At 48.3% G+C, this 71,861-nt stretch overlaps 1 protein-coding gene and 1 long non-coding RNA gene across 2 annotated transcripts; both read right to left on the reverse strand.

Moving 5' to 3' along the window:
* Window positions 1–14,435: 14,435 nt before the first annotated feature.
* LOC140460733 (uncharacterized) lies at window positions 14,436–45,878 on the reverse strand. The gene is made up of 3 exons (XM_072555358.1): window positions 44,571–45,878; window positions 39,277–39,632; window positions 14,436–16,034 (listed from the first exon to the last, which is right to left on the reverse strand). The coding sequence occupies exons 1-3, from the start codon at window positions 45,768–45,770 to the stop codon at window positions 15,017–15,019; spliced, it is 2,574 nt and encodes an 857-aa protein (XP_072411459.1). The 5' UTR covers window positions 45,771–45,878; the 3' UTR covers window positions 14,436–15,016.
* Window positions 20,702–37,901, reverse strand: LOC140460802 (uncharacterized). The gene is made up of 4 exons (XR_011954339.1): window positions 37,820–37,901; window positions 37,040–37,144; window positions 23,052–23,123; window positions 20,702–22,802 (listed from the first exon to the last, which is right to left on the reverse strand). It is a non-coding gene; the product is annotated as an uncharacterized lncRNA (long non-coding RNA).
* Window positions 45,879–71,861: the final 25,983 nt, after the last annotated feature.

Here is a 71,861-nt window from a genome sequence, read left to right on the forward strand (position 1 = left end):
GGAACACCACCCCAGCTCATGACTCCACCCCCCCATTCTCCCCCACCATCACACCCACTCCAGTTACCGGCTCCGCCCCCACTCCCAGCTCCACACCCACACCAGGTGCCAGCTCCCAGCCCTGCCGAGTTTTCACCATCCCCCCAGACCTCCCCCTCACTGACGACGAACGATTAGTCCTCAGCAAAGGACTCATCTTCATCCCCCTCCGTCCACGCATCAATGAATTTAATACACGCCGTGAAGTCGAACACTTCCTCCGCCTCCGAGCTTACTTTCACAATCTGGACTCCCGCCCACCTTCCGAGGACCCCTTCGCCCACCTCCAACACACTGCATCCACCTGGACACCCCGCGCTGGCCTATTACCTGCCCTCGACCTCTTCATTTCCAACTGCCGCCGGGACATTAACCGCCTCAACCTGCCTACCCCCCCTCCCCCACTCCAACCTCTCACCCTCACAACGCGCAGCCCTCCAATCCCTCTGCTCCAATCCCGACCTCACCATCAAGCCAGCGGATAAAGGGGGCGCAGTGGGAGTCTGGCGCACTGACCTCTACACCGCTGAAGCCAAACGCCAACTCGAAGACACCTCTTCCTACTGCCCCCTCGACCATGACCCAACCCCCATCATCTCCCAGACCATACAGAACCTCATCACCTCAGGAGATCTCCCACCCACAGCTTCCAACCTCATAGTCCGGGAACCCCGCACTGCCTGGTTCAACCTCCTTCCCAAGATCCACAAGCCTGGCCACCCTGGCCGACCCATTGTCTCAGCATGCTCCTGCCCCACTGAACTCATCTCTACCTACCTATACACTGTCCTATCCCCCGAGTCCAAGAACTCCCCACATCTGTTCGAGACACCACCCACGCCCTCCTCCACCTCCAAGACTTCCCTTTCCCCGGCCCCCAACGCCTTATCTTCACCATGGATATCCAATCCCTCTACACCTCCATCCGCAATGTCCAGGGCCTCCAAGCCCTCCGTTTTTTCCTCTCCAGACGTCCCCAACAGTACCCTTCCACTGACACTCTCATTCGTTTGGCTGAACTGGTCCTCACCCTTAACAATTTCTCCTTCGAATCCTCCCACTTCCTCCAGACCAAAGGGGTAGCCCATGGGCACACGTATGGGCCCCAGCTATGTTTGTCTCTTTGTTGGCTACGTAGAACAGTTGATCTTCTGTAATTACACCGGCACCACTCCCCACCTCTTCTTCCGCTACATTGATGACTGCATTGGCGCCACCTCGTGCTCCCGCGAGGAGGTTGAGCAATTCATCAACTTCACCAACACATTCCACCATGACCTTAAAATTAACTGGACCATCTCTGACACCTCCCTCCCCTTCCTCGACCTCTCCATCTCCATTAATGATGACCGACTTGACACCGACATTTTCTACAAACCCACCGACTCCCACAGCTACCTGGATTACACCTCTTCCCACACTACCTCTTGCAAAAATGCCATCCCGTATTCCCTATTCCTCCGCCTCCGCCAGATCTGCTCCCAGGTGGATGAGTTCCACCACAGAACACACCAGATGCCCCCCTTCTTTAGAGACCGCAATTTCCCTTCCCACATGGTTAAAGGTGTCCTCCAAGGCATCTCGTCCACATCCCGCACTCCTGCCCTCAGACCCCACCCCTCCAACCATAACAAGGACAGAACGCCCCTGGTGCTCACCTTCCACCCTACCAACCTTCGCATAAACTAAATCGTCTGCCGACTTTTCCGCCACCTCCAAAAAGACCCCACCACCAGGGATATATTTCCCTCCCCACCCCTTTTCCGCCTTCCGTATCTACCTGGTCAGGTCCACGCCCCCACAACCCACCCTCCCATCCTGGCACCTTCCCCTGCCACCGCAGGAATTGCAAAACCTGCGCCCACACCTCTTCCCTCACCTCCATCCAAGGTCCCAAAGGAGCCTTCCACACCCATCAAAGTTTTACCTGCACATCCACTAATATCATTTTATTGTATCTGTTGCTCCCGATGTGGTCTCCTCTACATTGGGGAGACTGGATGCCTCCTAGTAGAGCGCTTTAGGGAACATCTCCGGGACACCCGCACCAATCAACCACACCGCCCCGTGGCCCAACATTTCAACCGCTGCTCCCTCACCACCAGACGCCTGGAGGAAGAACGCCTCATCTTCTGCCTCGGAACACTTCAACCCCAGGATATCAACGTGGACTTCAACAGTTTCCTCATTTCCTCTTCCCCCACCTCACCCTAGTTCCAAACTTCGAGCTCAGCACTGTCCCCCTGACTTGTCCTAACTTTCTATTTTCTTTTCCACCTATCCACTCCACCCTCCACCTTGACCTATCGCCTTCATCCCCTCCCCCACTCGCCTATTGTACTCGATGCTACTTTCTCCACTCCCCCACCCTCCTCTCACTAGTCTCTCCACGCTTCAGGCTCTCTGCCTTTATTCCTGATGAAGGGCTTTTGCCCGAAACGTCGATTTCGAAGCTACTTGGATGCTGCCTGAACTGCTGTGCTCTTCCAGCACCACTAATCCCGAATCTGGTTTCCAGCATCTGCAGTCATTGTTTTTACCCAATAGTAAAGACAGGGTGGGGGGGGTGAGGAGGAGGGGAGGTGTGGGGTTTAAAAAGCAACTGCTTTTTCTCTGCCTTTTTGCTCGGGGGATCTGAAGCTGGAACAAAGTTGGTTTGCAATAAAGGTTACCTGAACTTAACACCGGGCTCAGACTCTCATTGAAAGCTTTCAGCTCCGAGAGGTTTTTGTTTTAAAGCTGCTCATTTCTTTCAGCCTCCTGCACTAAGTTTAGAACATAGAACAATCCAGCGCTGGGGAACTCAAAACTAGGGAGGGGGAGGGGGGGGGGGGCATTTTTATTTAAATATAAGGAGAGAGATTTAAAAGAAACCGGCGGGGCAATATTTTGAAAGAGGGTGAATTGCATGTGGAATGAACTTGCTGAGGATGTGGTAGATGCAGGTACAGTGACAACATTGAAACAGCATTCGGATGGATACATGAGTAGAAAGGTTTAGAGGGATATGGGCCAAATGCAGGCAAGTGGGACTGGTTTAGTTTGGAATCCTGGTCAACATGGACAAATTGGACCGAAGTGTCTGTTTCTGTGCTGTATACCTCTATTGAAACCAGTAGATTTCTGAAAGGGGCTTGACAGGATAGATGCAGATAAAATGCTCCTTCGTGGGGAGGGTCATCGAATTCCGACAAGGTGGAAGCGGGCCATTCAGCCCATCTATTTCACTCTGGCCCTCTGAACAGTATCCCACCCATACCCATCCCCCTCCCCCGCCATGGGTGAGTGGGGGAGGAGATGAAGGTGATCGGTCAAGGAGGAGAGGGTGGAGTGGAGAGGTGGAAAAGGAGATAGGCAGGTCGGACAAGTCAAGGAGACAGTTACTGAGCTGGAAGTTTGAAACTAGGATGAGGTGGGGGAAGGGGAAATGAGGAAGCTGTTGAAGTCCACATTGATGCCCTGGGGTTGAAGTGTTCCGAAGCAGAAGATGAGGCGTTCTTCCTCCAGGCGTCTGGTGGTGAGGGAGCGGCGGTGAAGGAGGCCCAGTCCCAGTCCCCCCCCCCGTCCCAGTCCCAGTCCCCCCCCCCCCCAGTCCCAGTCCCCCCCCCCCCCCAGTCCCAGTTCACCCCCCCCCCAGTCCCAGTCCCAGTTCCCCCCCCCCCTAGTCCCAGTTCACCCCCCCCCCCAGTCCCAGTCCCAGTTCCCCCCCCCCCCAGTCCCAGTCCCAGTTCCCCCCCCCACCCCGGTCCCAGTCCCAGTTCCCCCCCCCCCCCCCCGGTCCCAGCCCCAGCCCCCCCCCGTCCCAGCCCCAGTTCCCCCCCCCCCGTCCCAGCCCCAGTTTCCCCCCCCCCCCCGTCCCAGCCCCAGTTTCCCCCCCCCCCCCGTCCCAGCCCCAGTTTCCCCCCCCCCCGTCCCAGCCCCAGTTTCCCCCCCCCCCCCGTCCCAGCCCCAGTTCCCCCCCCCCCTCGTCCCAGCCCCAGTTCCCCCCCCCCCCGTCCCAGCCCCAGTTCTCCCCCCCCCCGTCCCAGCCCCAGTTCTCCCCCCCCCCGTCCCAGCCCCAGCTCCCCCCCCCCGTCCCAGCCCCAGTTCCCCCCCCCCCCGTCCCAGCCCCAGTTCCCCCCCCCCGTCCCAGCCCCAGTTCCCCCCCCCCCGTCCCAGCCCCAGTTCCCCCCCCCCCCCCCGTCCCAGCCCCAGTTCCCCCCCCCCCCCCCGTCCCAGCCCCAGTTCCCCCCCGCCCCAGCCCCAGTTCCCCCCCGCCCCAGCCCCAGTTCCCCCCCGCCCCCCCCCGTCCCCCCCCGTCCCAGCCCCAGCCCCGCCCCGCCCCCCCCGTCCCAGCCCCAGCCCCAGCCCCAGCCCCGCCCCCCCCCGTCCCAGCCCCAGCCCCGCCCCCCCCCCTCCCCCCCTCCCCCCCTCCCCCCCTCCCCCCCTTCCCAGCCCCCCCCCTCCCCCCCCCCCTTCCCAGCCCCCCCCCTCCCCCCTTCCCAGCCCCCCCTTCCCAGCCCCAGTCCCTCCCACGTGGCCCCATTGTTGTCACAGGCCCCGCCCCCCGACCAGGAGAACTCCACCCCCCAGGCGGCCGACCATGTTCCCAAACAGACCCTTAACCCCCATCCTCCTCCACAATGATCACCGGCTCCTACCTGCTGTACAGCCCGGGGGGGGGGCGGTGTGGCCCGTGACCCAGCAGCTGCCCCAGGAAGGCGGCGGTGCCCAGTGACGGGTGTCTGCCCCCAGGGCCCGCACGGCGCCATTTTCCTAACGGCCGCCCTCCCGCCGCTTCCTCGCTCGAGCGACTTCTCCTCCCAACCGCCTTCACCCCCGCGTGACGTCTGCACGTGGGAGATGGGCGGGGCCCGGGGTGGGGGGGGGTATGGGCGGGCCCCGGGGTGGGGGGAAGGGCGGGGCCCGGGGTGGGATGGGCGGGGCCGGGGAGCCTCACCGTCACCAAGTCACAGCCACCTCGCGCTACAACTGTTCATTCACAAAAACAAACTCTCCTGTCTCACTCTGCAGCTGCGGGGGGCGGGGACACTGCCACGTTTCGAGGAGCCCTGTCTACATTGGGAAAGCTCACGGCTCAATTTAAACAGATATTCCGACATCGAACAGGACGGCGTCATATCTGCATTTTTTTATGCTGGAATCCATTGCTTATTATTTTTTTTCTTAACCCCCCCCCCCCCACTATGGTAGTGCTTATTTTTCCCCCAGCACCCATGGTGTGTGTGTGTTCAAATGTAAGACACAGTGAAAGACACAAAGTGCACGAATCTGCAAATAAAGAGGTTTAAATGGACAAGATTATATTTCAAAGGGATGTGAGCACATTCAAAGGGATATCTTCATATGTAAAGTCACACAGTTATATCCAAATGAATCTACATTTCAAAGAGACGTTGCCCTATTTATAAGTAGAGACAATCGGTGTGAATTCTGTCTGTGTCCCAATGTTGAGTCAGACTGACATTTTTCTTAGAAAAGCTCTGCATTTAAACTACATTCTTGTGCTCCAGTGAATAAAGTCCCAGCCTCTCTCCTTATAACTCAAACCCTCCAGTCCTTACAACATCCTGGTAAATCTTTATTAAACCCTCTCTGATAGTATTCTTCCTATTACAGGGCCACCAGAACTGTACTCAGTCCTCTGCAAGTGGCCTCACCAACATCCTGTACAACCTCAACATGATGTCCCATCCCCGATACTCAATGGTGTGAACAATGAATGGTATGCTGCTAAATGCCTTCTTAACTGCCCTGGCTACCTGTGATGCAACTTCCAAAGAACCATGTACCTGAACACCAACCCCCCCCATGTCTGTCTGTTCTATAACATGACCCAGGGCCCTATCAGTATCTGGACAAGTGCTGCCCTTCCTTGTTTTAGCAAAATGCAACCCCTTGCTTGCATTAATACCTCTCACACATATGCTCCGACACACACACACACGTTCCCCCTCCCCTCAATACTCTCACAGGCTTATACACCATCACACTCACACTTTACCAAGCATGTACACACTCTCACGCACAAACTCACATGCACGCACACACAATTCTTTGTGGGGTGAATTTGTATTGGCAGAATTATATTTGCAGATACATTCAATTTTGGTCAAAAAGCACACAATGTCCAGGCAGTCAATCCATGTAATATTTTATGAATTCCTCCTTTGGAAATAGAACCAGTCTGATTCAAGGTTGGGGTACAGACAGACTCTGACCTCACACCTTTAATGCATGGTCTGAGCTGAGATGTTATCTTTTTCATAAAACCTTAAGTCATCTCGAGAATGTGACTTAAAAGATGTTCTGGCAGTGACACATTAATGAACCAAAACCTGCACCCATTCTAAGAGATGAAAGGCTTAACAGCAATCTAGGCTTGTTCAATATATTCTATCAGTTGCATGATCTTTTGATATACGTTCTGTGTCTGCTCCACAGCTACCCGATAAAGGAGCAGCACTCAGAAAGCTAGTGCTTCCAAATAAACCTGTTGAACAGTAACCTGGTATTGTGATTTTTTTTAAACTTTATCACCCTAGTCTAATACCAACCCCTCCATATCATTTCGACTGAACACAGCCCCCACCTCCTGGTGCTGCCAGGAAACTTGACAATGCTGATGAAACAACGCAGTACCTGAAAGATGTACAATTTCTAATGATACAAGCTACTCATTCACTGCTCCATCTGATACACGACATTGGAAACTCTGCAGGAGGCTGAAAGACAGGAGCAGCTTTAAAACAAAAAGCTCTTGGAGTTCAAAGCTTTCAATGAGAGTCTGAGCCCGGCGGTAAGTTCAGGTAACCTTTATTGTGACCCGACTTTGTTACAGCTTCAGATTCCCCCAGCAAAAAGGCATAGACAAAGTAGCAGCTTTTTAAACAGTTCAAGATCAAAGCCCACACACACCCCACTGTCTTTACTATTGGTCAGCACCAAGTTGTCCCTTTGTAATTGGATCCTTGGTACAGCCGTAACCCGGAGGAAGTATTGCATCACTCAGCAATTTTAACCCATACCCTGTCTCCAAGTAAGTTTCTCCCTGCTCATTTGCCAGGAAGGGGCAGTGTAGAGTCAACCAGACTGCTGTGGGTCTGGAGTCAGGTGTAGGCCAGACCGGGTAAAGGATGCAGCTGGAACGACTGAGTGAATCCTTTCCCACAATGGTGGTTCCCTTCCCTAACAAGGGAGAGAGGGAATCAGATGGGGGCTTTCTCTCCCACACCACCCCCTCCCTGAAACAGTCTCATTGTTAGATTCCGAACTCCACATTTTTGACCGAATACCAATTCTGCCATCGGTCTTGGTGGGATTCAAACCCAGGAGTCCCCGGAACCGGGTTGATAGTCCAATCAATAATGGCACTCGGCCGTCACTCCTTCAATTCCCCTGCGATGGCACGTGAACTCGCTGGTGCTTCTGCAGATGGAAGGAGCGGGTGAAGCCCTTCCCACACTGAAAACAGGTGAATGGCCTCTCCCCGGTGTGGATCCGTTGGTGTCTCAGCAGGGTGGAGACCTGGGTAAAGGCCTTCCCACACTCGGGGCAGCTGAAGGGCCTCTCCCCCGTGTGCACTCGTTGGTGGGTCTGGAGGTTGGAGTAATTGCTGAAGGCCTTCCCGCACTCGGGGCAGCTGAAGGGCCTCTCCCCTGAGTGAACCCGTTGGTGCCTCAGCAGGTCGGAGGAATAGTTGAAGGCCTTCCCACACTCAGAGCAGCTGAACGGCCTCTCCCCCGTGTGGATTCGCCGGTGGGCCAACAGGGCAGAGAAAAACATGAAGGCCTTCCCACAATCGGGACAGCTGAAGGGCCTTTCCCCCGTGTGGTCCCGCTGGTGGGCCAGCAGGTGTGAGGAATGTCTGAAGGCCTTCCAGCAGACAGGGCAGGGGAATGGCCTCTCCCTGGTGTGACTGCGCCGATGAGTTTCCAGGGCAGACGGGAAACGGAAGCCTTTCCCACAGTCGCCACACTTCCACCATTTCTCCATGGGGCGGGATTCCTCAGGTTTCTCCATGGCCAAAGCTTCAGCTGCACATAAACGCTTTTCCAGCCCCTCCCTGCCGTGAATTCCTTCCCAGGCCGTCCAACTGTTTCAGGCTCCACACTCAGTGGGTCAGACTGATGGTGAAAACATACTCAGTCAGGAACCAAAAAGCTTTGATCCCTCTCACAGAAATCACAGTCGAAAATCGTTGCGGTCCTGGTGGACTGAGTGACTGTCAGACATTGATGATGAAGTGAGGACCGCAAATGCTGGAGAGTCAGTCGAAAAATGTGGCACTGGAAAAGCATGGGGATGTCAGACAGCATCTGAGGAGCAGGAGGGTCAATGTTTCTCATCTGTTGATTGAGAAACTTCCGCCATCAGATCTTCAAATACGCTGTAAAAATAGATTACAAAAGTCACCACTGTCAGTCCCAGGGTAGAAACTCTAAACAAGCAATTCTACTTTGTAGAATTTTCTTTTCTTTTGTTATTCCACAAAATTGAAAGCACCATCCCACTCTCTTTCCCCCCCCCCCCTACTCTGTTCTCACTCCGCTCTAACTAATTCTCCTGGAAGTGCTGATTCAGGATCTTACAAGGGCAGTAAAAGCAAAAACGTCAAGACGGACATCTCAGAACAAGAGGGCATAGGTTTAGGGTGAGAAAGAAACAAAAGAGATCTGAGGGGCAACCTTTTCACACAGAGGGTAGGACATGTATGGAATGAGCTGCAGGAGGAAGTGGTGGAGGCTGGTACAATTGCAAGATTTAAAAGCCATCTGGCCGGGTATATGAATGGGAAGAGTTTGGAGGGATATGGGCCAGATGCTGGCAGATGGGACTAGATTGGGATGGGATATCTGGTCGGCATGGACGGGTTGGACCGAAGGGTCTCTTTCCATGCTGTATATCTCTCTGACTAGTTGGACTTAAGGGTTTGTTTCTGTGCTGTTTGACTCTGGAACTGTTCTGTACTGGTCTTGAAACCATGTTCTTGCCTTCCCCCACAAACATCCACTTCTTTGTTCTTCAAAAATCAGATGAACTCAGCCTGGAATATATTCAATGACCCCCTAACTGGAGGAAGACATCCCCATTTCTAAACTCAATTCCTCTTGCTAATACACCACTTGCCTTGCTGATTGTTTGCTGCACCTGTCTGACAAATGACAGTGACTGATGTAGAAGGACGCTGAGGCTCCTTTGTCTATCCACACATCATTCCTGATAAAGGGCTCGTGCCCAAAAAGTCAACTGTCCTGCTCCCCGGATGCTGCCTAACCTACCGTGCTCTTCCAGTACCACACTTTTTGACCCTGATCTCCAGCATCTGCAGTTCTCACTTTCTCCACATCCAATTACATCTCCATTTAAACAATGCACTTCCTTTCTAATTTTTTTCCCAAAATAAAGGCTATAACTTCATATTGTGGTACTGCATTTGCCATGTGTTTGCCAGTTGTGGTCTTCTCTATATCGGGGAGAGTGAGCACAAACCTGGGAAATGGTTCACTGAACATCATATCCACGTCCACAGAGCCGACCAGAGTTCCCAGTCACCACCCATTTCAATTCCCCTTCCCACCTCCTTTCTGACATGACCATCTTTGGCCTCCTCTATTGCCACAACGAATCAAACCACAAATTGGAGGGACAACATCTCATCTTAATAGGGAAGGAAGTAAGCAATAAATAGTAGATCCCTACAGAGTGCTCAGGAACAAAGGGACCTTACTGTCCAAGTTCAGAGATCCCCAAAGGTATCAGTACAGGTAAAACGGGGAATGAGGAAGGAATATTTCTGTACTTTTTCACAGAGAGGGTGGTGCGTGTGTGCAATGAGCTGCGAGAGGAAGTGGTGGAGGCTGGCACAATTACAACTTTTAAAGAGCAGCTGGATGGGTATGTGAATAGGTAGGGTTTAGAGGAATATGGGCCAAGTGCTGGTAAATAGGATAGATTAATTTCGGATATCTAGTCAGCAGGGACGAGATGGACTGTTTCTGTGCTGTACAGCTCTATGGCCATCCCCTTCATTTTGAAACATTTTGGAACACCCTGTTAGGGTTTGGAGTGTGCCAGGTCCTGACACCTCCCTCCTCACGTCTCCTGTGTATTTTAAATCAATAATACCGTTTGTATGTTGCTGGGTTAGTACTTTAAACACACAGACACATACAATATAATCAGAATTTCTATTCGGTACAGACAGTGATGACTTGTTTCAACTTTGCTAACGGGGTATCAGAAGGGGAGGATCTGCAGTCAGAAATCTTGGAAGAAATTCCATAACAAGATCTGACAGGGTCACTCAATATCGTTGGGGGGGTTGAGTCTGGAAAGAGAAATCCATTTGACCTGCTTCAAAAGGTACTGGACATCAGTGTGAGCAGAGGAGCACTCGGAGAGGAACATACCAGTGAACTGAGCTTTAACTGGTTCCACAGAATGAGTGTATGTGTCCCAATGAACTGACTTTGGAACAGACTGAGAGAGGGGCTGGGGCATTTATTTTACCCTGGAGCATCAGAGCCTGAGGGGTGACCTTAGAGAGGTTTATATAATCATGAGGGGCATAGATAGGGCAAATAGCCTAGGTCTTTTCCCCCCAGGGTGGGGGAGTCAAAAACTAGAAGGCATAGGTTTAAGGTGAGAAGGGAAAGATTTAAAAGGGGCCTAAGGGACAACTTTTCATGCAGAGGGTTATGCATGTATGGAATGAACTGCCAGAGGAAGTGGTGGAGGTGGGTACAATTGCAACGTTTCAGAGGCATTTGGATGGGTATATGAATAGGAAGGGTTTGGAAGGATATGGACTGCGTGCTGCCAGGGGGTATTAGATTGGGTTGGGATATCTGGTCAGCATGGACGGGTTGGACCGAAGGGAGGGGCAGTGTAGAGTCAACCAGACTGCTGTGGCCTTCAGATTGTGCTGTGGGTCCTTCATCAGGTGATTGTGGAGAATACAATCATAAGGCACAGAATGGATGGAAAAACATTACTGTGCACTGAAATGATATATTGAAAAACCCTGGATAGTTAAGTCTTTCATCTTTTAGTATGGGCTGCTCGTATCATTCATTTGTAAATCCCAGAATTTCCTGAAAGACATCTTCTTGCGATAACTCAAGGTTTTATAAGAAAAGGTGACATCTCAGCTCTGACAATGCATTAAAGGTCAGAGTGTCTGTAACACGATCTTGATTCAGACTGGTTCTATTTCCAAAGTGGAATTTACAAAATATTACATGGATCAGCCTTCAGATTGTGCATTTTTGAGAAAAATAGAATGTCTCTGCAAATATAATTCTGCAAATATAAATTCACCCCCATGGATGTATATGTGTATATGTGTGTGAATGAGACAGAGAAAAGTCTATTTCGTGCTGTATATCCCGATGTCTACTTGATAACAGATGCTTTAATTCTGCTGGTGTAAATATTGTTGTAAATCATAGCTGGGTATGAATAGTTAGATGTTAGGGTGAGAGTGTGCCTTAAGAGGGGCACTATAAGAATCGTGGGAGAGCCCTATTTCTGGTTTACTTCCTCATGAACAAACATTAAGCATGAGCATTTATTTATTTCTAATTTTGTTCTGTTTTTCTTGTTTGATTCCCAGCTAGGACTACACTCTGTGTCTGGATGGTTGACAGGCTGGGAGACTGTGGCTTGAGTCTTGAATAACTGAATGTTTTATTGTTCCAGAAGGTGTGGGGGTGGGGGGTCAAGGCTTCAGCAGAAATCCAGCAGAGCAGAGAACAGACCAATATCTTACTCTGTGGGAAACTGAAATCCGAGCTGATTGTGGCTGATATATCCATTGGCTCAGCTCTTTCTCCCTGCATTATCCCAACTACCCTTAACTCCCTGACCATGAAAACCCATCCATTGTGTCTTGAATATACTTAATGAAGATGCCTCTACTGCTTCCTTGGGCAGAGAATTCCATAGATTGACTATTCTCAAGGAAAAGCAGTTCCTCCTCATCTGTCCTAGGTGGCACAGTGAGTAGCACTGCTGCGTCACAGCGCCAGAGACCCAAGTTCAATTCCTGCCTCGGGCAACTGTCTGTGTGGGTTTCCTCCGGGTGCTCTGGTTTCCTCCCACACTCCAAAGATGTGCAGGTTAGGTGAATTGGCCACGCTAAATTGCGTGTAGGGTCAGGTGAAGGGGTAAATGTTGGGGAGTGGGTCTGGGAGGGTTGCTCTTCAGAGGGTTGTTGGGGGTAGTGCATCCACCACTACCTCTGGACATTCATCCCATACATGAACCACTCTCTGTTTATGAAAACCTTTTCCCGAATCGGTCCACGCCGTGCATTCACTTGCAGCAACCGAAAGGAAATGGAAGTCAAAGACTGAATCCAAGAATGGGGGGGAAAAACAGGAAAAGGAGTTGGGAAGAGAGTGCCCTACTCACAGATGGTTGACAGAGTAAAGAGGTTGCAGTCTGGAGCAAACTCAATCTTCATTCAGAGACAGAGCAGCAGCAACTCCCCAGGCTCATGTTCCAACTTCCGCATTCAGACAATAGGAAGGCTCTGATTGGCAGGAGGACCAGTCACCTTCCGGTCCTCCAAGGCTTCCGATTGGTCCACCAAAAGAAAGTCGCGAGACGTGTGGCTTGTGTGCAGTGAGGAGCACGCGCAGTCTGCTCTCTGGCGATGAGGCTGTTACTGACAGGATTGAAGTGTCTGAATGTCAAGAGAAGGAAAAAAGGGGAGATGCATCATTTTTCCCCCCCTGTGATATTTACCTTTCCTCCACGCCCCATGACTGTATAAATCGAAATAAGGTCACCCGACAACTTGTGGTTGTCGATAGGGCGACCAGAAGTGTACTCAGTACTCTACACATGGTCTCACCAATATCCTGTCCAACCTCAACGTGATGTCCCAACTCCTGCACTGAACGGTGTGAACAATGAAGGAGAGTGTGCTAAATGCCTCTTTCACCACCCTGTCTACCAATGATGCAACTTCCAAAGAACTATGTCCCCGACTTGGAGATGTCGGTGTTGGACTGGGGTGGATGAAGTTAAAATTCACACCACACCAGCTGATACTCCAACAGGCTCATTTGCAAGCATTAGCTTTTGGAGTACTGCTCCTTCATCAGGTGGTTGTGTCTTATGATCCTGCTCCACAAACATCCCATGAAGGAGCAGCGCTCCAAAAGCTTGTGTTTCCAAATAAACCAGTTGGACAATAACCTGGTGTTGAGAGATTTTTAACTTTATGTACCTGAACCCCTCCACATTCCCCCCCCCCCATGAATCTGTTCTAGAACACATTGCAGGGCCCTACTATTAACTGTACAAGTCCTGCCCTTCCTCTTTTTAGCAAAGTGCAACCCCTTGCCTTTATCTCTCGCTCTCTCAGACACACACACACCCTAACACTCACCCCATCTCACAGGCTGATACTCCATCTCACACACACTTCATTTGCATATATGCACACACTCTCATGCACACACAGTCACACAAGTCTATGGGGTGAATTTGCAATTGCAGAATTATATTTGCAGATATATTCAATTTTGCTCAAAAAGCAGACAAACTGCATGTAATATTTTATAAATTCCTACTTTGGTTAATAGAACCAATCTGATTCAAGATTGGGATACAGTCTCGAACCTCACAACTTTATGCAGTATCGGAGCTGAGATGCCACCTATTTTTATAAAACCTTAAACCATCTCAAGAAGGTGAATTAAAAGTAGTTCTGGGGTTTACTGAACTGAAACCTGCAACCCATGGTAAAAGATGAAAGACTAATCCGCAATCTAGATTTGTTCAATATCTTATCAGTTGCATGACGCCGTCAGCTTTTGCTATAAATTCTGTGTCTTATGATTCTGCTCCACAGCTACCTGATGAAGGAGCAGCACTCCAAAAGCCAGTGCTTCCAAATAAACCAGAAGGAAGATAACCTGGTGTTGTGTGATTTGTAACTTTCTCCACCCCAGTCCAACACCAGCACCTCCACATCGTTTCCAATGGACACAGCCCACACCTCCCAGTGCTGCCAGGAAACTGTACAATGACAATGGGATGATGTAGTACCTGCACTCCTGAAAAATTCACAATTTCTTACAATACTGGCCACTCATTCACTGCTGCAACCGATACACAACATTGGAAACATAGTACAGGAGGCTGTCAGAAATCAGCACAGGAGGTCAGGCAGCATCTGAGGAGCAGGAAAATCAATATTGCCCAAAAAATGTCGATTTTCCTGCTCCTTGGATGCTGCTTGACCTGCTGTGCGTTGCCAGCACTACTTTAATCTTGACTCTGATCTCCAGCATCAGCAGTTCTCACTTTCACCTGTAAGAAATGAGCAGTTTTAGAACAAAATGCAATTCAAAGCTCTCAATGAGAGTCGGAGCTCGGCGTGAAGTACAGGTAATCTTTATTGCGACCCAACTTTGTTACAGCTTCAGAATCTCCCAGCAGAAAGGTGTAGAAAAAGTCGCAATGTTTTAAAAACAGCTCACAGTCAAAGTGCACACACCCCCTCCAACCCCTCACTTTCTTCATTATCGGTCACTACCCAGTTGACCCTTTGTAATTGGATCCTTGGTACAGCCTTAACCCGGAGAAAGTACTGCCTCACTCAGCATTTTCAACTCGTATCCTGTTTCCAAGTCAGTTGGATGGGCAGTGTAGAGTCAATCATAAAGCTTTGGGCCTGGAGTCACGTGTAGGCCAGACCGGGTAAAGGATGCAGCTGGGACGATTGAGTGAATCCTCTCCCACAACGACAGTTTCTTTCCCTAAAAAAGAACGGAGTGAATCAGGGTGGGGGTTTTCTTCCATCCCCACTGCACCGACAATGGTTTCACCGTTAGATTCTGAACTCCAGATTTCTGACTAAATTCCAATTCCCCCATCTGCTGCAGTGGGAATCGAACCCTGGAGTCCCCGGAACCGGGTTGATAGTCCAGTCAATAAATGGTACTCGGCTGTCATTCCTTCAATCCCCCTGCGATGGTACATGAACTCGCTGGTGGCTCCGCAGGTAGGAGGAGCGGGTGAAGGCCTTCCCACACTCGGGGCAGCTGAAGGGCCTCTCCCCCGTGTGGACCCGCTGGTGCCTCAGCAGGTTAGAGGAATTGCTGAAGGCCTTCCCGCACTCGTTGCACGGGAACGGCCTCTCCCCCGTGTGGACCCGCCGGTGGGTCAGCAGGTTAGTGGAATGCCTGAAGGCCTTCCCACACTCGGGGCAGCTGAAGGGCCTCTCCCCGGTGTGGACCCGCCAGTGGGTCAGCAAGTGAGAAGAATACCTGAAGGCCTTCCCACACTCTGTGCAAGGGAACAGCCTCTCCCCAGTGTGGACCTGCTGGTGGCTTAGCACGTTAGAAGAATTGGTGAAGGCCTTCCCACACTCGGGGCAGCTGAAGGGCCTCTCCCCCGTGTGGACCCGCTGGTGGGTCAGCAGGGTGGAGGAATTACTGAAGGCCTTCCCACACTCGGGGCAGCTGAAGGGCCTCTCCCCCGTGTGGACCCGCTGGTGCCTCAGTAGGTGGGAGGAATTGCTGAAGGCCTTCCCGCACTCGGGGCAGCTGAAGGGCCTGTCCCCCGTGTGGACCCACTGGTGGCTCCGCAGGTGGGAGGAATTGCTGAAGGCCTTCCCACATTCAGGGCAGCCGAAGGGCCTCTCCCCCGTGTGGACCCGCTGGTGGGTAAGCAAGTGGGAGGAATTCCTGAAGTCCTTCCCGCACTCGAGGCAGCTGAAGGGCCTCTCCCCGGTGTGGACCCGCTGGTGGGTCAGCAGGTGGGAGGAATTGCTGAAGGCCTGCCCGCACTCGGGGCAGCTGTAGGGCCTCTCCCCTGTGTGGACTCGCCGGTGGGTCTGGAGGTTGGAGGCCTGGGAAAAGGCCTTCCCACACTCATGGCAGCTGAAGGGCCTCTCCCCTGTGTGGACTCGCTGGTGGGTCTGGAGGTTGGAGGCCTGGGAAAAGGCCTTCCCACACTCGTGGCAGCTGTAGGGCCTTTCCCCCATGTGGACCCGCTGGTGGGTGTGGAGGTTGGTGGAATCGCTGAAGCCCTTCCCACAGACAGGGCAGGGGAATCGCCTCTCCCCAGTGTGGCTGTGCCGATGAGTATCCAGGGCAGACGGGAAACGGAAGCCTCTTTTGCAGTTGCCACACTTCCACGGTTTCTCCACGGAGCGGGATTCTTCTGGTTTCTCCATGGCCGGAGCTTCAGCCACACACAAACGTGTGCAGAGCCTATCCCCAACGTGAATTCCCCTTCCCAGGCCGTATAACTGTTTCAGGCTCCACACTCAGTGCGCTGCAACAGTGGGGTCTCTCATCCAGTCCCACTGATGCTGAAAACGTACTCAAACAGGAACCAAAAAGCTTTGCTCCTTCTCACAGAAATCACAGTCAAAAACCGTTGCGGTCCCAATGGATTGAGTGACTGTCAGACATTGACGTCAAAGTGAGGACTGCAGACACTGGAGAGTCAGAGTCAGAAAGTGTGGCGCTGGAAAAGCACAGCAGGTCAGGCAGCATCTGAGGAGCAGGAGAGTCAACGTTTCGGGCATAAGCCCTTCATCCGTTGATTTTGAAACTTCTGTCTTCAGATCTTCAAATACTCTGTAAAAAGAGATTACAAAAGGCATCATTGTAGGCAGGGTAGAAATTCTTAACAAGGAATTCTACTTTCTGCGAAATATTCTTTTCTTTTGTTATTCCACAAAATTGAAAGCACCTTCCCACTTTCTCTCCCCCTCTGTTCTCACTCCACTCTAATTCCCTGAAGGTGCTGATTCAGGATCTTAAAGGGGCAGAAAAGCAGAAACGTCAAGACTGACACCTCTCTGCATTTTGGATAACCCCACAACCCTGGGACACAGTTGACAGTGAGCAGGTCTGTTTCTGAGAAGCAAACATAAGTGTGCCAATTCATGGGGTAACCTGCAATGCAGCTATTTGTGGAACAAAATGGTTAAGGTCCCCAGGAAGGTGGAAGCAAATTGAGACATCAAGGCATTAACACCGACACACTTCAGTCAAACTCTTCTGCTCCCAGTCAGGGCAAAACATCTTTGAAAGCTGCTCTGAAAGTCCAGTCTTCACAACCACACTTCTGCTTTCACCAAAGACAATTAGACTCATACAGCACGGAAGAAGACCCTTGTCTGAGCTGACCAGATATCCTAAATTAATCTAGCCACATTTGCCATCACTTGGCAATAGATCCACACACATCATCTATTGCATCCGCTGCACCCGATGTGGCCTCCTCTATATTGGGGAGACAGGCCGCCTACTTGTGGAACGTTTCAGAGAACACCTCTGGGACACCCGCACCAACCAAACCAACCATCCCGTAGCCCAACACTTCACCTCCCCCTCCCACTCCACCAAGGACATGCAGATCCTTGGACTCCTCCATCGCCAGACCATGGCAACACAACGGTTGGAGGAAGAGCGCCTCATCTTCCGCCTGGGAACCCTCCAACCACAAGGGATGAACTCAGATTTCTCCAGTTTCCTCATTTCCCCTCCCCCCCACCTTGCCTCGGTCAAATCCCTCGAACTCAGCACCGCCTTCCTAACCTGCAATCTTCTTCCTGACCTCTCTGCCCCCACCCCACTCCGTCCTATCACCCTCACCTTGACCTCCCTCCACCTATCGCATTCCCAACGCCCCTCCCCCAAGTCCCTCCTCCCTACCTTTTATCTTAGCCTGCTGGACACACTTTCCTCATTCCTGAAGAAGGGCTGATGCCCGAAACGTCGATTCTCCTGCTCCTTGGATGCTGCCTGACCTGCTGCGCTTTTCCAGCAACACATTTTCAGCTCTGATCTCCAGCATCTGCAGTCCTCACTTTCTCCACCAATTCAGACACATACCTGAGTTTGCAGAATCTGCTCCCTCCCTGGATTCACTCCGGCTGCTACAAGTGAACAGATTTCCACCCCTCCCCTCTCTCGCCTCCCCAGGATGAACAGTTGTCCAGAGGGAGGGAGTTTCACTCTGAACCTGACAGGGCCACTTCCGCACTTTGTGACGCCATCGATGGGTCGGGGGTGGGGGAGGGTATGGGAGACTGGGCAAGGGAAAGGGGCGGGGCGGGATGCGGGGGCTCGGCCAGCAGCGGGACCCCGCAGTGCGCCTGCACTGCCCTGCACAGTTTGCAGAAATTCCTTCCCTTCAGAGAATTCCCCAGTGTAGAAGCAGGCCACTCGGCCCAACGAGTCCACACCGACCCTCCAAAGGGTAACTCACCCTCAACCATTCCCCTAGCCGTACTGCTCAATACTGTTAGAAATGGGGTAAAGTGTTGTTTTTGCAGATATAGAAAAAGCATAAAGAAAAGGGGTACAGCAAGAGAACTATTCACCCTGCAGGTATTTAGGGACTTTTCAGTGTTTAATTGTGGTTAATTAAATACTAACTTTGGTGTGTAATTACTATAACAAAAAATTCTTTTTGTAAAATTATGCTTTCAGCAAAAAGCTGAGATAACTGAGATACTTGAGCGATACAAAACGATACAAGTTAATGAAATATCTGAGGATGGAATGTACCAGCAGAACTGATACAAAATGTTAAACTAGATCTTGACAAAATAAATGTATGTGTCAGCATTTACAGAGAGGAAGGTTGCCAACCTGGGGAAGGGGGAAGTAATAAGGGTGGAGCGCAGCTGGGCAGTGGTCTGGTACAGTGAGAGAGATTGGGTCATTAGGAGTCTAGAGAGATGACCTCACTCAGCTCAAAGGGTATAACTGTACACTAACCCGAGTTCTAATTTGCTCATTTGCTTCTGCATTTGAAGCCCTTACTTGCAAGATCGTAGAATAAATTGCCTTGTTTCCAGTTTTGGTGGTCTCCTCTAAATTTTATTAAACTTGTTTCTAAAAGATTTGGGGGCTCGTTCCTGGATCCCAAGCTCCGGTCGCTCGGCGTTCTTGGAGAAACGGAGAAGGTGCACCTCGCTGATTTCGGCGATCTCTAGTTTCCCCTTGTTGCCGAGGCGGCTCTGGGCGAGGGTGATCCGGACTGGGAGACCCTGGAGACAGGACGGGCAGAGGCGACGCAGCGGGTCTGGTCGGGTAACTCTTGTGCACAAGACCCGGGTAAGAAAAAGGTCTTAAATAAGTATTGTCCAGGCGACCGGGGTAGGCAGCGGGTTTTGTTTTGTTGTCAGTCTTTGCCACGAGCGAGGTGCACTAAGACATGGCGGGTTGGTCAGGTAACACTTATGGACTTAAGACCCGCATTCGCGGGCGGCCGGGATTTGCAGCAGTACTTGCTGTTTTGCCGCGGTGCGAAGGGCACTAAGATGTGGTGGTTCGGTCGGGTTACTCTTGTGTACATAAGACCCAGGTAAAGCTAAATTTCAGGCGACCTAGATGGACAACGTATTTTGCTGTCTGGTATTGCCGCGGGAAGGGGCGCGCATTCGACCAGGTAACTTTTGTGCACAGACCAAGGTATGAAAATTGACCTTTAGGTATTACCTTGGTGGTCGGTTCCGTACGAGAAGTACGGGGGAATTGGCAACTTAAAAAATATTTAATTGGCTAGATTAATCTAACAAGTAAGGTGTCTAACTGATTCGATCACCCAGCCTTAGACCGGTTATTAAGAAGGGGAACCCCCCACGCGGAGATTAGGACCCTGAAGTGGGTGTGGAAGAAGGTAACACTGAACTTCAGAGAGGTTAATTGAAATTACATAAAGAAAACGGCCGAGTATTAAAATGGGAAATAAGAATAGCAATTTAGATGTAGAAGGGGACATGAGAGGGACGTCCGAGGACCACATCCCAACGGACAGTCCTTTAGGAAAAATGTTAAGAGATTGGAAGGACAATCCTCGGACACGAGGAAAGGATAAAAAACAAATGATAAAATGTCAAAGAAAAACAGCCTTATAGTCAGGAGGAATCAGATTATGCTTCGTGTCAGAAGGGGTAGTAGCTGAAGGGCTACTGGGGGTGCACTTCGGAACTAACTTATGGCCAGACGCCCAGAAAAATATTCAAAAGCTAGAGGAGTCATTGCGGGAAACTCAAAGTGTCTGTGAGAGATGGTGTCTTTGTGTGTGTGAGAGAGAGAGAGTGAGAGAGAAAGAGAGAGAGAAAAGAGCCGTACAGTTAGTAGAAAGTTTATCCCTGTATGATTCAGACTGAATGCACATTTGTTTGTTAGTGATTGAATGTTCCCTGGAGCTTGAGATCCAGGACTGTTTTGAATCTGATTTCTACTATGGAAATTTTAACATGATTTCTTTTAAGGTTAAGGATTTTGCAAGACTATGAAATAAAATGTTCTTTTTACAGGTCATGGCTGCCTTACTATCAGTTACTAATTAATCTCTTTTATCCTTACATAAAAGTGATTTATGGAGGACAGTTGAAGTTTTAACTTGAATAGACAAATCCTTTTAAGGCAGCTCTGGTTATTTCACGACCTATAGCATTGTAATTGAGCAATGACTGGTCAGGACTACTTGGGAGGACTAGTTTTGGATTTGAATTAGGGGACTGGAACCAGGTGATTGTGGTGGATTTCAGAGTTGGGAACTGTGTGCATTGTGCATTTTGAATATTAAACACTGAATAAATGAATTTATAATAGATAAATATATATTTACAAATAAGATTCCAAAATGTATAGTTAGGAACAGGCTTTCAAGAAAAGCAAGCATCAATTGATGAATTGTATTTGAGATTACAGGGAGCAAGAAAAATTGCAATATTTCTTGAAAAGAATCAAGGTCTAAACAAAACATTGGGTGATGAGGAATGGCCATGAGGTGTCCCTAAAGCTGTTCAGTTGGTTCAATCGGCTCAGCCATTGATCTGGCAACGTAACATGAGGAGCAGAAACAGAAAGCAAAAATAATGATAAGCCACGGTGAATGAGGTAATAAAGAAAAGGACAAAACTAAAAGGAGAAGGAAACCGGAATGGTGGCAGGCAGCATGTTGAAAATAAAGGGAGGAGAAAGGATCGGGGAGGAGATGTGAAGGGGTCTGGGAGACAGGAACAAGGATCAAAGTGGAAATCCCCACAGGCGGGATGTTATTACTGTGGAAAGACAGGTCACTTTAAGAGAGAGTGTCCTGACCTGACAAAGGAAGTAAAGGCAGTGCCATTTATGAGCCTTGATGAAAACTAGGGGTGTCAGGAGTTCCTGCCCCCGGGGACCCACCAGGAACCCTCGATAAATTTAAAGGTGGGACCTTACAAAGAGGACGTAGTTTTCCGAGACGATACGGGGGCAGCAAGGTCACCCTTCAATTTTCAGCCCAAGGGAGTGGGAACCAAAACAAAAGTTAATTGGATTATGGCAACAGTTTTGTGATGAGAGGCAGGAAGAATCAGTTTTGCGTTCATGACGAGATATTGCCATCAAATTGGGGATTTAATTAACTGCAAAAGGTGCTATGGAATCTGTCGAGGTTCTCAAAAATGAATGTGCTTGAGCAAAAATATATAATTAATAATTAATATTTATAATAATTCAAATGCGTTAGCCTGAATCAATATTAATTGGCAGGATTCCTTCATACATTCTCAGTGACCTGTCATTATTGATTCATGGTTAATTCAAAACATGACTGCATGAATTAATTGTTAATTAAAGAATGGAAAGCTACATTACTGACTTTTAAAGATCCAATTTGTGGCTAAATCATGGCAGGACGTACAAAAGAAGTGACAGAAGTTAGAAGGCTGGAGTGAAAAACAGATAGAAGATCTGTTATATGAGGCACAGAAAGTGTGTGTGAGAAGGGAAGAGGAGAAACAAAAACAAAAAGCTAAAATAATGGTTGCAGCAGTTGAAGAAATTACGATAGACAATGTCCAAGGTTAGGACAACAAAGAGAAGCGGTATCATTGATGATTTTTGATGAAGATTAGGGGAGTCAGGGGTTCCCTCCTCCTGAGACCCACCAGGAACCCTTGATAAAGTTAAAGGTGGCACCTGAAGGAGAGGAAACAGTATTTTTAGTGGATACGGGAGCAGCACGATCATCCCTAAGCTTTAGACCTAGCGGTGTTAAATTAACTAACAAAGATCTCAAGGCTTCTGGAGTAAAAGGCAAAGAATTCTTAAATCAGAATGCAGGACAATGGCTCACAGACTCTAGGATCTTGAAATATGAGACAATCTTAATAGAACAGGATGACCTTGTGTTAGTCACAGACAGTTGCTTGAATCCAGCTGCATTTCTGTGGCGGAGAGAGGGGGGTGACCCCGGTCAATCCAGAACATGACTGCCTTGATATTACCGAATATCAGACTAAAGTGCGAATGAACTTAAGAGACGTACCGTTGCATGTGAGAGCTCAGTTGTTTATCGACGGGTCCTCCCGGATGATTGAGGGTAAAAAGCACAATGAATATACTGTAGTAGACAGGATAGAGGGAAGCATTATCGAGGCTGAAAAACTGCCTAACGGCTGGTCAGAGTTCAATGATAAGTTTTTAACGAACTATATAGTGGCACTCAGCTCTTCTTTGTCTATTCTTAGGAATAAAGGCCTGTTGGTACAGACACTGCCACTCGAGTTTACAGTCCATCGAATACAACCGGGTGATTGGGTCCTGATCAAGACCTGGAAAGAGACCAAACTGTACCCGAGCTGGGAGGGACCATTCCTAACCCTCCTAACTAGTGAAACAGCTATTCGGACTGCTGAGGAAGGGTGGAGTCATCACACTCCCGCTAAAGGTCCTGTGAACGCCCCAAAGGCGGAGTGGCACGCTCATCCTACAGACAACCCTCTGAAAGTTAAGAAAGAAAGAATGAACTGAGACAAAAGACTCTTTTAACGTTTGCTGATATATATATATATTGTTATTGATTGTAAGGGCTGTGTGACATCTAAAATGTTAAGACAGGATGGTGGGCAGAGTTGAGAGATGGGTAGATACGTATAGTATTGTAATGTTAGTAGTACTAACTATTCAAGGAAGTGGGAAAAATCACTTCACTACGCTGTGCCAGAATTATACTAAACAAGACGGACTTACCGACTGTTGGGTCTGTGCAGAGGTCCCACACCATAGCGAATCTTGGAATCCCCACCTCAATAATACCGCTCACTAAAAAAAAATATGATGTACAATAATTTGATGTGGGTTCAAATAATACAAAGTGGAGATCTGAAAGGAGCAAATATAACTTTGCGGGATGGTTCCCAAGGCCAGCCCCAAAAAATCAGGGCGCTATTGACAGTCTTAGAATTTCCCCACCGAAAGGAGCAGTGAATACCACCTGTTTCTGTCATCAGAATGATGCTGCACCTTTCCAACTCGGAAAATCATCTTGTGTCCACACCAGTCAGGCCACTGCCACGACCACTCCCCGAATATTAAACGGAACGTGTTGGGGATGCGGTCTGAAGGCCTATCCATTTATTCCCGGGGAAAAATATGTTCGGGTGATCGAATGTGTCACGTTATGAAGTTGACGAATCACTTCCTCAAAACCAGAAAGGTTGGAGTGGCTGCTGTTCCCTTGCTTATATAGTCCCTCACCTCCAAATAGAAAAGCATGAGCCCAACCTGAGAAAGGAGGGAGGGGGGGGATAAGACGTAAGACCCGAGAGGTCTCTGAAGGAGACCGTCTACTGTGGACACTGCTCCCAAACTACGGCACTACAAGGGCAGGGGTGGAAATACAGAAATGGCGGCCGCCCTTGAAAATTTAATTAATGATAACACCGGCACGATGGGGAATCTCAATCCCAAATATCGGCCATAACCACTGAAATGATTGCCACGAGACCGACAGCTTTACAGAATCGAATGGCTTTAGACTATCTTTTGGCCGAAAAAGGGGGAACTTGTGCTCTGATTGGTAAAGAATGCTGCACCTTCATCCCAGACGCCTCTTCCATAGTGGAAGATAACGTGGAAATAGTAAAGAAAAAGATAAACGATATAAGACAAATTGGAGATGAACTCCGAAAAGATGAAGGATGGGGTAACTGGAGATTGACCGAGTGGGGAAAATGGTTCGTGAATTTAGGCATTTATGTGCTACTAATAATTGTAGGTTTACTGATAGGGTTTAATGTGTTAAAGTGGATAATAACTAAGCTGGTAATGTCTTTGGGAGGACAACAACCAATAATGGTCATGACAATAGCACAAGCGCAAGAAAGAGAGAGTAACAGATTACTCCTAGAGTTTAAAAAAAGACTAACTTAGAAGGACAGAAATGACTAGATTGGGAATCTCGACATCACAGGGTGAAAAGAGGGCAGAAAGTAAGATTGCAGAAACAACAAATGGTTAAAGAAAAGAAATGGGGGAATCGTGAGAAATGGGGTAAAGTGTTGTTTTTGCAGATATAGAAAAAGCATACAGAAAAGGGGTACAGCAAGAGAACTATTCACCCTGCTGGTTAAAGAAGAGTATCTTTACTTTTCAGTGTATAATTGTGGTTAAGTAAACACCAACTTTGGTGTGTAATTACTATAGCAAAAAGTCCTTCTTAAAAAATTGTGCTTTTAGCAAAAAAGCTGAGATAACCAAAATGATTGAGCGATACAAAACAATACAAGTTAATGAAATGTCCGAGGGATAGAATGTACCAGCAGAATTGATACAAAATGTTAAACCAGATCTTGACAAAATAGTGTTGAGTTCAGCACTTACAGAGAGGAAGGTTGCCAACTTGGGGAAGGGGGAAGTAATAAGGGTGGAGCGCAGCTGGGCAGTGGTCTGGTACAGTGAGAGAGATTGGGTCATTAGGAGTCTAGAGAGATCAGCTCACTCAGCTCAAAGGGTATAACTGTACACTAACCTGATTCTAATTTGCTCATTTGCTTCTGCATTTGAAGCCCTTACTTGCAAGTTCGTAATAAATTGTCTTGTTTCCAGTTGTGGTGGTCTCCTCTAAATTTTATTAAGTTTGTTTCTAACAATTGGGACGCAGACAGAATTCACACCTATTGTCTCTACTTATAAATAGGGCAATGTCTCTTTGAAATGTAGATTCATTTAGATATAACTGCGCCACTTTACATATGAAGATATCCCTTTGACTGTGCCCACATCCCTTTGAAATATAATCTTGTCCATTTAAACCTCTTTATTTACAGAAATACCCGTTAAAATGTCCACGTCCCTTTAAAATGCAGATTTCCCCCTTTAGATATGACGCCGTTCCGTTCGATGTCGGAATATCTGTTTAAATTGAGCCGTGAGCTTTCCCAATGTAGACAGGGCTCCTCGAAACGTGGCAGTGTCCCCGCCCCCCGCAGCTGCAGAGTGAGACAGGAGAGTTTGTTTTTGTGAATGAACAGTTGTAGCGCGAGGTGGCTGTGACTTGGTGACGGTGAGGCTCCCCCGGCCCCGCCCATCCCCCCCCGGCCCCGCCCATCCCTCCCCCGGCCCCGCCCATCCCTCCCCCGGCCCCGCCCATCACCACGTGCAGACGTCACGCGGGGGTGAAGGCGGTTGGGAGGAGAAGTCGCTCGAGCGAGGAAGCGGCGGGAGGGCGGCCGTTAGGAAAATCCCTGTTTAATCCTCGGGCTGTTTACCCCCCTCACTGTCTGTTTAATCCTTGGGCTGTTTACCCCCCTCACTGTCTGTTTAATCCTCGGGCTGTTTACCCCCCTCACTGTCTGTTTAATCCTCGGGCTGTTTACCCCCCTCACTGTCTGTTTAATCCTCGGGCTGTTTACCCCCCTCACTGTCTGTTTAATCCTTGGGCTGTTTACCCCCCTCACTGTCTGTTTAATCCTTGGGCTGTTTACCCCCCTCACTGTCTGTTTAATCCTCGGGCTGTTTACCCCCCTCACTGTCTGTTTAATCCTCGGGCTGTTTACCCCCCTCACTGTCTGTTTAATCCTCGGGCTGTTTACCCCCCTCACTGTCTGTTTAATCCTCGGGCTGTTTACCCCCCTCACTGTCTGTTTAATCCTCGGGCTGTTTACCCCCCTCACTGTCTGTTTAATCCTTGGGCTGTTTACCCCCCTCACTGTTACTTGTGCAATTGCTGAGGGTAGTGTGTAAATCCTAGTGAAGGAGATTATACACCAGCATGTATATGTTCCTCAGTCATTGAAGGGGCAGGACCTGTTGAGAATGGTTAGTAAATGTGGTGCACTAAGCCTTGTTAATATGGATATAGTTTATTATTTGGAAAAGTAGACTTTATTATTTAGAGTCACCGATGTACAGCACGGAGCCAGACCCATTCGGTCCAACCTGTCCATGCCAACCAGATATCCTAAATTAATCTAGTCCCATTTGCCAGCACTTGGCTCATATCCCTCTAATCCCTTCCTGTTCATATATCCATTCAGATGTGTTTTAAATGCTGTAATTATACCGGCCTCCACTACTTCCTCTGGCAGTTCATTCCATACATGCACCACCCTCTGTATGGAAAAGTTGCCCCTTCGGTACCTTTTCAATATCTTTCTGCTCTCACCCTAAACCTGTGCTCTCTAGTTGTGAACCTCACCCCTACACTGACAAAAAGACATTTTAAAAAAGAGTGAGCAGCCAGACAAAATGCAAAAGCTATAAAACGTTGAGCCACTTGGGGAAAAAAGAACTGTGGCTCTACCCTTTGTTTCTCCCATTGGCATTTGAACACTTAATATGTCAATAACACCAGCATCGCCACAGAGCATATTGTGTCTGCTCCTCGGTGTGAACAACAGCGCACCTGCTCGCTGGTGTCACCAACACATTGTCCATGCTCCTCGCTGTCGGCAGAAAAGGCGACATCGCTTATCTCTGTTCCTAAAGTTCTTCCCTTTATTCTTAAAGCTGTGTCCTCTGGTCCTAGTCTCTCCTACCAATGGAAACATCTTCCCAATGTCATTGCACTGTGGGGATGAAGCCCTACCCTGTCCGGTAATTTCTGCTGGTGGGTGAGACTAGGCCTCAAGGTTAGAGGGAGTAGCTTTCAGACAGAGATGAGGAACTGCTTTTCCCAGAGGGTCGTGAATCTTTGGAATAGTCTAGATTAGAGTGGTGCTGGAAAAGCACAGCAGGTCAGGCAGCATCCGGAGAGCAGGAAGATCGATGTTTCAGGCAATAGCCCTTCATCAAGATCTATGGAATACTCTGGCCAAGGAAGCAATAGAGGCAGCTTCATTAAGTATATTCAAGACACAGTTGGGTGGGTTTTTGCCTGGTAGTGGAATTAAGGGGTTCCTTGTGACAGTGCAGGGAGGAGGAGATGAGTCTATGGATAGATGAGCCATGATCTTAATGATTGCGGAGCAGGCTCACTTGTAGCAACCGGAGTGAATCCAGGGAGGGAGCAGACTTTGCGACCTCAGGTATGTGCCTTGGTGCCCTGGGTGAGGTTAGACAGAAGGACAGGTGGTTGGTACTGTTTTCCGTAGCTTGCCAGAGTCTGAGGAGTGACCTTATATGCTTTTATATCATCATAAGGGACATGGATAGGGTAAATAGACAAGGTATTTTTGTTTGGATGGGGCAGTCAGAACTAGAGGATAATAGGTTTAGGATCGAGAGTTTGGTGCTGCAGCAAATCAGGCAGTATCCAAGGAGCAGGGAAGTTGACGTTTCGGGGAAACTCCCTTCATCAGGGAAGTGTGTGTATGTGAGTTAGTGTATAAGACTGCGCGTGGGAGTGTGTGTATTTGCACATGTGCCTGCTTGATAAAGTGAGATTGTGATGTCTGACAACTGGCACAGAAGGATGCTGATGCCCCTCTGAACATCCACGCATCATTCCTGATGAAACTTCGACTGTCCTACTGCTCGGATGCTGCTTGACCTACTGTGCTTTTCATTGCCAGACTTTCCGACTCTGATCTCCAGTTCTCACTTTCTCCACATCCCAATACATCACCATTTAAACAATATACCTTTCTGCTTTTTTTCCACAGTAAAGGGTATAACTTCATATTATGGTACTGCACTTGCCACGTGTTTGCCAATTGTGGTCTTCTCTACATCGGGGAGACAGAGTGTAAACTTGGGAAATGGTTTGTTGAGCATTACGGCCGGGTCTGCAGCAACCGACCGGACCTCCCAGTCACCATCCATTTTAATTTCCCTTCCCACGCCCTTTCTGACATGACCATCTTAGGTCTTCTCCATTACCACAATGAAGCAAACCGTAAATTGGAGGAACACCACCTCATCTTCCACCTGGGCAGCCTACAGCTCAGAGGACTCGACATTGAGTTCTCCAATTTAAAATAACCTCCCTTCCCATCCCCCAACTCCTCCCCATCCCTTCCACTCCTCCCTGCCAACTTGATTCCTTCCTCCCATTGATCAACTAGGTCCTACCCTCTACCTGTCTTCACCTATCCCCACTTCACTATCCTCCCGCCCCCCCCAAGCACCCCCTTGTTCTGCAGCTCCCCCTACACCCACGCCCCATCCTGAAGGGGTACACCAGAAACGTCAACTTCTCCACCTCCTAATGCTGCCTGGCTTGCTGTAATCTCCCAGCCTCCTGCCTGTTTATTTTGCCAATTGAAACACAGACCTGGACCAATTTTTCCAGAGCCTGACACCTGCCTGGATTCACTCCCTATCCTTTCAGTTGCTACAAGTCAATAATTTCGAATTCCTGCAGTGTGGAAAGCCGCCTTTCGGCCTAACTAGTCCACACCAACTCTCTAAAGAGTAAACCATTCAGACCCATTCCCCTATCCTATTACTCTACATTTACCCCGGAGTAATGCACCTAACATACGCATCCCTGATTGCAATGGACAATTCACCTAACCTGGATTAGTGGTGCTGGAAGAGCACAGCAGTTCAGGCAGCATCCAACGAGCAGTGAAATCGACGTTTCGGGCAAAAGCCCTTCATCAGGAATAAAGGCAGTGAGCCTGAAGTGTGGAGAGATAAGCTAGAGGAGGGTGGGGGTGGGGAGAGAGTAGCACAGATTACAATGGGTGAGTGGGGGAGGAGATGAAGGTGATAGGTCAAGGAGGAGAGGGTGGAGTGGAGAGGTGGAAAAGGAGATAGGCAGGTCGGACAAGTCCGGACAAGTCAAGGAGACAGTTACTGAGCTGGAAGTTTGAAACTAGGATGAGGTGGGGGAAGGGGAAATGAGGAAGCTGTTGAAGTCCACATTGATGCCCTGGGGTTGAAGTGTTCCGAAGCGGAAGATGAGACGTTCTTCCTCCAGGCGTCTGGTGGTGAGGGAGCGGCGGTGAAGGAGGCCCAGGACCTCCATGTCCTCGGCAGAGTGGGAGGGGGAGTTGAAATGTTGGGCCACGGGGTGGTTTGGTTGATTGGTGCGTGTGTCTCGGAGATGTTCCCTAAAGCGCTCTGCTAGGAGGCGCCCAGTCTCCCCAATGTAGCACAACATGGTTGAAGAGCTTCAGAGCAGAGGAAATGTCCTGGGAGCCTGTCAGAATTGGGAACAGGAGTCGGCCATTTGGTCTTTTAAGCCTGCACCAGCAGTGCTTGGGAGCCTCCTGTGAAGCGCTTCTGTGATGTTTCCTCCGGCATTTATAGTGGCCTGTCTCTGCCGCTTCCGGTTGTCAGTTCCAGCTGTCCACTGTAGTGGCCGGTATATTGGGTCCAGGTCGATGTGGCCACACACGCAGAAGACAAGCAACATGAATTCGACTGGGACAACAGTACCATTATAGGGCAAGCCAAACAGAGAACAGCCAGGGAATTCCTAGAGGCATGGCACTCATCCACAGACTCTATCAACAAACACATCGACCTGGACCCAATATACCAGCTGCTACAGCGGACAGCTCGAACTGACAACCGGAAGCGGCAGAGACTGGCCACTATAAATGCCGGAGGAAACAGCACAGAAGCGCTTCACAGGAGGCTCCCGAGCACTGAGGATGTCACCTAGACAGGGGACGAAACGTTTGCGAGACAAATTCCCAGCTCGGCGAACAGAACCACAACAATGAGCACCCGAGCTACAAATCTTCTCCCAAACTTTGAACACCTGCACCAGCATTGAACAGATCACAAATGGATATGGATCTCCCTACATCAAGCAGAGGCTGGGACTTTATTCACTGGAGCATTGGACGTTAGAAGGTGACCTTAGACAGGTTTAAAAGATCATGAGGTGAATGGAAGGTGTCATTTCAAGATTAGGCAGCAAACGTTTAAGGTGAGAGTAGAACGATTTTAAAGACTTGAGGAGCTCCTTTCTTTTAAAAAAAAGGAGTGGTTTGTGTGTGGAATGAAGTCTAGAGGAAGTGGTAGGTGCAGGTACATTAATGTTTAAAAGATGTTTGGATAAGTACATGAAAAGGAAAGGTTCGGAGGGATAGGACCAAACACAGGCAGATGGGATTAGTTTAATTTGTGAATATAGTCAGCATGGACTAGTTGGACTGAAGGGTCTGTTTCTATGCTGTATGACTGTCACTGTTCTGTACTGGTCTTAAAACAACTTTCTGGGATTTCCATGTTAATGATAGCTGCAACCCAGTCTAAAAGCTGAAAGACTTGACAATCCAGGTTTGTTCAATATATCATTTCAAGGGCAGGACACTATAATGTTTTTCTATAAATTGTGTCTATGGTCTTATTCTCCATAACCACCTGATGAAGGATCAGCGCTCTGAAAGCAAGTGCTTCCAAATAAACCTGTTGAACACTCACCCGGTGTTGTGATTTTTAACTTTGTCCAGGTTAGGATGGATTGACCGTGCCCAGGGATGTGCAGGTTAGGTGCAATAATCAGGGGGTAAATGATGAGCAATTGGGGTAGGTCTGTTACCCTTCAGAGGGTCGGTGTGGATTTGTGGGGCCGGGTGGCCTGCTTCCACACTCTGAAGGGAAGAGATTGGCACAAACTCTTTTTTTTTGCTTCCCAAAATCAGACCTGCTCACCTCTCAGCAGTATCCCAATGTTGTGGAAGATATTAACTTTCAGGTGGAATTATCCAAAGTTCAGAGAGATGTCAGTCTTGATGTTTTTGCTTTTCAGCCCCTGTAAGATCCTGAATCAGCACCTTCAGGGGAATTAGTTAGAGCGGAGTGAGAACAGAGGGGAAGGGAGAGTGGGATGGTGCTTTCAATTTTGTGGAATAACAAAAGGAAAGGATATTCCACAGACAGTAGAATTCCTTGTTCAGAATTTCTACCCTGCACTGACAGTGATGACATTTTGTAATCTCTTTTTACATTTGAGGATCTGAAGACGGAAGTTTCAAAATCAACAGATGAAGGGCTTATGCCTGAAACGTTGACTCTCCTGCTCCTCGGATGCTGCCTGACCTGCTGTGCTTTTCCAGTGCCACACTTTTCGACTCTGACTTTCCAGTGTCTGCAGTCCTCACTTTGACGTCAATGTCTGACAGTCACTCAATCCATCGGGACCACAAAGATTTTCAACTATGATTCTGTGAGAAGGAGCAAAGCTTTTTGATTCCTGTTTGAGTACATTTTCAGCATCAGTGGGACTGGATGAGAGACCCTATCATTGCAGTGCACTGAGTGAGGAGCATGTAACAGCTATACGGTCTGGAAAGGGGAATTCACGGTGGAGAGAGGCTCCACATGCATTTGTGTGGGCTGAAGCTTCAGCCATGGAGAAACCATGAAAGTGTGGTGACTGCGGGAAAGGCTTCCGTTTCCCATCTGCCCTGGAGACTCATTGGTGCAGTCACACTGGGGAGAGTCCGTTCCCCTGCCCTGACTGCGGGAAGAGCTTCAGCGATTCCTCCAACCTCCAGACCCACCAGCGGATCCACACCGGGGAGAGGCCTTTTCAACTGCCCCAAGTGCAGGAAGGCCTTTACCCAGGCCGCCTCCTTGCTGACCCACCAGCGGGATCACGTGGTATTGCAGGGGGATTGAAAGAACGACGGCCGAGTGCCTTTATTAACTGGACTATCAACCCAGTTCCAGTGGCTCCCAAGTTCGATTCCCACTGTGACAGATGATGGAATTGGAATTTGGTCAAAAATCTGGAGTTCAGAATCTGACGTGAAACCATTGTTGGTGGGGTGGGGGTGGAAGAAAACCCCCATCTGATTCACTCAGTTCTTTTTTTTTTAGGGAAGACTTGAGCGGTTATTAGAGCAAGTCGTCCCAGCTGCATCCTTTACCCGGTCTGGCCGACACGTGACTCCAGCCCCACAGCAGTCAGGTTGACTCTATGCTGCTCATCCAACTTTCTTATATACAGGTTGAAATTGCTGAGTGAGGCAATACTTCCTCCAGGTTAAGGCTGTACCAAGGATGCAATTACTCAGTGGTGACCAATAATGAAGAAAGTGAGGGGTTGCACTTTGACCTTGAGCTGTTTTTAAAAAATTGCTACTTTTTCTACACCTTTCTGCTGGGAGATTCTGAAGCTGTAACAAAGTTGGGTCACAATAAAGATTACCTGAACTTCACGCTGAGCTCAGACTCTCAATGAGAGCTTTAAACTGCAACAGGTTTTTGTTTTAAGACTGCTCATTTCTTACAGGCGAAAGTGAGAACTGCTGATACTGGAGATCAGAGTCAAGATTAGAGTGGTGCTGGCAACGCACAGAAGGTCAGGCAGCGGCCGAGGAGCAGGAAAATCGACATTTCGGGTAAACGCTCTTCCTCAGATGCTGCCTGACCTGCTGTGCTCATTTCTGACAGTCTCCTGTACTATGTTTCCAATGTTGTGTATCGATTGCAGCAGTGAATGAGTAGCCAGTAGTGTTAGAAATTGTAAAGTTTTCAGGAGTGCAATGTCATCAGCATTGTCGTTTCCTGGCAGCACTGAGAAGGGTGGGCTTGGTTCATTGGAAATGATGTGGAGGTGCCCGTGTTGGACTGGGGTGGATAAAGTTCAAACTCAACACCAGGTTATCGTCCAACTGGCTTATTTGGAAGCACGAGCTTCTTCATGGGGTGTTTGTGGTACAGGATCATAAGACACAGCCACCTGATGAAGGAGCAGTACTCCAAAAGCTAGTGCTTACAAATGAGCCTGTTGGAGTATCAGCTGGTGTGGTGTGAATTTTAACTTCATACACCACAGTCCAACACCGGCATCTCCAAATCAGGTACATAGTTCTTTGAAAGTTGCATCATTGGGAGATAGGGTGGTGAAAGAGGCCAGTCAGGAGCCCTGGAGGACTGGAAGGTGACTGGTCCTCCTGCCAATCAGAGCCTTCCTATTGTCTGAATGCAGACGTTGGAACATGAGCTTCGGAAGCTGCTGCTGCTCTGTCTCTGAATGAAGATTGAGTTTGCTCCAGACTGCAACCTCTTTACTCTGTCAACCATCTGTGAGTAGGGTACCCTCTTCCCAACTCCTTTTCCATGTTTTTCATTCTGGCCTTCAATTTACGACTTGCAGCAACCGAAAGGAAAGGGAATGAATTCAAGGAGTGGACAGAATCAGGAAAAGTTTGTTTATAAACAGAGCGGTTCATGTGTGGAGTGAATGTAAAGAGGAAGTGGTGGATGCACATTCAGATGCAACGTTTAAAAGACATTTGGATAAGTATATGAAGAGGCACGGTGCACAGGGATATGGGCCAAGCACTGGCACGTGGCCCTAGTTTAGTTTGAGAACATAGTCAGCATGGACTAGTTGGACTGAAGGGTCCGTTTCTGTGCTGTCTAACAGTAACTGTTCTGTTGTGGTCTTAAAACCATTTTCTTGCCTTCCACTTTCAACGTGGATACTGTACCTGCATCCAACACATAAACCATTCAAAAGAAAAACCCACCTCCCGCGCACAAAAAAATCCACACTTTATTGTTCAAAAATCCGAGGAACTCAGCCTTAAATATATTCAATGACCCCCCTAACTGCAGGAAGACATCCCCACTTCTAATCTCAGTTCAACCTGCTAATATACCACTTACCTTGCTGAACCTGTCTGACAACTGGCATTGACTGATGTAAAAGGATGCTGCTAATCAAAGCACTGATCACAGGGTGGACTGGTGTCAGCTCGGGTTTCAGGCCCTGATTTCTCTGTCCTCTGTTGATCCTCCTATTCCCACAGACTAAGATGTCGGTCTGTTCTCAGCACGGCTGGATTTCTGCTAAAGCGTTGACCTCCCTCCCCCTCCCCCCTCTCCTTTATAACTTCGGGAACAATAAAATATTCAATCCAGACCCAACCCACAATCTCCCAGCCTGTCAACCATCCTGATAAAAGGTGCAGTCACAGCAGGGAATCAAATAAGAAAAATGAAACAATCATAAATAGGCGCACGTGCTTAATGTTTGTTCATGAGGAAGTAAACCAGGAATCTCTTAGGAATCTTACAGTGCCCTACTTGAGGAATTCTGTCACCCTTGCATCTATTAGTACCCAGCTATGAATTACAACAACATTTACACCATCAGAAATAAAGCATCTGTTATCAAATAGACATAGAGATATACAGCACGGGCATAGACTTTTTTCTGTCTCATACACACACAAGATAAATCATCCATGGGGGTGAGTTTGTATTTGCAGCATGATGTTTAGGGTGTAGGTTTGCTCGCTGAGCTGTAGGTTTGATATCCAGACGTTTTGTTACCTGGCTAGGTAACATCATCAGTGGCAACCTCCAAGTGAAGCAAAGCTGTTGTCTCCTGCTTTCTATTTATATGTTTGTCCTGGATAGGGTTCCTGGGGTTTGTGGTGATGTCATTTCCTGTTCATTTTCTGAGGGGTTGATAGATGGCATCTAGATCTATGTGTTTGTTTCTGGCGTTGTGGTTGGAGTGCCAGGCCTCTAGGAATTCTCTGGCATGTCTTTGCTTAGCTTGCCCCAGTCGAAATTGTGGGGTTATTTTCATCCGTACGTAGGGCTACGAGGGATAGAGGGTCGGGTCTTTTTGTGGCTAGCTGGTGTTAGTGTATCCTGGTGGCTAACTTTCTTCCTGTTTGTCTGACGTAGTGTTTGTGGCAGTCCTTGCAAACCCCCCCCGGAACCCCACCCAGGAGAAAGATATAAATAGAAAGTAGGAGACAACAGCTTCACTTCACTTGGAGGTCACCACTGATGATGTTACCTTGCCAGGTAATGAAATGTCTGGATATCAAACCTACAGCTCAGCGAGCAAACCTGCACCCTAAACATTCTACTTTGCTGAAAGACTGCACAATCTGCAGGCAGTCAATACATGTAATATATTGTAAATTCCACTTTGAAAATAGATAATGGGCCCACTACGTTTTGGATGTGAGCATAAGTGGTATAGTAAGTAAGTTTGCAGATGACACCAAAATCGGAGGTGTAGTGGACAGCGAAGGAGGTTACCTCAGATTACAATGGGATCTTGATCAGATGGGCCAATGGGCTGAGAAGTGGGAAATGGAGTTTAATTTAGGTAAATGAGAGGTGCTGCACTTTGGGAAAGCAAATCCTAGCAGGACTTATACATTTAATGGTAAAGTCTTAGGGAGTGTTGCTGAACAAAGGGACCTTGGAGTGCAAGTTCATAGCTCCTTGAAAGTGGAATTGCAGGTTGACAGGATAGTGAAGATGGGGTTTTGTATACTTTCCTTTATTGGTCAGAATATTGAGTACAGGAGTTGGGAGGTCATGTTACTCCTGTACAGTTGGAATATTGTGTGCAATTCTGGTTCCCTTCCTATCAGAAAGATGTTGTGAAACTTAAGGGTTCAGAAAAGATTTACAAGGATGTTGCCAAGGCTGGAGGATTTGAGCTATAGGGAGAGACAGAACAGGCTGGGGCTGTTTTCCCTGGAGCGTCAGAGACTGGGGGGTGACCTTCTATAGGATTATAAAATCATGAGGGGCATATATAGGATAGAGAGACAAAGTCTTTTCCCTGGGATGGGGGAGTCCAGAACTAGAGGGCATAGGTTTACGGTGAGAGGGGAAAGATACGAAAGAGACCTAAGAGGCAACCTTTTCATTTAGAGGGTGGTACGTGTATGGAATGAGCTGCCAGAAGAAGTGGTGGAGGCTGGTACAATTACAACATTTAAAAGGCAACTGGGGGGATATGGGCCCCCTGCTGGCAGGTGGGACAAGATTGGGTTGGGATATCGTGCACAGGGATGTGCAGGTTAGGTGCATTAGTCAGGGGTAAATGTTGAGCAATCGGGGTAGGGGAATTGTGTGGGTGGGTTACCCTTCGGAGGATCAGTGTGTAGTCTTTGGGCCGAGTGGCCTGCTCCCACACTGTGGGGAGTATCTGAAGGGGAAGGGATTTTTGTAAACTGTGCAAGGTAACGCAGGCGTAGTGCGGGGACCTGCTGTTGGCCTTGCCCCGCCCCTTGCTCCTCCCCCTGTTATTGAGCTGTCTTAAAAACAACAACTCTTTCTCTGCCTTTTTGCTGGGGGGATCTGAAGCTGTAACAATGTTGGGATGCAATAAAGGTGACCTGAACATTCTGCTAGACTCAGGCTCTCATTGAAAGCTCCAAGTTTTTGTTTTAAAGCTGCTCATTTCTTGCAGCCTCCTGCACTAAGTTTCCAATGTCCTGTTTCAGAGCAGTGAATGAGTAGCTGGTTTCGTTAATGTGTACATCCCAGAACTATTATTAAGTCATATTCTCGAGATCATTTAAGGTTTTTGTTTTGAAACTGGTGACAGCTCAGCCCAGACAATGCAGGAAAGGTGTGTCAGTATCCCAACCTTAAATCGGACTGGTTCTATTTCCAAACTAGGAATTTATAAGATATTACATGGATTGACTACCTGTGTGTTGTGTGCTTTTTGTGCAAAATTGAATATATTTGCAAATATAATTCTGCAAATGCATCCCATCGTTATGTGTGTGTGTGTGAGAGAGAGAATGTGTGCACATGCTTTGTAAAGGGAGTGTGACGGAGGAGAAGCCTGTGAGAGGGTGTTGGGGGTGTGTGTGTACATCTGAGAAAGAACGTGTGTATGAGAGAGGTATAGATAAGTGAGGGGTTGCATTTTCCTAAAATAAGGAAGGGCAGGGCTTGTACAGAGGGATATGGTGGGGGTGGGGGTGGGGGTGGGCGTGGGGGTGGGGGTGGGGGTGGGGGAGGTGGGGTGGGGGTGGGGGGGTTCAGGTACATACTTCATTGAAAGTTGCATCACTGGTTGGAAGGGTGGTTCAGAAGGCATTCAGCACACTTACCTTATTTGTTCACACCATTGAATAAAGGAGTTGGGACATCATTTAGAAGTTGTCCAGGATGTTGGTGAAGCCACTTGTAGAGTACTGAGAACGCTTCTGGTGGCCCTGTAATAGGAAGAATACTATTATAGAGGGTTCAGTAAAGACTTACCAGGATGTTGCCAGGACTGGAGGGTTTAAGTTATAAGGAGAGGCTGAGATTCTCTTCACTGGAGCACAGGAGGTTGAGGGGTGACCTCATTGAGATTAATATAATCACGAGGGTTCGAGGTAACATGAACATCAAAAATAGCGAGGAGCCTGCACGGTTATGTCAAGTGTGCCTTACTGAAGTCCATATAGATCACATTACTGCTCTACCTTCCTCAAAAAACTCAATCAAGTTTGTGAGACATGATTTCCCACACACAACCATGTTGACTATCCCTAATTAGTCTTTGCCTTTTCAAATACATGTACGTCCTCTCCCTCAGGATTCCCTCCAACAATGTGCCCACCACTGATGTCAGGCTCATTGGTCTATAGTTCCCTGGCTTGTCCTTACCACCCTTCTTAAACAGTGGCACCACGTTCGCCACTTCCTGATACTGCCTGGCTTGCTCTTCCAGTCTCCTGTCTGTCTATTTTGCCAATTGAGACACAGGCCTGGACTAACTTTTCCAGAGTCTGTCCCCTCGCTGGATTCACTCCCATTCCTTTCAGTTGCTCCAAGTCAACACTTGAACCCCAGAATGAAACGTAAATGGAAGAGGGGGTGAGAAAAGAGAGTGCTGTACTCACATGTTGGACGGAGGAAAGAAGTTGCAGTCTGAGGTGAAGCTCAATCTTCATTCAGAGAGAGGAGGAGCAGGACCTTAAGAAGCTCATGGTCCAACTTCCACATTCACCAATAGGGGAGCTCCGAATGGCAGAAGGACAAGTCTCCCCCGAGTCCTCCAGTGCTCCTTATTCGTCCATCAAAAGTAGGTTCCTTTTAAATCTCTCTCCTCACATTAAAAAAAGCCCCCTAGTTTTGATTTCCCCTTCGCTAAGCAAGAGCCATTTGCTATTCACCTTCCCTCCACTCTTCATGATTTTATCAATCTCAATGAGGTCCCCCCCAACTTCCTGTGCTCCTGTGAATAAAGTCCCAGCCTCTAAAGTTGCACGATACTGATCTTTTGATATACGTTCTGTGTCTGACGATGCTGCTCCACAGCTACCCGATAAAGGAGCAGCACTCTGAAAGCTAGTGCTTCCAAATAAACCTGTTGAACAATAACCTGGTATTGTGATTTTTTTTAAACTTTATCACCCCAGTCTAATACCAACCCCTCCATATCATTTCGACTGAACACAGCCCCCACCTCCTGGTGCTGCCAGGAAACTTGACAATGCTGATGAAACAACGCAGTACCTGAAAGATGTACAATTTCTAATGATACAAGCGACTCATTCACTGCTCCATCTGATACACGACATTGGAAACTCTGCAGGAGGCTGAAAGACAGGAGCAGCTTTAAAACAAAAACCTCTCGGAGCTCAAAGCTTTCAATGAGAGTCTGAGCCCGGCGGTAAGTTCAGGTAACCTTTATTGTGACCCGACTTTGTTACAGCTTCAGATTCCCCCAGCAAAAAGGCATAGACATAGTCGCAGCTTTTTAAACAGTTCAAGATCAAAGCCCACACACACCCCACTGTCTTTACTATTGGTCAGCACCAAGTTGTCCCTTTGTAATTGGATCCTTGGTACAGCCGTAACCCGGAGGAAGTATTGCCTCACTCAGCAATTTTAACCCATACCCTGTCTCCAAGTAAGTTTCTCCCTGCTCATTTGCCAGGAAGGGGCAGTGTAGAGTCAACCAGACTGCTGTGGGTCTGGAGTCAGGTGTAGGCCAGACCGGGTAAAGGATGCAGCTGGAACGACTGAGTGAATCCTTTCCCCCAATGGTGGTTCCCTTCCCTAACAAGGGAGAGAGGGAATCAGATGGGGGCTTTCTCCCCTGCACCACCCCCTCCCTGAAATGGTCTCATTGTTCGATTCCGAACTCCACATTTCTGACCGAATACCAATTCTGCCGTCTGTCTTGGCGGGATTCAAACCCGGGAGTCCCCGGAACCGGGCTGATAGTCCAATCAATAATGGCACTCGGCCGTCACTCCTTCAATCCCCCTGCGATGGCACGTGAACTCGCTGGTGCTTCTGCAGATGGAAGGAGCGGGTGAAGCCCTTCCCGCACTGAGAGCAGGTGAACGGCCTCTCCCCCGTGTGGATCCGTTGGTGCCTCAGTAGGGTGGAGACCTGGGTAAAGGCCTTCCCACACTCGGGGCAGCTGAAGGGCCTCTCCCCCGTGTGGACCCGCTGGTGGGTCTGGAGGTTGGAGTAATTGCTGAAGGCCTTCCCGCACTCAGGGCAGCTGAAGGGCCTCTCCCCTGAGTGAACCCGTTGGTGCCTCAGCAGGTCGGAGGTATAGTTGAAGGCCTTCCCACACTCAGAGCAGCTGAACGGCCTCTCCCCTGTGTGGATTCGCCGGTGGGCCAACAGGGCAGAGAAAAACATGAAGGCCTTCCCACAATCGGGACAGCGGAAGGGCCTCTCCCCCGTGTGGTCCCGCTGGTGGGCCAACAGGTGGGAGGAATGTCTGAAGGCCTTCCCACAGTCGGTGCAGGGGAATGGCCTCTCCCCGGTGTGACTGCGCCGATGGGTCTCCAGGGCAGATGGGAAATGAAAGCCTTTCCCACAGTCGCCACACTTCCACCGTTTCTCCATGGGGTGGGATTCCTCAGGTTTCTCCATGGCCGAAGCTTCAGCTGCACATAAACGCTTTTCCAGCCCCTCCCTGCCGTCAATTCCTCTTCCCAGGCCGTCCAACTGTTTCAGGCTCCACACTCAGTGGGTCAGACTGACGGTGAAAACATACTCAGTCAGGAACCAAAAAGCTTTGATCCCTCTCACAGAAATCACAGTCGAAAATCGTTGCGGTCCTGGTGGACTGAGTGACTGTCAGACGTTGAGGTTGAAGTGAGGACCGCAAATGCTGGAGAGTCAGTCGAAAAATGTGGCACTGGAAAAGCATGGGGATGTCAGACAGCATCTGAGGAGCAGGAGGGCCAATGTTTCTCATCTGTTGATTGAGAAACTTCCGCCATCAGATCTTCAAATACGCTGTAAAAATAGATTACAAAAGTCACCACTGTCAGTCCCAAGGTAGAAACTCTAAACAAGCAATTCTACTTTGTAGAATTTTCTTTTCTTTTGTTATTCTACAAAATTGAAAGCACCATCCCACTCTCTTTCCCCCCCCCCCCCCCCCCCCCCTCTGTTCTCACTCTGCTCTAACTAATTCTCCTGGAAGTGCTGATTCAGGATCTTACAAGGACAGAAAAAGCAAAAACGTCAAGACTGACATCTCAGAACAAGAGGGCATAGGTTTAGGGTGAGAAAGAAACAAAAGAGATCTGAGGGGCAGCCTTTTCACACAGAGGGTAGGACATGTAATGGAATGAGCTGTAGGAGGAAATGGTGGAGGCTGACACAAATACAACTTTTAAAGAGCAGCTGGATGGGTACGTGAATGGGTAGGGTTTAGAGGGATATGGGCTGCTCGTATCATACATTTGTAAATCCCAGAATTTCCTGAAAGACATCTTCTTGAGATAACTCAAGGTTTTATAACAAAATGTGACAGCTCAGCTCTGACAATGCATTAAAGGTGTGAGGTCAGAGTCTGTCTGTAACACAATCTTGAGTCAGACTGGTTCTATTTCCAAAGGGGAATTTACAAAATATTACATGGATCAGCCTGCAGATTGTGCATTTTTGAGAAAAATAGAATGTCTCTGCAAATATAATTCTGCAAATACAAATTCACCTCCATGGATGTATGTGTGTGAATGAGACAGAGAAAAGTCTATTTTGTGCTGTATATCCCGATGTCTACTTGATAACAGATGCTTTAATTCTGCTGGTGTAAATATTGTTGTAAATCATAGCTGGGTATGAATAGTTAGATGTTAGGGTGAGAGAGTGCCTCAAGAGGGGCACTATAAGAATCGTGGGAGAGCCCTATTTCTGGTTTACTTCCTCATGAACAAACATTAAGCACGAGCATTTATTTATTTCTAATTTTGTTCTGTTTTTCTTGTTTGATTCCCAGCTAGGACTACACTCCGTGTCTGGATGGTTGACAGGCTGGGAGACTGTGGCTTGAGTCTTGAATAACTGAATGTTTTAGTGTTCCAGAAGCTGTGGGGGGTGGGGGGGTCAAGGCTTCAGCAGAAATCCAGCAGAGCAGAGAACAGACCAATATCTTACTCTGTGGGAAACTGAAATCCGAGCTGATTGTGGCTGATATATCCATTGGCTCAGCTCTTTCTCCCTGCATTATCCCAACTACCCTTAACTCCCTGACCATGAAAACCCATCCAATTGTGTCTTGAATATACTTAATGAAGATGCCTCTACTGCTTCCTTGGGCAGAGAATTCCATAGAATGACTCTTCTCCAGGAAAAGCAGTTCCTCCTCATCTGTCCTAGGTGGCACAGTGAGTAGCACTGCTGCGTCACAGCGCCAGAGACCCAAGTTCAATTCCTGCCTCGGGCAACTGTCTGTGTGGGTTTCCTCCGGGTGCTCTGGTTTCCTCCCACAGTCCAAAGATGTGCAGGTTAGGTGAATTGGCCACGCTAAATTGCGTGTAGGGTCAGGTGAAGGGGTAAATGTTGGGGAGTGGGTCTGGGAGGGTTGCTCTTCAGAGGGTTGGTGAGGTCTTCTTGGGGGTAGTGCATCCACCACGACCTCTGGACATTCATCCCATACATGACCCGCTCTCTGTTTATGAAAACCTTTTCCCGAATCGGTCCACGCCGTGCATTCACTTGCAGCAACCGAAAGGAAATGGAAGTCAAAGATTGAATCCAAGAATGGGGGGGGGGGGGGTAAGGAAAAGGAGTTGGGAAGAGAGTACCCTACTCACAGATGGTTGACAGAGTAAGGAGGTTGCAGTCTGGAGCAAACTCAATCTTCATTCAGAGACAGAGCAGCAGCAGCTCCCGAAGCTCGTGTTCCAACTTCCGCATTGAGACAATAGGAAGGCTCTGATTGGCAGGAGGACCAGTCACCTTCCGGTCCTCCAAGGCTTCCGATTGGTCCACCAAAAGATAGTCGCGAGACGTGTGCCTTGCGTGCAGTGAGGAGCACGCGCAGTCTGCTCTCTGGTGATGAGGCTGTTACTGACAGGATTGAAGTGTCTGAATGTCAAGAGAAGTTAAAAAGGGGAGATGCATCATTTTTTCCCCCTGTGATATTTACCTTTCCTCCACGCCCCATGACTTTATAAATCGAAATAAGGTCACCCGACAACTTGTGGTTGTCGATAGGGCGACCAGAAGTGTACTCAGTACTCTACACATGGTCTCCCCAATATCCTGTCCAACCTCAACGTGATGTCCCAACTCCTGCACTGAAAGGTGTGAACAATGAAGGAGAGTGTGCTAAACGCCTCTTTCACCACCCTGTCTACCAATGATGCAACTTCCAAAGAACTATGTCCCCGACTTGGAGATGCCGGTGTTGGACTGGGGTGGATGAAGTTAAAATTCACACCACACCAGCTGATACTCCAACAGGCTCATTTGGAAGCATTAGCTTTTGGAGTACTGCTCCTTCATCAGGTGGTTGTGTCTTATGATCCTGTTCCACAAACACCCCATGAAGAAGCAGCGCTCCAAAAGCTTGTGTTTCCAAATAAACCAGTTGGACAATAACCTGGTGTTGAGAGATTTTTAACTTTATGTACCTGAACCCCTCCACATTCCCCCCCCCATGAATCTGTTCTAGAACACATTGCAGGGCCCTAGTATTATCTGTACAAGTCCTGCCCTTCCCTGTTTTAGCAAAATGCAACCCCTTGCCTTTATCTCTCGCTCTCTCAGACACACACACACCCTAACACTCACCCCATCTCACAGGCTGATACTCCATCTCACACACACTTCATTTGCATATATGCACACACTCTCATGCACACACAGTCACACAAGTCTATGGGGTGAATTTGCAATTGCAGAATTATATTTGCAGATATATTCAATTTTGCTCAAAAAGCAGACAAACTGCATGTAATATTTTATAAATTCCTACTTTGGTTAATAGAACCAATCTGATTCAAGATTGGGATACAGTCTCGAACCTCACAACTTTATGCAGTATCGGAGCTGAGATGCCACCTATTTTTATAAAACCTTAAACCATCTCAAGAAGGTGAATTAAAAGTAGTTCTGGGGTTTACTGACCTGAAACCTGCAACCCATGGTAAAAGATGAAAGACTAATCCGCAATCTAGATTTGTTCAATATCTTATCAGTTGCATGACACCGTCAGCTTTTGCTGTAAATTCTGTGTCTTATGATTCTGCTCCACAGCTACCTGATGAAGGAGCAGCACTCCAAAAGCCAGTGCTTCCAAATAAACCAGAAGGAAGATAACCTGGTGTTGTGTGATTTGTAACTTTATCCACCCCAGTCCGACACTGGCACCTCCACATCGTTTCCAATGGACACAGCCCACACCTCCCAGTGCTGCCAGGAAACTGTACAATGACAATGGGATGATGGAGTACCTGCACTCCTGAAAAATTCACAATTTCTAACAATACTGGCCACTCATTCACTGCTGCAACCGATACACAATATTGGAAACATAGTACAGGAGACTGTCAGAAATCAGCACAGGAGGTCAGGCAGCATCTGAGGAGCAGGAAAAATCAACATTGCCCAAAAAATGTCGATTTTCCTGCTCCTCGGATGCTGCCTGACCTTCTGTGCTTTGCCAGCACCACTTTAATCTTGACTCTGATCTCCAGCATCAGCAGTTCTCACTTTCACCTGTAAGAAATGAGCAGTTTTAGAACAAAATGCAATTCAAAGCTCTCAATGAGAGTCTGAGCTCGGCGTGAAGTACAGGTAATCTTTATTGCGACCCAACTTTGTTACAGCTTCAGAATCTCCCAGCAGGAAGGCGTAGAAAAAGTAGCAATGTTTTAAAAACAGCTCACAGTCAAAGTGCACACACTCCCTCCAACCCCTCACTTTCTTCATTATTGGTCATTACCCAGTTGCCCCTTTGTAATTGGATCCTTGGTACAGCCTTAACCCGGAGAAAGTACTGCCTCACTCAGCATTTTCAACCCATATCCTGTTTCCAAGTCAGTTGGATGGGCAGTGTAGAGTCAATCATACTGCTTTGGGTCTGGAGTCACGTGTAGGCCAGACCGGGTAAAGGATGCAGCTGGGACGATTGAGTGAATCCTCTTCCACAACGACAGTTTCTTTCCCTAAAAAAGAACTGAGTGAATCAGGTGGGAGTTTTCTTCCATCCCCACTCCACCGACAATGGTTTCACCGTTAGATTCTGAACTCCAGGTTTCTGACCAAATTCCAATTCCCCCATCTGCTGCGGTGGGAATCGAACCCGGGAGTCCCTGGAACCGGGTTGATCGTCCAGTCAATAAATGGTACTCGGCTGTCATTCCTTCAATCCCCCTGCGATGGTACATGAACTCGCTGGTGGCTCCGCAGGTAGGAGGAGCGGGTGAAGGCCTTCCCGCACTCGGGGCAGCTGAAGGGCCTCTCCCCGGTGTGGACCCGCTGGTGCCTCAGCAGGTTAGAGGAATTGCTGAAGGCCTTCCCACACTCGGGGCAGGGGAACGGCCTCTCCCCGGTGTGGACCCGCCGGTGGGTCAGCAGGTTAGTGGAATGCCTGAAGGCCTTCCCACACTCGGGGCAGCTGAAGGGCCTCTCCCCCGTGTGGACCCGCCAGTGGGTCAGCAAGTGAGAAGAATACCTGAAGGCCTTCCCACACTCTGTGCAAGGGAACAGCCTCTTCCCCGTGTGGACCTGCTGGTGGCTTAGCAGGTTAGAAGAATTGGTGAAGGCCTTCCCGCACTCAGGGCAGCTGAAGGGCCTCTCCCCCGTGTGGACCCGCTGGTGGGTCAGCAGGGTGGAGGAACTACTGAAGGCCTTCCCACACTCGGGGCAGCTGAAGGGCCTCTCCCCCGTGTGGACCCGCTGGTGCCTCAGTAGGTGGGAGGAATTGCTGAAGGCCGTCCCGCACTCGGAGCAGCTGAAGGGCCTCTCCCCCGTGTGGACCCACTGGTGGCTCCGCAGGTGGGAGGAATTGCTGAAGGCCTTCCCACATTCAGGGCAGCCGAAGGGCCTCTCCCCCGTGTGGACCCGCTGGTGGGTCAGCAAGTGGGAGGAATTCCTGAAGTCCTTCCCGCACTTGAGGCAGCTGAAGGGCCTCTCCCCCGTGTGGACTCGCTGGTGGGTCAGCAGGTGGGAGGAATTGCTGAAGGCCTGCCCGCACTCGGGGCAGCTGAAGGGCCTCTCCCCCGTGTGGACACGTTGGTGGGTCTGGAGGTTGGAGGCCTGGGAAAAGGCCTTCCCGCACTCTGGGCAGCTGAAGGGCCTCTCCCCTGTGTGGACACGCCGGTGGGTTTGGAGGTTGGAGGCCTGGGTAAAGGCCTTCCCACACTCGTGGCAGCTGAAGGGCCTTTCCCCCGTGTGGACCCGCTGGTGGGTGTGGAGGTTGGTGGAATCGCTGAAGGCCTTCCCACAGACAGGGCAGGGGAATCGCCTCTCCCCAGTGTGGCTGTGCCGATGAGTCTCCAGGGCAGACGGGAAACGGAAGCCTTTTTTGCAGTTACCACACTTCCACGGTTTCTCCACGGAGCGGGATTCCTCTGGTTTCTCCATGGCCGGAGCTTCAGCCACACACAAACGTGTGCAGAGCCTATCCCCACCGTGAATTCCCCTTCCGAGGCCGTATAACTGTTTCAGGCTCCACACTCAGTGCGCTGCGACAGTAGGGTCTCTCGTCCAGTCCCACTGATGCTGAAAACGTACTCAAACAGGAACCAAAACGCTTTGCTCCTTCTCACAGAAATCACAGTCAAAAACCGTTGCGGTCCCGATGGATTGAGTGACTGTCAGACATTGACGTCAAAGTGAGGACTGCAGACGCTGGAGAGTCAGAGTCAGAAAGTGTGGCGCTGGAAAAGCACAGCAGGTCGGGCAGCATCTGAGGAGCAGGAGAGTCAATGTTTTGGGCATAAGGCTTTCACCTGTTGATTTTGAAACTTCTGTCTTCATATCTTCAAATACTCTGTAAAAAGAGATTACAAAAGGCATCATTGTCAGTGCAGGGTAGAAATTCTTAACAAGGAATTCTACTTTCTGCGAAATATTCTTTTCTTTTGTTATTCCACAAAATTGAAAGCACCTTCCCACTTTCTCTCCCCCTCTGTTCTCACTCCACTCTAATTCCCTGAAGGTGCTGATTCAGGATCTTAAAGGGGCAGAAAAGCAAAAACGTCAAGACTGACACCTCTCTGCATTTTGGATAACCCCACAACACTGGGATACAGTTGACAGTGAGCAGGTCTGATTCTGGGAAGCAAACATAAGTGTGTCAATTCATGGGGTAACCTGCAATGCAGCTATTTGTGGAACAAAATGGTTAAGGTCCCCAGGAAGGTGGAAGCAAATTGAGACATCAAGGCATTAACACCGACACACTTCAGTCAAACTCTTCTGCTCCCAGTCAGGGCAAAACATCTTTGAAAGCTGCTCTGAAAGTCCATCTTCACAACCACACTTCTGCTTTCACCAAAGACAATTAGAGTCATAAAGCACGGAAGAAGACCCTTTGGCCCAACTTGTCCGAGCTGACCAGATATCCTAAATTAATCTAGCCACATTTGCCATCACTTGGCAATAGATCCACACACATCATCTATTGCGTCCGCTGCACCCGATGTGGCCTCCTCTATATTGGGGAGACAGGCCACCTACTTGCGGAACGTTTCAGAGAACACCTCTGGGACACCCAGACCAACCAACCCAACCACCCCGTAGCCCAACACTTCAACTCCCCCTCCCACTCCACCAAGGACATGCAGGTCCTTGGACTCCTCCATCGCCAGACCATGGCAACACGACGGTTGGAGGAAGAGCGCCTCATCTTCCGCCTGGGAACCCTCCAACCACAAGGGATGAACTCAGATTTCTCCAGTTTCCTCATTTCCCCTCCCCCCACCTTGCCTCAGTCAAATCCCTCGAACTCAGCACCGCCTTCCTAACCTGCAATCTTCTTCCTGACCTCTCTGCCCCCACCCCACTCCGGCCTATCACCCTCACCTTGACCTCCCTCCACCTATCGCATTCCCAACGCCCCTCCCCCAAGTCCCTCCTCCCTACCTTTTATCTTAGCCTGCTGGACACACTTTCCTCATTCCTGAAGAAGGGCTGATGCCTGAAACGTCGATTCTCCTGCTCCTTGGATGCTGCCTGACCTGCTGCGCTTTTCCAGCAACACATTTTCAGCTCTGATCTCCAGCATCTGCAGTCCTCACTTTCTCCACCAATTCAGACACATACCTGAGTTTGCAGAATCTGCTCCCTCCCTGGATTCACTCGAGCTGCTACAAGTGAACAGATTTCCACCCCTCCCCTCTCTCGCCTCCCCAGGATGAACAGTTGTCCAGAGGGAGGGAGTTTCACTCTGAAACTGACAGGGCCACTTCCGCGCTTTGTGACGCCATCGATGGGTCGGGGGTGGGGGAGGGTATGGGAGACTGGGCGAGAGAAAGGGGCGGGATGGGATGCGGGGCTCGGCCAGCAGCGGGACCCCGCAGTGCGCCTGCGCTGCCCTGCACAGTTTGCAGAAATTCCTTCCCTTCATAGAATCCCCAGTGTAGAAGCAGGCCACTCAGCCCAACGAGTCCACACCGACCCTCCAAAGGGTAACTCACCCTCAACCATTCCCCTAGCCGTATTGCTCAATACTGTTAGAAATGGGGTAAAGTGTTGTTTTTGCAGATATAGAAAAAGCAGAAAGAAAAGGGGTACAGCAAGAGAACTATTCACCCTGCAGGTATTTAGGGACTTTTCAGTGTTTAATTGTGGTTAATTAAATACTAACTTTGGTGTGTAATTACTATAACAAAAAATTATTTTTGTAAAATTATGCTTTCAGCAAAAAGCTGAGATAACCGAAATACTTGAGCGATACAAAACGATACAAGTTAATGAAATATCTGAGGATGGAATGTACCAGCAGAACTGATACAAAATGTTAAACCAGATCTTGACAAAATAAATGTATGTGTCAGCATTTACAGAGAGGAAGGTTGCCAACCTGGGGAAGGGGGAAGTAATAAGGGTGGAGCGCAGCTGGGCAGTGGTATGGTACAGTGAGAGAGATTGGGTCATTAGGAGTCTGGAGAGATGACCTCACTCAGCTCAAAGGGTATAACTGTCCACTAACCTGATTCTAATTTGCTCATTTGCTTCTGCATTTGATGCCCTTTCTTGCAAGATCGTAGAATAAATTGTCTTGTTTCCAGTTTCGGTGGTCTCCTCTAAATTTTATTAAACTTGTTTCTCAAGGATTTGGGGGCTCGTTCCTGGATCCCAAGCTCCGGTCGCTCGGCGTTCTTGGAGAAACGGAGAAGGTGCACCTCGCTGATTTCGGTGATCTCTAGTTTCCCCTTGTTGCCGAGGCGGCTCTGGGCGAGGGTGATCCAGACTGGGAGACCCTGGAGACAGGACGGGCAGAGGCGACGCAGCGGGTCCGGTCGGGTAACTCTTGTGCACAAGACCCGGGTAAGAAAAAGGTATTAAATAAGTATTGTCCGGGCGACGGGGGTAGGCAGCGGGTTTTGTTTTGTTGTCAGTCTTTGCCACGATCAAGGTGCACTAAGACCTGGCGGGTTGGTCAGGTAACACTTATGGACTTAAGACCCGCATTCGCGGGCGGCCGGGATTTGCAGCAGTACTTGCTGTTTCGCCGCGGCGCGAAGGACACTAAGATGTGGTGGTTCGGTTGGGTTACTCTTGTGTACATAAGACCCAGGTAAAGGTAAATTTCAGGCGACCTAGATGGACAACATATTTTGCTGTCTGGTATTGCCGCGGGAAGGGGTGCGCATTCGACCAGGTAACTTTTGTGCACAGACCAAAGTATGAAAATTGACCTTTAGGTATTACCTTGGTGGTCGGTTCCGTACGAGAAGTACGGGGGAATTGGCAACTTAAAAAATAGAGAATAGAGGTCTTTAATTGGGTAGATTAATCTAACAAGTAAGGTGTCTAACTGATTCGATCACCCAGCCTTAGACCGGTTATTAAGAAGGGAAACCCCCACGCGGAGTTTAGGACCCTGAAGTGGGTGTAGAAGAAGGTAACACCGAACTTCAGGGAGGTTAATTGAAATTACATAACGAAAACGGCCGAGTATTAAAATGGGAAATAAGAATAGCAATTTAGATGTAGAAGGGGACATGAGAGGAACGTCCGAGGACCACATCCCAACGGACAGTCCTTTAGGAAAAATGTTAAGAGATTGGAAGGACAATCCTCGGACACGAGGAAAGGATAAAAAACAAATGATAAAATGTCAAAGAAAAACAGCCTTATAGTCAGGAGGAATCAGATTATGCTTCGTGTCAGAAGGGCTAGTAGCTGAAGGGCTACTGGGGGTGCACTTCGGAACTAACTTATGGTCAGACGCCCAGAAAAATATTCAAAAGCTAGAGGAGTCATTGTGGGAAACTCAAGGTGTCCGTGAGACTGTGTGTGTGTGTGTGTGTGTGTGTGAGAGAGAGAGAGAGAGAAAAGAGCCGTACAGTTAGTAGAAAGTTTATCCCTGTGTGATTCAGTCTGAATGCACATTTGTTTGTTGGTGATTGAATGTTCCCTCAAGCTTGAGATCCAGGACTGTTTTGAATCTGATTTCTACTATGGAAATTTTAACATGATTTCTTTTAAGGTGAAGGATTTTGCAAGATTATGAAATAAAATGTTCTTTTTACAGGTCATGACTGCCTTACTATCAGTTACGAATTAATCTCTTTTATCCTTACATAAAAGCGATTTATGGAGGACAGTTGAAGTTTTAACTTGAATAGACAAATCCTTTTAAGGCAGCTCTGGTTATTTCACGACCTATAGCATTGTAATTGAGCAATGACTGGTCAGGACTACTTGGGAGGACTAGTTTTGGATTTGAATCAGGGGACTGGAACCGGGTGATTGTGGTGGATTTCAGAGTTGGGAACTGTGTGCATTTTGCATTTTGAATATTAAACACTGAATAAATGAATTTATAATAGATAAATATATATTTACAAGTAAGATTCCAAAATGTATAGTTAGGAACAGGCTTTCAAGAAAAGCAAGCATCAATTGATGAATTGTATTTGAGATTACAGGGAGCAAGAAAAATTGCAATATTTCTTGAAAAGAATCAAGGTCTAAACAAAACATTGGGTGATGAGGAATGGCCATGAGGTGGCCCTAAAGCTGTTCAGTTGGTTCAATCGGCTCAGCAATTGATCTGGCAACGTAACATGAGGAGCAGAAACAGAAAGCAAAAATAATGATAAGCCACGGTGAATGAGGTAATAAAGAAAAGGACAAAACTAAAAGGAGAAGGAAACTGGAATGGTGGCAGGCAGCATGTTGAAAATAAAGGGAGGAGAAAGGATCGGGGAGGAGATGTGAAGGGGTCTGGGAGACAGGAACAAGGATCAAAGTGGAAATCCCCACAGGCGGGATGTTATTACTGTGGAAAGACAGGTCACTTTAAGAGAGAGTGTCCTGACCCGACAAAGGAAGTAAAGGCAGTGCCGTTTATGAGCCTTGATGAAAACTAGGGGTTTCAGGGGTTCCTGCCCCCGGGGACCCACCAGGAACCCTCGATAAATTTAAAGGTGGGACCTTACAAAGAGGACGTAGTTTTCCGAGTCGATACGGGGGCAGGAAGGTCACCCTTCAATTTTAAGCCCAAGGGAGTGGGAACCAAAACAAAAGTTATTTGGATTATGGCAACAGTTTTGTGACGAGAGGCAGGAAGAATCAGTCTTGCGTTCATGACGAGATATTGCCACCAAATTGGGGATTTAATGAACTGCAAAAGGTGCTATGGAATCTGTCGAGGTTCTTAAACATGAATGTGCTTGAGCAAAAATATATAATTAATAATTAATATTTATAATAATTCAAATGCGTTAGCCTGAATCAATATTAATTGGCAGGATTCCTTCATACATTCTCAGTGACCTGTCATTATTGATTCATGGTTAATTCAAAACATGACTGCATTCATTCATTGTTAATTAAAGAATGGAAAGCTACATTACTGACTTTTAAAGGTCCAATTTGTGACTAAATCATGGCAGGACGTACAAAAGAAGTTACAGAGATTAGAAGGCTGGAGTGAAAAACAGATAGAAGATCTGTTATATGAGGCACAGAAAGTGTGTGTGAGAAGGGAAGAGGAGAAACAAAAACAAAAAGCTAAAATAATGGTTGCCGCAGTTGAAGAAATTACGATAGACGATGTCCAAGGTTATGACGACAAAGAGAAGCGGTATCATTGATGATTTTTGATGAAGATTAGGGGAGTCAGGGGTTCCCTCCTCCTGAGACCCACCGGGAACCCTTGATAAAGTTAAAGGTGGCACCTGAAGGAGAGGAAACTGTATTTTTAGTGGATACGGGAGCAGCACGATCATCCCTAAGCTTTAGACCTAGCGGTGTTAGATTAACTAACAAAGATCTCAAGGTTTCTGGAGTAAAAGGCAAAGAATTCTTAAATCAGAATGCAGGACAATGGCTCACAGACTCTAGGATCTTGAAATATGAGACAATCTTAATAGAACAGGATGACCTTGTGTTAGTCACAGACAGTTGCTTGAATCCAGCTGCATTTCTGTGGCGGAGAGAGGGGGGTGACCCCGGTCAATCCAGAACATGACTGCCTTGATATTACCGAATATCAGACTAAAGTGCGAATGAACTTAAGAGACGTACCGTTGCATGCGAGAGCTCGGTTGTTTATCGACGGGTCCTCCCGGATGATTGAGGGTAAAAAGCACAATGAATATACTGTTGTAGACAGGATAGAGGGAAGCATTATCGAGGCTGAAAGACTGCCTAACGGCTGGTCAGAGTTCAATGATACGTTTTTAACGAACTATATAGTGGCACTCAGCTCTTCTTTGTCTATTCTTAGGAATAAAGGCCTGTTGGTACAGACACTGCCACTCGAGTTTACAGTCCATCGAATACAACCGGGTGATTGGGTCCTGAACAAGACCTGGAAAGATACCAAACTGTACCCGAGCTGGCAGGGACCATTCCTAACCCTCCTAACTAGTGAAACAGCTATTCGGACTGCTGAGGAAGGGTGGAGTCATCACACTCCCGTTAAAGGTCCTGTGAACGCCCCAAAGGTGGAGTGGCACACTCATCCTACAGACAACCCTCTGAAAGTTAAGAAAGAAAGAATGAACTGAAACAAAAGACTCTTTTAACGTTTGCTGATATATATATATATTGTTATTGATTGTAAGGGCTGTGTGACATCTAAAATGTTAAGACAGGATGGTGGGCAGAGTTCAGAGATGGGTAGATACTGCTATAGTATTGTAATGTTAGTAGTACTAACTACTCAAGGAAGTGGGAAAAATCACTTCACTACGCTGTGCCAGAATTATGCTGAACAAGAGGGACTTACCGACTGTTGGGTCTGTGCAGAGATCCCACACCATCGAGAATCTGGAATCCCCACCTCAGTAATACCGCTCGCTAAAAAAAAAACGATGTACAATAATTTGATGTGGATTCAAATAATACAAAGTGGAGATCTGAAAGGAGCAAATATAACTTTGCGGGATGGTTCCCAAGGCCAGACCCGAAAGATCAGGGCGCTATTGACAGTCTTCGAATTGCCCCACTGAAAGGAGCAGTGAATACCACCTGTTTCTGTCATCAGAATGATGCTGCACCTTTCCAACTAGGAAAATCATCTTGTGTCCACACCAGTCAGGCCACTGCCACGACCACTCCCCGAATATTAAACGGAATGTGTTGGGGATGCGGTCTGAAGGCCTATCCATTTATTCCCGGGGAAAAAGATGTTCATGTGATCGAATGTGTCACGTTATGAAGTTGACGAAACACTTCCTCAAAACCAGAAAGGTTGGAGTGGCTGCTGTTCCCTCGCTTATATAGTCCCTCACCTCCGAATAGAAAAGCATGAGCCCAACCTGAGAAAGGAGGGAGGGGGGGGAATAAGACGTAAGACCCGAGAGGTCTCTGAAGGAGACCGTCTACTGTGGACACTGCTCCCAAACTACGGCACCACAAGGGCAGGGGTGGAAATACAGAAATGGCGGCCGCCCTTGAAAATTTAATTAATGATAACACCGGCACGATGGGGAATCTCAATCCCAAATATCGGCCATAACCACTGAAATGATTGCCACGAGACCGACAGCTTTACAGAATCGAATGGCTTTAGACTATCTTTTGGCCGAAAAAGGGGGAACTTGTGCTCTGATTGGTAAAGAATGCTGCACCTTCATCTCAGACACCTCTTCCATAGTGGAAGATAAGGTGGAAATAGTAAAGAAAAAGATAAACGATATAAGACAAATTGGAGATGAACTCCGAAAAGATGAAGGATGGGGATGGGGTAACTGGAGATTGACCGAGTGGGGAAAATGGTTCGTGAATTTAGGCATTTATGTGCTACTAATAATTGTAGGTTTACTGATAGGGTTTAATGAGTTAAAGTGGATAATGACTAAGCTCGTAATGTCTTTGGGAGGACAACAACCAATAACGGTCATGACAATAGCACAAGCGCAAGAAAGAGAGAGTTAAAAAAAAGACAAACTTAGAAGGACAGAAATTACTAGATTGAGAACCTCGACACCACAGGGTGAAAAGAGGGCAGAAAATAAGATTGCAGAAACAACAAATGGTTAAAGAAAAGAAATGGGGGAATCGTGAGAAATGGGGTAAAGTGTTGTTTTTGCAGATATAGAAAAAGCATACAGAAAAGGGGTACAGCAAGAGAACTATTAACCCTGCAGGTATTTAGAGAAGAGTATCTTTACTTTTCAGTGTATAATTGTGGTTAATTAAACACCAACTTTGGTGTGTAATTATTATAGCAAAAAGTCCTTCTTGAAAAATTGTGCTTTCAGCAAAAAAGCTGAGATAACCAAAATGCTTGAGCGATACAAAACGATACAAGTTAATGAAATGTCCGAGGATGGAATGTACCAGCAGAATTGATACAAAATGTTAAACCAGATCTTGACAAAATAGTGTGAGTTCAGCACTTACAGAGAGGAAGGTTGCCAACTTGGGGAAGGGGGAAGTAATAAGGGTGGAGTGCAGCTGGTCAGTGGTCTGGTACAGTAAGAGAGATTGGGTCATTAGGAGTCGAGAGAGATCAGCTCACTCAGCTCAAAGGGTATAACTGTACACTAACCTGATTCTAATTTGCTCATTTGCTTCTGCATTTGAAGCCCTTACTTGCAAGTTTGTAATAAATTGTCTTGTTTCCAGTTGTGGTAGTCTCGTCTAAATTTTATTAAATTTGTTTCTAACAATTGGGACGCAGACAGAATTCACACCTATTGTCTCGACTTATAAATAGGGCAATGTCTCTTTGAAATGTAGATTCATTTAGATATAACTGCGTCACTTTACATATGAAGATATCCCTTTGAATGTGCTCACATCCCTTTGAAATATAATCTTGTCCATTTAAACCTCTTTATTTGCAGAAATACCCGTTAAAATGTCCATGTCCCTTTAAAATGCAGATTTGCCCCTTTAGATATGACGCCGTCCCGTTCGATGTCGGAATATCTGTTTAAATTGAGCCGTGAGCTTTCCCAATGTAGACAGGGCTCCTCGAAACGTGGCAGTGCCCCCGCCCCCCGCAGCTGCAGAGTGAGACAGGAGAGTTTGTTTTTGTGAATGAACAGTTGTCGCGCGAGGTGGCTGTGACTTGGTGACGGTGAGGCTCCCCGGGCCCCGCCCATCGTCTCCCCACGGCCCCGCCCATCCCCACCCCCGGGCCCCGCCCATCCCCCCACGTGCAGACGTCACGCGGAGGCGAAGGCGGTTGGGAGGAGAAGTCGCTCGAGCGAGGAAGCGGCGGGAGGGCGGCCGTTAGGAAAATGGCGCCGTGCGGCCCCCCCCGGGGTCAGACACCCGTCACTGGGCACCGCCGCCTTCCTGGGGCAGCTGCTGGGTCACCGCCCCCCCCCCCCCCCCCTCGGGCTGTACAGCAGGTAGGAGCCGGTGGTCATTGTGGAGGAGGATGGGGGTTAAGGGTCTGTTTGGGAACATGGTCGGCCGCCTGGGGGGTGGAGTTCTCCTGGTCGGGGGGCGGGGCCTGTGACAACGATGGGGCCACGTGGCCTCACTTAATCCAAGTTATTAATACATTTAGTGCATTTTCAGGCTACAAAACGAATTTTTCAAAATCGGAGGCCATGCCTCACTGGTGTGTCCCACTTATTGGACGGATCCCACTTCCCCTTTCAGTGGTCTCTGGAGGGTTTCTTATACTTTGGCATTTTTATCACCCCAGTATTTGGCCAGCTATACAAGCTCAATTTTGTGCATCTATTGGAAAGGGTAAGACAAGGCCTTCAACGTTGGGGAGACCTTCCAATTTCCTGGCTAGGTAGAATAGCCCTAATTAAAATGAATGTCTTGCCCCGATCTCTTATACCCGATGAGAACGCTGCCGAGTACGGCACTGCGCAGATTGTATGGTTGGCTGGGTTCTTTCATCTGGAATCCTAGACGGCCCCTTATTAAGTTAAGGAAGCTACAGCTTCCACAGGCAAGGGGGGAGGGCTGGATTTTCCAGACTTTAGGAAGTATCAGTTAAGTTCCTTGTTAAGCTACATAGCCGATTGGGTCACGTCTGACCCGCAATCAATCTGGATGGACATCGAGGCTTCTCAAGTACAGTGCCCCCTTATTCACCTCTTATTTTTAGATCAGATGAAAATCATTACGGACCACTGTAGAAACCCTACAGTACTAAACACAATTAAAGCTTGGAATATAATGTGGTAAAAAGGGGGTTATTCACATAAAACATCCCCCTATACTCCTATAGTGGGGGCATGGGGTTTTCAACCAGGGCTTACAGATGCTGCATTCAAATCCTGGAGATCCAGGGGTATCTCCTGTTTAGGGGATCTGTTCGAGAACGGGGTCCTGATGTCTTTTGAACAGCTGCATCAGAAATTTGGATGACCTAATGGAGACCTCTTTCGATACTTCTACATTCGAGACTACATACTGGAGACGACTGCGTTATTAGATGTTCTCTATAAATCAGATAGAGAACGTCGTGTGTTGTGGCCAATGGGTGTACCCTCGGTCAGCACTCTTTATCATTTATTACGTGAAGTGTCGGAAGATATGGACCATCTGCTTAGAACATGGGATCAGGATTTGGGGCTGGAAATTTCTACAGAACAGTGGAATGACATCTGGGAAAATGCCAAAAAAAATCTCCATTTGTAACAGAACCCAGACCATTCAGTTAAAGATGCTTCATAGGGCCCATATGGCACTGGAAAGATTGGCAAAATTTAGGGCAGGAGTATCTCCAATGTGTCCCAAATGTAAAACAGAGGTGGGCATTCTTACACACCGCTTATGGACATGCCATAAGATCCTCAAATACTGGACCAAAGTAGTAAACACCCTGACAGAAATCTTGGGAACGGAAATTACAGTAGATCCAGTATCTCCTCTTCTGGGCTTCTCGAGCTTACCTTCTCTGGATGTGCACCGGAGGAAATTATTTTCCATTCTCTCCTTCTACGCAAGGAAAAGTATCTTAGTAAACTGGGTGGCTGAGGGCCCTCTAGGACTTCCGAATTGGCACAGATTAATCATGGAATGTATTCCCCTTGACTTCCTTACAAATATGGTGCACCAAAAAACTGAATTATCCTATAAAATATGGTAGCCCTTTTTTGAATTACATAGATACAGATATTTCGGCCATTCTTTCAAGGGCTTTCATCTAGTTAAGGTAACAGTTCTGGCTGGTCCGGGATCCCTTGGGAGAGGAATCCCGCGTGAATACGGGTTTAGTACGAATTATGTTAACTCATTCCGAGCATGTACTTCACTACTTAATTCCTATGTTCTCCTTTTTTCTTTTGAATAATGTAAGATATTTGATCATACACTCTGGTTAGTTATAGGTTAGATTAGTAGTTAGTTGAGTTTATCTTTATCTTCTCTGTATCTCTTCTCTTTGTTTGACAGGTTTTGGCTATTTATTTAAGATTTAATTGTATATTAGTGTTTGTACGTGTCTTTTTTTTATTTGCAAATTTGTAAAAACATGTTAAATTTTCAATAAAAATATCTGTAAAAAGAAAAAGTGCATCTGTACAGATGCATGAGTAGGTGGAGAGCAGAGGGATACAGATTCAGGAATTGCGCGATAGGTTTAGACAGGGGATTTGGATCAGCTTAGGCTTGACGGGCCGAAGGGCCTGTTCCTTAATTGTAAATTTTTTTTGTTCGATGTTGAGGTTGTACATGATGTTGGTGAGGCCATTTTGTTTAGAGTACTGAGTACAGTTCTGGTCACCCTGTAATAGGAAGAATATTATCAGAGGGGGTTCGGTAAAGATTTACTTGGACGTTGCCAGGAATGGAGGGTTTGAGTTATAGGGAGAGGCTGGGACTTTTTCACTGGAATGGAGGAGGTTGAGGGATGACCTTATTGAGATTTGAAAAATCACGAGGGGTGAGGGTAAGGAGAAAAGCAAGGAACATGCACGGTTATGTCGAGCCGGGGGGTGGGAAGCTGAACCAAAATTGTGGCTCTGCCCTTTTTTCTTCCTCCTTGACATTTGGCCAGTTGAATCGGCCAGTTACACCAGCATATCTACAGAGCCTACTGTGCGTGCTCCTCGGTGTCAGCAAGCACTGCACATGTTCATCGGTGTCTGCAAAAACCTGCACATGCTCCCATCTGTCTGTAAAAATGGTGCATGAACTTCATTTGCTGGCCCAATGAGGTGCAGTGGAACATCAGAAAGAGCCTGGTCCTCCTACCATTCAGAACAGCCCTATTGTCTGAATCGGAGACGTTGATTTTCCTGCTCCTCGGATGCTGCCTGGCCTGTGCTTTTCTAGCACCACTCTAATCTTGAGCCATGAGCTTCTGAAGCTGCTCCTGCTCTTCTCTCTCTCTCTCTCTCTCTCTCTCTCTTCCCTCCCTCTGAATGAAGATTGAGATTCATCCAAGACTGTAATTTCCTTCCTCTGCCCAACAGCACACTCTCTCCTCTCACTCCCTTTTCTATTTCTTTTATTTTCATGCTGGGATCCAATTGTTGACTTGCAGCAACTGAAAAGAAAGGGAGTGAATCCAGAAAGAGGACAGACTCTGGAAAAGCTGGTCCAGGTCTGTGCCTCAAACACCTGGCAAGTGCAGTACCACAGGGTGAAGTTATAGTCTTTGCTGTAAAAAAAAAAGGCAGAAATGAGGTGTATTGTTTAAATGGTGATATATTGGGAAGTGGAGAAAGTGAGGACTGCAAATGCTGGAGATCAGAGTAAATATGTGTGGTGCTGGAAAAGCACAGCAGGTAGACAGCATCCAAGGAGTAGGAAAGTTGACGTTTCGGGTAAGAGCCCTTCCTCAGGAATGATGTATGGATGTGCAAAGGAACCTCAGCGTCCTCCTACACCAGTCGCTGCCAGTTGTCAGACAGGTGCAGCAAGCAATCAGCAAGGCAAGTGGTATATTAGCAAGAGGAATTGAGTTCAGAAGAGGGGATGTCTTCCTGCAGTTAGGGGGTCATGGAATATTTTCAAGGCTGAGTTCATATAATTTTTGAACAGAGAAGTGGATGTTTATTGGGGAAGGCAAGAAAATAGTTTTGACGCCAGTACAGAAGAGTGACATACAGCACAGAAACACACCCTTCAGGTCAACTAATCCATGCTGACTATATTCACAAATTAAACTAATCCCATCTGCCTGTGTTTGGCCCATATCCCTCCGAACCTTTCCTGTTCATGTACTTATCCAAATGTATTTTAAACATTGTAACTGTACCTGCGTCCAACATTTCCTCTAGACATTCATTCCACAAACCAACCACACTTTTTTTAAAAACAGAAAGTGCTCCTTATGTCTTTAGACTCGTTCTACTCTCACTTTAAAAGTTTGCTCCCTAATCTTGAAATGACACCTGCCATTCACCTCACCGATACCCCTCATGATTTTTTAAACCTCTGTCAGGACACCTCTTAACCTCCGATGCTCCAGTGAAAAGAGTCCCAGCCTCTGCATCTCGATGTAGGGAGATCCATATCCATTTGTGATCTGTTCAATGCTGGTACAGGCTGAAAAGACCAAATGGCTGACTCCTGCTCCCAATTCTCAGTGTCCTGGACAGCAAGAGACTATAAGACATAGGAGCAGAAAGTAGGCTATTCAGCCCATCCCTCTTAGAATATGCACCTTGTTTGTTTACAAATTAAACACGCTTCAGATCTTTTCCTAGCTGCTTTCCCAAAATCTGGGTGCCACCAGGTTTGTGAGCGGGTACAATAATGTACATCATCAACTGAAATAGGCAGCAGCAAAGAGTGAACACAAACCAGTCCAGCAGGGGCACCCATGTTTTGGTTTGAGTATTGAGGGAGTGCCCTTTTTGAGGCCCCTGTGATATCAGTACCATACCCAGGCTAATGTGCATTGAAACCAGATTATGAAGTGTTAACTTTCCTGCAAACTTCTGCCTGTGTGTGTCTCTCTGTAACATTTTCCAACTTGCTTCATATCTCAGTTTGTCAGCTCTTGTTTATTTCTTCCAAGGCTAATGAAGCACTCACATTCCAGAACAGACCAAATTAGGGAGTTGAGCCTCATAAATCCTGGCTATGACACATAGCTGCTTAACCAAGTGTGCAAACTCTCAATATCGGTCAGCCGTTCCATTTGCAAATCGAATACTGTTATCAAAGTTGTTCTTGTCTCTGCATGAGTCCACAACCCAGTGAAATACAACGGATTCTTTAATAGTTGCCCAATGTGTCCTGTGCCAAATTCATTCAAGTCTGGACATCCTGAAGCGAGCAATTATACTTCAGATTTCTACAACCCAATTAAAACTCTAATGGATCGGGGGCATTTTATATGAATAATTATTCCCTCCGGTGTGGAAACGGGCCCTTCAGCCCAAAAACTCCACATCGACGCTCCGAAGAGCAACCCACCCAGATCCATTCCCCTACATTCACCCCTGACGAATGCACCTACACTACAGGGCAATTAAGCATGGCAAATTCACCTAACCTGCAATTCTTTGGACTGTGGGAGGAAAACCGCTCAGACACTGGGAGAACGTGCAAATGCCGCACAGTTGCCCGAAGCGGGAATTGAACCCAAATCACTCCAAAAGTTACTGCTTCCAAAAATAGATTAAGTCTTTTCCCTGGGGTCGGGGAGTCCAGAACTAGAGGGCATAGGTTTAGGGTGAGAGGGGAAAGATATAAAAGAGACCTAAGGGGAAACTTTTTCATGCAGAGGGTGGTACGTGTATGGAATGAGCTACCAGAGGAAGTGGTGGAGGCTGGTACAATTGCAACATTTAAAAGGCATTTGGATGAGTACATGAATAGGAAGGGTTTGGAGGGATATGGGCCAGGTGCTGGCAGGTGGGATTGGGTTGGGATATCTGGTCGGCATGGACAGGTTGGACCGAAGGGTCTGTTTCCATGCTTATGTCTCCAGACACTCCAAAAGGTACTGATTCCAGAGAAGCCTGTTGGATTACAACCTGGAGTTGTAATTTTAACCTTTATCCAAGTTAAAGTGGATTGGCAATGCTAAATTTCCCATAGTGCCCAGGGATGTGCAGGTTAGGATGGATTGGCCATGCTAAATTAGGCATAATGTGCAGGTAAGGTGCATGACTCAGGGTTAAATGTAGAGCAATGGGGATAGGGGTGTGGGTGAGGGAGGGTCGGTGAGGCCGAGTGGCCTGCTTCCACACTGTGGGGATTCTCTGAAGGGAGGGGGGTTTGGAAAGTGTGTTCTCCTGCCCTACTGCTGCAGGGGCCGCGCATGCGCAGTGCGGCGTCCCGCTGTCGCTCATGCCCCGCCCCCTCAACTTTCACGTTTCCTCGCCCCGCCCCTCGGTGCTTTTTGACGTCACAACGCGGAAGTGGTTCTGTCAAAGTGAATCTCCCTCCCTCTGGGCAACTCTTCATCCTGGGAGGGAGACAGAGATGGGAGGAGGGGAAATTGGTCACTTGTAGCAACTGGAGTGAATCCAGGGAGGGAGCAGACTCCGCAAACTCAGGTATGTGTCTTAGTTACCCGGGTGAGGAGGGACTGAAAGATAGAGATTGGGAAGGGGGAGGGCTGGATATCTTTTCTGTTTTGATGTTTAAAATGCACCCGATTCCCACCAGTAACTGCAACAGGTACAAGTCCAGCACATGCAATATTCCTCATTGCAGCTTCAAGCCGGTTTTGCATCCTCTGTTCTTCCTCCACCTTGGCTCCAGCACATTTAGCCTCTTTCCCTCATTCACATTTCCCCCCGCCCTGATGTTCCAAGCTCCATTCTTTCCCGATGGCGCCCATTACTCTTGTCTATTTCTTGCCTTATCCGGCCTTGTGTGTGAACAAAGTGTTAGCGTATATCCTCTTTCACTGCCAGCTGCTTCCTTGTTTGCGAAAGCAACGTTTCCTCCCATTTTTCGCCGACACTGAGCTCTCTGACCTCCTTGATTGTGTGTTTTTTGTTTTTGCAGAAGCAGGAAATAGATGGTTATAACTGTTCGTACGAGCACATCTAGTTTAATCTAAACCCCCTCCCCTCACAGCACCTTTATCTGTTTGTCTGTAACATTGTTTGCAGGCACATTTCATGTATGCACATTGTAGCTAATACAAAAGCAATTATATATTTCCTTCACATAGCTTTCATTCTTGTTAACTCCACTGTTGGCTGAAACAATTATACTCTGGTGTTAGTTCATTTACTTTGCAGAAGCAATTATGGTTGCAGAAGTAACAGTGCTTTACCTATATCCCACAGGGGTGACCCTACAACCTTGTATAAATAATGTGGGGCATGGTGAGGGTAAATAGACAAGATCTTTGATCTGGGGTTGCTCATAGGTTTAGGGTGAGATTTAAAAGAAACCTAAGGAGCAACTCCTATGTACAGAGGGTGGTGTGTGTAAATGTTGGGAAGCATTTAGAGGGACATGGGCCAAGTGCTGGCAAATGGGACTAGATTGATTTAGGATATCTGGTCAGCATGGACTGAAGGGACTGTTTCTGTGCTGTACATCTGTGATTCTGGCTTGCCACTAATGTTTGTCACGTCTGTATGTTCAGGTTCCCCCTGGTGTAGGTGTTAACGCCTTGGTGTCTTATTTTGCTCCCCACATCCTGGGGACATTAACCATTTCCTATCTGGTTGTTCTGATCTGGACTGCTGTCCGGATCTTTGGATTTCTGGGATTGGTCAATAAACACACCTGGAAATGACTCTTTGTCAATCACACAAGCAATAGTTTATTCTTTGATACGGCCGGGTCGGTAGACTCTGATCAGCCCAGAAGGATTAGATTAGATTCCCAACAGTGTGGAAACAGGCCCTTCGGCCCAACCAGTCCACACCGACCCTCTGAAGAGTAGCCCACCCAGACCCATCTCTGTCTAACTAATTCACCTAACATTACGGGCAGTTGAGCATGGCCAATTCACCAAACCTGCACATCTTTGGATTGTGGGAGGAAACCCACACAGACACGGGGAGAATGTGCAAACTCCACACAGCCAGCCCCCCGAGGCTGGAATCGAACCTGGGACCCTGGTGTTGTGAGGCAGCAGTGCTAACCACTGGGCCACCGATGAGTACTCCTAGAGTGCCAAAAGAATCCGCCGACTTTTACAGAGTTTGGATAGAACTTATGTACATTGTTCAGAGTCAGACATTGAGCATGATCACATAGTAACAACCAATCAGATCCCGCAAGGTCCTCGTGCATTTTTGACTTAGCCGAGGGCGGCACGGTGGCTCAGTGGTTAGCTACTGCTGCCTCACAGCACCAGGGTCCCAGGTTCGATTCCAGCCTCAGGTGACCGTCTGTGTGGAGTTTGCACATTCTCCCCGTGTCTGCGTGGGTTTCCTCCGGGTGCTCCAGTTTCCTCCCAGAGTCCAAAGATGTACAGGTCAGGTGGATTGGCCATGCTAAATTGCCCACAGTGTTAGGTGCATTAGTCAGAGGGAAAATTGTCCTGGGTGGGTTACTCTTCAGAGGGTCAGTGTGGACTGGTTGGGCCGAAGGGACTGTTTCCAAACTGTAGGGAATCTAATCTAATCTATCATAATTTCTTGTAGACAACCTGTTCTTGGAATAGTACTTGTCCTGTCTGGTGGTTAGGATTAAATGTTACTTCTGCGATTGATGGTTAGGTTCAGATTTGTTACTTCTGCATTTGCAATTTTTTTCACTAGATTTACATCTGTCTGTGGATTCTTGTTTGTTCTGAGTCGTATCTGCCTGACTCACTCCCACCGAGTTAGCCAAGCAGAAGCTATTTTGTCCTACCTCCCATGTTAAAGTGGAGATTTGAGGTGGCCCAGGGTATCCTTTGAGAACTCAGACTTGTAACGCCTCACTCTTGGTTTGTCCTGGAAATCATACTCTTTGGAAGCCTGGAATAAAAATCTCTCATCATAAAGCCCCAAAATGCAATTCAATTCAATCCATTGCAGATAAGCTCTAAGAGTTAATTCTCTACGGGATTCATCTCTCTCTCTCTCTCTCTCTCTCTCTCTCTCTCTCTCTCTCTCTCTCTCTCTCTCTCTCTCTCTCTCTCTCTCTCTCTCTCTCTCTCTCTCTCTCTCTCTCTCCTGAAGACAGCAAAGATTTATTTTGTGAATGCACTGCTTGCAAGGGGTAGTAAGAATCCATTATACTGGACAAGATCCAACCATTAATTACAAAGCTATGGATAGTACCCAGTCTTGTTTCAGGGTCAGATTCAAAGACTATCATTAATTTCACAAGGGAACAGCTATGAATGTTATCACTTGGTGTCCTGTTCACAGATTCACCGATGCTGAGGCAAACCTTCTTAATTGCCTGACAGCATCCTGTTATCACTTGGTGAGCCCAGGTGTCCCTATCTTTAAGTTCTCTCCTCATTCTGAGCCTTCCTGCCTGTTTATTTTCTAGTGCAGTAAATGTATTTAATAATTCAGCATTACATTTTAGTCTGAATGTTTAAAGACAAGTTTTAAGGCTATATACTTCATCACCCAGATGCCCACACCCTCATTCCTCCCTTTGATTGCACCGCGATCACTGAAAGAGAAGGCTAGTCCAAACGAATGCCCTTCAAGGTGGTCCAGCCATCAACATCCTGTAGAGAGGCACCACCATCTTCGCAGCTCATCTGGTCATATTTATCATCGCCATCGACACTTGTGGATGAGCCATCAGATCGCGAAAGGAACATCTTCTGGGGCAAATCTATATCACTAAGGGCCCTCATAAGCCTAGCAATTAAATACCTAACAATACTAATACCGACAAACAGACATAGCTAAATTGATAAGCCAATTGTACCATCGGCCCGATCTGCAGTTTCCCCAACTGGTCCCTTCAGTCATTCTGTCACGGAATACCTGAATCTCTTCTTGTATCTCAGTTAATATTGCCAGTGAGATCAGGAATACCCATAGTGCATTTATCTTGGACAATGGTGCAGACCTCACCCTCCCGGGCGAGTATATAGTCTAAGGCATATCGATTCTGCACAGAGTAAAGACACAGGTCTGATAATCCCAGTTTACTCTGTTCCAGAGCCTCTTTACTCTTATTTCCTCAAATGGTCAGGCCGCAAAAGAGGGAACTGCGGTTCTGTTGACTTGTCAACCCTGCCGATCCTTCCAACCTCAGGGTACTCTGGATTCCCCAGCCTATCGGGTGTCCTGTATTGTCACCCAGTCCATTGGGATCCTTCCAGTTGGAGCAAGGTTGGCTGAGACCGACCGCTGCATCCTCCTCAGATGGAGGTTCCATCGACTTGTCCACTGGCCTGGACAAGGTACTGTTGTGGGAACAAGGGCTCCGATACTGACCTTATGAGGGACATCTTTGCCATCCAGGACAAGGAAATTGGTAGCTTTCCCTTAGCTGAAGAAATAATAGTCTGGTTTGGTGTATATTAGGGAGAGTTTATCAAAATAGGTTACTGAAATGTTACAGCAGGGGGTCTGGTCAGATCTACAGGAGTATAGGGTCAACGTTTTGCAAGGGGAGTCGCTTGAGCGCTGTAATAAAATGGGCCAAATGACTCGAGCACTCGCAGTGTATGGGAGACAATGGTCCTCAGAATGCTGTTCCCATTGGGCTCTCCCTTCGCTCTATTGTACATGGTCTTGGTGACAGTATCTGGTTCTGAAAAGAGAAAAGGCCTATAAATGCACAAGGGAAGGGTTCCGTTCCAGGTCCATGTGCCACATCAGGCCTGCTGTACCCCAGGCAGTGTTACACCGGCTGTTTGTATACACAGACCGGAGGTATTGGAAAGTGATATTTCTCTTCACAGGATCGGCAGTAGGAAGTCTGGGGGCGGGGCAAGTAAGTCATCTCCCGCTAGAGAGGAGTAACATACTACTGCCTCTGGGGTGAAGAGCGTTCTGTGGGCCTGTATAAATAAGTTCCTTGTGGATTGAGGAGTTTCCCCTATCAGGCTTCCCTTTTCTCGAGTCGGCCCGTCCTACAAAAAGGGATGGTGTTCCTGGGCGTCCTTAAAATATTTACCATAATGACGGGGTTGATCATTTTTATCCTCACTAGGCTTGCGTCTGCAGGTAAAATCAAAAAGACAGGTTCGGTAACGCCATGGTAACTCCCCCTGATTTCTACTGTCCAGATGGACCATCTGGTCTTTCTGATGGAAGAGTCCATTCCAATAATCAATCTTCATCACGTTCCACATGTCAAAGGCGTCTGGTCCGGTGCACTGGACGACATCTCCTCAGTATGGGTGGTGATAACCTCTGATCATTCCCGGTCCCATCCATACTTAGTGGCTTTCCCCATCAGGATGTTGTACGTGATCAGAGAGGTGAGGAGATAAGTGATCCCCCACATGTCCCTCCTCTTAGTTCAAGTATCTGTAATAAGATTAACATTAGAACAACAGCAAGATTCAAAAACCCAAATGGACAGGGTCCACTCCTTTTGTTGGGATTCCAGAATTCTCTCCTCGTCTTTCCCCCTTTTGATTGGTGCGGTCAATCAATTTACAATGGTGCCGTTGGACCCAAGCTGAGCGCCCAGCGACTGTGACCGCCGTAGGGGTGGGAAGTAGAACCTGGAAGGGGCATCCCAACGAGGGTGGAGACCTTTGCCAGTCCAGTTCTTGACGAGCACCAATGAACCAGGGTCTACCCGTGACGAGGCTGAAAGGGAGGGAACATCGCTGTAGGTCGTACGCTCCTGGGAGTGAACGGCACACATAACATTAGATAGAGCAAGAACATAACCAATCATTGCTTCGGTCATGTGGTGGACGTGGACTGAGAAGGGAGCCAAATCGTTCCAAGGGGTACGGAGGGGGTGACCAGAGAGACTCTCAGCTGGAGACAGTCGTGTCTTGCCCGCAGACATGGATCACATCTGGAATAAGGCCACAGGGATTAGCATAACCAGGAGGGGCCAGACTCTGCCATTAATTTGGCAAGTTTAGTCTTATGTCTGGTTAAAACATTCAACAAGGCCGGTCACCTGAGGATGATAAATACCATGCAGTTGCCGACAAATACAAAGCTGGGAACAGAGTTCTCCGTTAATATTACCCACAAAGTGTGGTCCATTGTCTGAGCTAATGCACGCAGGTATACTGAAGCGGGGAATTATTTCCTTAAACAAACTCTTCACCACACTCTCAGCAGTAGCGTTAGGAGGAGGGTAGGCTTCAATCCACTTCGAAAAGACATCAACAATAAGCAAAACATATTTATAGCAACTCAACTCATTTCTCCAACTCAATGAAGTCCAGTTGAAGTGTCTCCAAGGGACCCTCCAGCAAGGGAGTTCTCGTAGAGATACTTGAACTAAGAGGTGGGGGATCGCCTACCCACTGACCTGTTTGATCACGTACAACATCCTGATCGGGAAAGTCACTGACTGAGTATCGATGCGATCTGAAAATGATCTGAGATTATCCTGGTGTCATCTGGTGCACCAGACCAGACGCTTTCAACATGGAGTCACTTGAGCGATGGAGTGAGCTGCCAGAGGAAGTGGTGGATGCTGGTACGATGACAAGTTAAAAGGCTCTTGGATGGGCATATGAATATGATGGGTCAGGGCCAAGTGATGGCAAATGTGACTGGAGTCATAGAGATGTACAGCACAGAAACAGACCCTTCGGTCCAACTCCGTCCTTGCTGACAAAAGAGCCAACCCAATTTAGTCCCAGCTGTCAGCACCCAGCCCATATAGGGGCCAAGTGATGGCAAACATGACTAGATTAATTTAGGATATCTGGGCAGGTTGGACCAAAGGGTCTGTTTTCGTGCTGTGTGACTCTAATTGTCTTCAGTGAAAGCAGAAGTATGGTTGTGAAGGCTGGACTTTCAGAGCATGTTTTGCCCTGACTGGGAGCAGAAGGGTTTGACTGAAGTGTGTCGGTGTTAATGGCTTGATGTCTCATTTTGCTCCCACCTTCCCGGGGTCATTAACCATTTTGTCTCTGGTCCTTCCTCAAGAAGCTGCATTGCAGGTTCACCCTGAATTGACACTTTTTTTATGCTTCCCAAAATCAGACCTGCTCACTCTCAGCAGGATCCCAGTGTTGTGAAAGATATTAACTTTCAGGTGGAGGTATCCAAAATTCAGAGAGATGTCAGTCTTGATGTTTTTGCTTTTTCTGCCCCTGTAAGATCCTGAATCAGCACCTTCAGGAGAATTAGTTAGAGTGGAGTGAGAACAGAGGGGAAGGGAGAGTGGGATGGTGCTTTCAATTTTGTGGAACAACAAAAGAATATTCCACAGAAAGTAGAATTGCTTGTTCTGAATTTCTACCCTGTACTGATAGTGATGACTTTTGTAATCTCTTTTTGCAGAGTATATGAAAATCTGACGACTTGAAGTTTCAAAATCAACGGATGAAGGGCTTATTCCCGAAACATTGACTCTCCTGTTCCTCGGATGCTGCCTGACCTGCTGTGCTTTTCCAGCGCCACATTTTTTGTCTGACTTTCCAGTGTCTGCAGTCCTCACTTTGATGTCATTGTCTGACAGTCTCTGAATCCATCGGGACCGCAACGATTTTTGACTGTGATTTCTGTGAGAGGGATCTACACTTTTTGGTTCCTGTTTGAGGACGTTTTCAGCATCAGTGGGACTGGACGAGAGACCCCACTGTTGCAGCGAACTGTGTGTGGAGTCCGAAACAGTTATACGGCCTGAGAAGGGGACTTCACGGCAGGGAGGGGCTCTACACGTGTTTGTGTGCAGCTGAAGCTGTGGCCATGGAGAAAGCAGAGGAATCCCGCCCTGTGGAGGAACCGTGGAAGTGTGGTGACTGTGGGAAAGGCTTCCGTTTCCCGTCTGCCCTGGAGACTCATCGGCGCAGTTACACCGGGGAGAGGCCATTCCCCTGCACCGACTGCGGAAAGGCCTTCAGACATTCCTCTAACCTGCAGGCCCACCAGCGGATCCACACGGGAGAGAGGCCATTCACCTGCTCTCAGTGCGGGAAGGGCTTCAGGTATACCTCCCACCTGCTGATCCACCAGCGAGTCCACACGGGGGAGAGACCGTTCACCTGCTCTCAGTGCGGGAAGGGCTTCACCTGCTCCTCCACCCTGCTGATCCACCAGCGTATCCACACGGGAGAGAGACCCTTCAGCTGCCCCGAGTGCGGGAAGGCCTTCAGCAGTTCCTCCACCCTGCTGACCCACCAGCGTATCCACACGGGGGAGAGACCCTTCAGCTGCCCCAAGTGCGGGAAGGCCTTCAGCAGTTCCTCCCACATGCTGACCCACCAGCGTATCCACACGGGGGAGAGACCCTTCAGCTGCCCCGAGTGTGGGAAGGCCTTTACCCAGGTCTCCTCCCTGCTGACCCACCAGTGGGTCCACACCGGGGAGAGGCCGTTCACCTGCTCTCAGTGCGGGAAGGGCTTCATCAGTTCCTCCAACCTGCTGATCCACCGACGCGTCCACACGGGGGAGAGACCCTTCAGCTGCCCCGAGTGTGGGAAGGCCTTCAGCAGTTCCTCCCACCTGCTGACCCACCAGCGTATCCACACGGGGGAGAGGCCGTTCAGCTGCCCCAAGTGCGGGAAGGCCTTCAGCAGTTCCTCCAACCTGCTGACCCACCAGCGTATCCACACGGGGGAGAGACCCTTCAGCTGCCCCGAGTGTGGGAAGGCCTTTACCCAGGTCTCCTCCCTGCTGAGACACCAGCGGATCCACACGGGGGAGAGACCATTCACCTGCTCTCAGTGCGGGAAGGGCTTCACCTACTCCTCCCACCTGTGGAAGCACCAGCGAGTTCAGTGCCATCGCAGGGGCATTGAAGGAGTGACGGCCGAGTGACCATATCAGTTGGACTGTCGACCTGTTTCCGGGGACTCCCGGGTTCAAATCCCGCCCCGACAGATGTCAGAATTGGTATTCGGTCAGAAATGTGGAGTTCGGAATCTAACGGTGAGACCGTTTCAGGGAGGGGGAGGTCGGTGGGGGGAGAAAGCCCCCATCTGATTTCCCCCCCTCCCTTGTTAGGGAAGGGAACCGCCATTGTGGGAAAGGATTCACTCAGCCGTTCCAGCTGCATCCTTTACCCGGTCTGGCTTACACCTGACTCCAGACCCACAGCAGTCTGGTTGACTCTACATTGCCCCTTCCTGACAAATGAGCAGGGAGACACTTACTTGGAGACGGGGTACGGGTTAAAATTGCTGAGTGAGGCAATACTTCCTCCGGGTTACGGATGTACCAAGGATCCAATTACAAAGGGACAACTTGGTGCTGGCTAATAGTGAAGACAGTGAGGGGGGGGCGGTGGGACAGGGGAGGTGTGGTGTGTGCAGGCAGTCAATACATGTAATAGCTTGTAACTTTGACTTTGGAAACAGAACCAGTCTGACTCAAGATTGGGATGCAGGCAGACTCTGACCTCACACCTTTAATGCATTGTCTGAGCTGAGATGTGAGCTTTTGCTATCAAACCTTGTTATCTCGAGAAGGTGACAACAAGAAGTTCTGGGATTCACATTGTAATGAGACCTGCAACCTATTTGAAAAGGTGGAAGACTTAACAATCCAGGTTTGTTGAATATACCATTTCAGTGGCAGGACGCTGGAATGTTTTGCTCTAAATTGTGTCTCAGGATCTTATCCTCCACAACCACCTGATGATGAGGCAGCACTCCAAAAGTTACTGCTTCCAAAGAAGCCTGTTGGACTCCAACCTGGAGTTGTGTGATTCTAGAATCTGGTCTCCAGCATCTGCAGTCCTTGTTTTTACCTTGTTGATTTTAACCCTACTGCGAATCCTCTTGCAAGGATGCCTGCCTTGAAGAAGTTTTCCTCCTCTGTCTACAAGAATCTCAGGGAGTCCCTCTCCGACTGCAACTCCCAGGTTTTTTAGATAACTTTACAGTGTGGAAACAGGCCCTTCGGCCCAACAAGTCCACACCGCCCCGCCGCAGCGTAACCCACCCATACCCCTACATTTACCCCTTACCTAACACTACAGGCAATTTAGCATGGCCAATTCACCTGACCTGCACATCTTTTGGACTGTGGGAGGAAACCGGAGCACCCGGAGGAAACCCACGCAGACACGGGGAGAACGTGCAAACTCCACACAGTCAGTCGCCTGAGGCGGGAATTGAACCCGGGTCTCTGGCGCTGTGAGGCAGCAGTGCTAACCACTGTGCCACCGTGCCGCCCACTGCCACCGTGCCGCCCACGGTGCCGCCCAGGTCATTTCCTCTGCCCTGATGCTCTTCAACCATGTCCTGAAACAGACTCGCTACCACAGCCCCATTCGCTTCCTCAGTGCCTGCCTCCGTAACCAACTCATCCTACACAGACTCCGGACCACTTTTAAACCAGCACAGTTCGGATCCGAACAGGACAAACAGTACAGACTACAGATTCAAAAAACACCAGGAACGGTTCTCCTTCAAGATCCTCCGCTCCACGCTTGCAGCAATGCGCCGTCACCTAACCTCTCTCCAGTCAGCCCTGCCTCAGCTGAGGGCCACACTCTCTCAGAATTACAAAGGACCCCCTCTGTACTACATCCTCAGGAGAATTCATACTCTCAACAAACAGTATTTCAACTCCATCTTAAACATCAAAAACTGTAAGTACAACAAACTTTTATCCACCCACCTCCATAACCAGCGCTCCTCAAACATTCCAGAAGATTCTCCCGGCCTCTGAAATTGCTCGGACGCCATTAGCCATGCGGCTGGTGCAGCTGCCGCCCCCACGCTGATTGATGTCACTTCCGCCCCCATCATGGCTACTCCCACAGCCACTTCCGCCCCTCACAATTCCTCGTGCATCACATGTGACATCATTTCTGCCCCTCACATCATTGCTGATGTCACACGCTCAGTGACTTCCGCCACCTCTCCTGCTGTGGTCACCCCCACTTCCGCCCCCACCAACGCCACTCACCTGCATTCTGCTGACATGCCCCCCACAGATCCCACTGTCCCCATTCCTGGCCTACAGAACCCTGAGGGGAACACCACCCCAGCTCATGACTCCACCCCCCATTCCCCCCCACCATCACACCCACTCCAGTTAGCGGCTCCGCCCCCACTCCCAGCTCCACACCCACACCAGATCCCAGCTCCCAGCCATGCTGCGTTTTCACCATCCCCCCAGACCTGCCCCTCACCTGAGG

This window comes from Chiloscyllium punctatum, chromosome 36 (genome assembly GCF_047496795.1).
Source record: "Chiloscyllium punctatum isolate Juve2018m chromosome 36, sChiPun1.3, whole genome shotgun sequence".
NCBI lineage: Eukaryota > Metazoa > Chordata > Chondrichthyes > Orectolobiformes > Hemiscylliidae > Chiloscyllium > Chiloscyllium punctatum.

Coding starts and splice junctions, on each gene's coding strand:
- LOC140460733 (XM_072555358.1), bottom strand. CDS start 45,770: ATGGAGAAACCAGAGGAATCCCGCTCCGTGGAGAAACCGTGGAAGTGT. Junction 39,633..44,570: donor GGAGCCACCAGCGAGTTCAT/GTACCATCGCAG, acceptor TTGGCCCACCAG/CGGGACCACACGGGGGAGAG. Junction 16,035..39,276: donor CGGATCCACACGGGGGAGAG/GCCGTTCACCTG, acceptor CATGGGGGAAAG/GCCCTACAGCTGCCACGAGT.